General features: G+C 43.3%; 1 long non-coding RNA gene and 1 pseudogene across 1 annotated transcript; both read left to right on the top strand.

The window, feature by feature from the left end:
* The first annotated feature begins 15,080 nt into the window (after nt 1-15,080).
* Nucleotides 15,081-15,204, top strand: LOC135981974 (U4 spliceosomal RNA; annotated as a pseudogene).
* Nucleotides 15,205-24,268: 9,064 nt separating this feature from the next.
* LOC135981722 (uncharacterized) lies at nt 24,269-61,554 on the top strand. The gene is made up of 3 exons (XR_010598880.1): nt 24,269-24,396; nt 60,355-60,487; nt 60,954-61,554. It is a non-coding gene; the product is annotated as an uncharacterized LOC135981722 (long non-coding RNA).
* Nucleotides 61,555-72,089: the final 10,535 nt, after the last annotated feature.

The raw sequence follows: 72,089 nt of genomic DNA, 5'->3' as shown, positions 1-72,089 counted from the left end.
CACTTTCAGATAACCGCACCCAAAAGCAACACTTCAAAAGAATGGTGCCCGTTGGTGTACATGGAGTAGGGAAAAGGACAGGCGGGGCAGAAGAAGAGATCATGGAGTTTTAAATTAATCACTCCAGGCTTTCAACTGCATACTGTTCATAAAGCCTTTGGAAGTATTTAAAGCATGATTAAAAGTCATTGTAAAATATGACATGTTGTTTCTCCAGTAGCTTGATTTTATTTTGTATACATGTGGTTTGGTAAATATTTCATTTGGTTAATGTCTAGTACCATGCTTCTGCTTAAACATGAACATGACAATAGCAAAATGGAATAAACAGCCATTCAGATTGTAGATCCATTAGTTACATTTAAATTATATTTTAATTCAAGTGACAGTTGGTTCTATCAATGAGGATCACATTTCTCAGAAAAACTCAATGGGCCAGGTCCTCCAAACCCATAAGCATGTGTAATTGTACTCCTGTGAGCAGTCCCATTGAATTCAATGGGGGTATGCATGTAGCAGAATTATACGTGTATGTTTGTGTTTGTCGGCTCAAGAGTTTCCCTTTGGGAGCCTGTGAACCACAACAGTAGGCATTAAAACTAACAGTTCCTTCAAGACAAGGTAGGATTTATTTACTCAGAGGTTCACAGCACTCAGAGAAATGTATTTAAAACAAAGACTTATGTGTGTTCTCTGTTTGGCATTTCCCTCATGTCCTGAGGTAGACATGACTCAACCCTGATGTCCCCAAAAGAAAGGGTCCAGGGGGAGGAGGGGGGAAAGGGAGGGTTTACAGCCTGCTTCCTGCAGAAACTCTCATTCTCTGTCTCCTTGAGTGCCTGCCATTTCTCACTGACACAGCTGGACAGTCTCTCTCAATTCACTCAAACCTCCCATCTTTTCCAGGCTTGGGCTCCTATAATGGTGTAGTATCCTCCTTTGATCCAAGGCTTAGCCTTGGGAATAGCCTCTTAGCCTGTACAGAGCCAGATAAGGAGTATTCCCCAGTTAATGTATCCCCAATGTTTTCTCAAGGATTCCTATCTGTGTAGTTATTTTGCCTTTTGTGCATTGTTCTTTTAACAACCTCTTTTGAGCTAACTCCATAGCAAGTAACCCATCATAAAGAAACACACAAAGCCATGTACCATATTCATAAAATTATTAATCCCCATCTTCTCCAGTTTAACTAATAATTTCTCATGTGGAACTGTTATAAATTGCTTTACTGAAATCAGGTAGATGAGATCTACTGCATTTCCTTTGTCTAGAAAACTGATTATCTTCTCAAAGAAAGATACCAGGTTGGTCTAGTGCAATCTACCTTTTGTAAAACCACATTCTATTTTATTCCAATTACTGTTTACCTCTGTCCTTAACTACTTTCTCTTTCAAAATGTGTTCTAAGATCTTGCATACAACTGAGGACAAACTAACAGGCATGTAGTTTCCTGGATCACTTTTTCCCCCCCTTTTTAAATATAGGTACTATATTTGCAGTTCTCCAGTCATAGGGTACAATCCCTGAGTTTACAGATTCATTAAAAATCCTTGCTATTGGGCTCAGAATTTCATGTGCCAGTTCCTTTACTATTCTTGGATGGAGATTATTCAGGCCCCCTGATTTAGTCTCATTAGGATGTTTGAGTTTGGCTTCCACCTTGGAGGTCATAATTTCTATTTCTATACCCTTGTTCCCATTAGACACCCTGCCACTGCCCCCAAGCTCCTCATTACCCTTATTAAAAACTGAGACAAAGTATTCATTTAGGTGTTGGGCCATATTTAGATTATCTTTTTATCTGAATATATCTCATATATCTCATTCAACTTAGGTAAATAGAATCATAAGACTGAAAGGGATCTCGAGAGGTCATCTAGTCCAATCCCCTGCACTTATGTCAGGACTAAGTATTATTTAGACCATCCCTGGCAGGTGTTTGTCAAACCTGCTCTTAAAAAAATCACAAATGATGGAAGTTCCACAATCTCCCTAGGCAATTTATTCCAGTGCTTTACCATCCTGACAGTTAGAAAGTTTTTCCTAATGTCTAACTTAAATCTCCCTTGCTGCAATTTAAGCCCATTGCTTCTTGTCCTATCCTCAGAGGTTAAGAAGAACATTTTTTCTCCCTCCTCCTTGTAAAAACTCATGCTAATACATCCCAGAATTATGTTCGCTTTTTTTTGCAACAGTGTTACACTGTTGACTCATATTTAGCTATGACCCCCCAGATCTGTTTGCGCAGTACTCCTTCCTTCCTTTATAAGTATACTCTCTATGCCATTATCTAAATCATTGATGAAGATATTGAACAGAGCTGGACCCAGAAATGATCCCTGCAAGTCCCCACTCATTATGCCCTTCCAGCATGACTGTGAACCACTGATAACTACTCTCTGGGAATGGTTTTACAACCAGTTATGCACCCACCTTATATTAGCTCTGTCTAGGTTTTATTTCCCTAGTTTGTTTATGAGAAGGTCATGCGAGACAGTATCAAAAGCTTTACTAAAGTCAAGATATACCACATCTACTGCTTCCCCCATCCCAAAAGCTTGTTATTCTGTTAAAGAAAGCTATCAGGTTAAATCCATGCTGACTGTTATTTATCACCTTATTATCTTCTAGATGTTTGCAAATTGATTGCTTAATTATTTGCTCCATTAGCTTTCCGAGTGTAGAAGTTAAGCTGACTGGTCTGTAATTCCCTGGGTTGTCCTTATTTACCTTTTTATAGATTGGAAAAGGGCAAATATAGTGCCAGTCTTCTGGAATCTCTCCCGTCTTCCATGACTTTTCAAAAATAATTACTAATGGCTCAGATATCTCCTCAGTCAGCTCCTTGAGTATTTTAGGATGCATTTCATCAGGCCCTGGTGACTTGAAGACATGTAACTTGTCTAAGTAATTTTTAACTTGTTCTTTCCCTATTTTAGCCCCTGAGCCTACCTCATTTTCATTGGCATTTACTATGTTAAACATCTAATCACTACCAACCTTCTTGGTGAAAACCAAAACAAAGAAATCATTAAGCTCCTCTGCCATTTCCATGTTTTCTGTTATTCATTCCCCCCCTCTCATTGAGTAACAGTCCTACCCTGTCCTTGGACTTCCTCTTGCTTCTAATATATTTGTAGAATGTTTTCTTGTTATCCTTTATGTCTCTTGCTAGTTTGATCTCATTTTGTGCCTTGGCTTTTCTAATTTTGTCCCTACATACTTGTGTTATTTGTTTATATTCATCCTTTGTAATTTGACCTAGTTTCCTCTTTTTGTAGGACTCTTTTTTTGATTTTTAGATTATTGAAGATATCCTGGTAAAGCCAGGATGGTCTCTTGCCAAACTTCATGTATTTCCTATGCAATGGGATAGTTTGCTCTTGTGCCCTTAATAATGTCTCTTTGAAAAACTGCCAACTGTCTTCAACTGGTTTTCCCCTAGGGTCTCTAGTCTCTAGTTTTGTTTACAAATCTCATAAATTGGACTTGTCCATCAAGTTATTAATACAACATCTCAAAAGTGTTTCCATATTTGAAGTAAATTGCTTTTTTGAAATAGGATGGCCTTGAACAAGAGATCTGTATGAATTGTCACCATTTTCTTCCTGCCACTGAGCACCTGACACATGTTCCCTTTCATAGTGTGAGTGTGAAATACATGTAGTGATGTGAACATAATAGCATGTTCTGGTTTGCAAGGTTAATTATGTCAGCAAGAGACCCAAGAGCTGTGCTGTAGGTAATAATTAAAGCCCATGAAACTTCATTTGTTTTATGGGAAACTTCTGTTTCTGTCAGGTCTTTTGCAGCTATATAGTATATTGTGCAAAAAAATGACTTGGAGAGCAAGATTGGACTTGCATGGTTGATAGCCCAGAACTATTTCTCTTTTTTACTGATGAAATTCAGCTATTGAAACTGAATTGTTTTCCTAAATGGAGACCCTTTAAAAATTATAAGTTCAATAAAAGGATGGACTTGGTGGTTGTGATGTTATAATACCCTAAAAGGTGCTATTCTTTGATATAAGGCTCTGTTCCTATCCCAGAAGAGAACAGAGTTCAGGAAGCATTCTTTCCTCTTACCCACTGATTGCTTCAGATTCAGACAAAGAGTAGGGGAATTCATAATAAGCCTGGATGTCTTCTACTGCTAAGCAGTAATGAGAAAACTGACTGCAAAAGTAAGTTACCTGAATTCCATCTCAAAACCTAAGTTTAATCACCACAACACCCAAATACCTCTCCACTAGCACCACTTCTCCAGAGGTTCCATAACATTCATGTGCAGTTCTGATGATGCTCGGCGGTCTCTACACTACCAGCTGCAGTCTTTAAACCCCGCATTTTCTGCAGGTTCTCCAGGCTGAGTGGTTACAATATGTTCTGGAGGGTGAGTCTTAAAGTCAGCAGCCAGACCTCTGAGGATTGTAAGATGCCTGATAATCCTCAGTGATCTCAGCATATGAATGGTAGTGAGGTCCTATTGAGAGAAAAGAGATATGGCAGGTAGCAGTGATGAGGAATGAGAGTCACTGGGTTCAAGACAAGAGAACCAGATAGACCTAAATGAGAGGGAGAATCAGATCAAATGATGTTGAATGGGGAGGATCTGATCAAACTGGGTATGAAAGGAAGGACAAGGGGAGAACAGAACAGAGAAGTAATATGGCAGAAAACCACAATGTTTTGAATAAGCATCCAAATTCCTTTAGGTTTATTTGATCCTTCTTACTGTTGCCTCCCCCCTAATAACAAGGCTGTTGATTACATTATTTCCCCCAATAACCTTAGATACTTCTGCACACAAGTCAGCCTTCTGAAGCTTCAAAGGGAAATGGACATATGTTTTCCTAATTCAGGCCTTCAATTTCTTTGTATTTGCATACATATCAAGACACTGGTGCTTCTATGTAGATACTTCTCATTTCTCTTTGTAAAGGGTGTGGTGCCACATTAAAATTATATATTTGCCCCTCAAAATGCCTCTCTTGGGATCACTAGGATCCTAGGATTTTTGAGAATAGACATTCACTTTTTCCATTGTATTGAATTGTAAGGGGGAAATACAAGGCACAGTTATACTGTTTTGATTCTCTTCTCCCTGATATGGTGATTTCAAAGCTTGTCTGCACTTCTCTGTTTGACAATGGTAAAAGGAGAGAATGAAACATCTTAGGAACCAGCAAAAGGAGATGGAAGTGATAATGGAAGGTTTTGCCCTTAGAATTATTAACAAATCAGATAGAATAATCACAGACAAGCCCACTACCTCTGATCCCAAAATGTAAATAAATTACTCCATTGGCATATCTTATCGTAAATACCTATATAGATAACAATAATACCCCATAAAGTGCTACACAGGAAAGCTAAGAAAATTTCTCTATTTAAAGTGATTTTACATCCTTCACTGCAACAAGCATGTAATTAAATGACATGAGTGACAATGTATTATTAGGTGCTATTTCTAAAATCTAGCCAAATGTAACATCCTCATACTTTCTGCTGAGGAGATCAAAACATATGTTTAGGCAAAACTAGAGATCCACATGACATGTGGGAATGACACTTATTGTTAACTCTGAAAGATAATATAATAGGAATATTATGTAATGACCATAAAGAAAAAACAAACCTCTGCTATGTAGGAGGAAATATACAATAGGAAAAACACATTCAGGTCTCTTTTAAGAATGTAAGAAGCTGCTATTTTTTGTACTTAGTAGTGTTCTTTATTTGCTAATAAGGCCACTGACACAAAGAGTATAAATCTAAAATCTGATGCTCATTGACAGACAAGTCGGCCTCAGAACAGAAAATCAAGTTTTGGTAAATTTTTATTTTTCAATTAAATAGTCTTCTCTCAGACCTTCAGCTCTGATCTCATTATTCTTTCACTGTTACGAAAGCATATTAACAGCAACAGGCACTGATGCATATGGAAGAAGTCTGCACCCTCTCCTCTCTTCTCCTCTAACACCTCCTAGAAGGCATATGGACTTTGTTGTAGTAGCCACTGGAATCATTAGATACTGAACTCTGCCATGTGATGGGGGATTTGAGAACTAGAATACATTCCAATGGGAGCACGAAGGAGGCAGCAAACAACTAGATACAGTCATTGAAATATTTCAAGAATACCATGGATCACACAAAAATTTCACTTGGAAAAATCTCATTTTCTTTAAAAGAAACCAGTTCACGGTGAGGCCATTGACCATTATATTACAGACATGGAAAATAAAGCTAAGCCATGGGAACATGAACCATTGATGAACTATGAAGAGACTGAATTATCTGTGGTGTAACCGATAACTAGACCACAGCAAGGCTACTGGAGGAAATTGACTTGACTTTGCAAAGTACAGTAGATATTTGTAGGGCTGGTGAAACCTGTGCTTCCCAAATCAAAGCATTAACAAGCAGTGAAAGAACAGACATGTATCCAAAATAAAATCCACAGTGAGACATAAAGAGAGAACACAAGGGCAAATGAATAGTAGAGACCAGATTTGTTCACAATGAACCTGGAGGCATTCACAAGGTATCCTGCACAAGTCATGGTTTGTCATGCATGCAATAAAAGCAAGCATCTTACAAAAATATGATGCTTTCATTAATATAAAGAAATAATTCTAAAAGCAAAAAACATTTATGTAAATACAGATGGAGATCAAACCACTGATGATGCAAAGTGCTTGATTGAGTCTCCTACTAAATGTAAAAATTAAGGTTGTACATAAAAATAAGGCTGCCCCATATTAAAATGAAAAGGTCGTCTTATTTCATATAGAACGTACAACATAAGCCCATGTGGCAAAGTCTCACTGGAATGTCAAAAATGGTTTAAGTACCATTCAGAGTCTGAAATAGTGGAACAGGAAGTACTTGTGTGCTTGATTGAAGAGCATTCTGAAAATTGCAATGATCAAATGGGACCAAAAGATACTCATAGAGAATTGTAGGTGATAAAGGATTGGGATACATTATTATTTTATTGTTATATTGATATATAGTATAGTGTGCTATCAAAAATGCATGAACCATGTAAAGTCCTGTTACCTCTGCATGCTAAAGTAAATGCTGAACCAGATGCCACTAAGACTACGAACATGAACTGACTGAGTAAACAGAACTACACAAGTTAAGGATTTGTAGAGACCCAATAGATCAAATAAGGTCATCAGACATGATCTTTGCCCCATGAGAACAACTGAAGAGATCTTATCTAGACTTAAAAATGCAATAATAATTGTAGTTTTGGATGTAAGCAAAGGGTTTCGGTAGATGCAACTTGACAGTGCAGAACTTTGCACCTTCTATTTCTCTTTTGGTTGGTACATGTTTAAGTGATTTCCCTTTGGATTTTTTCTGCACTTGAGGTGTACCGAAGCATCACGCTACAGATCTCTGAAAATCCAGTTGGACTGAAAGTAATTGTTTTGGGAAGAAAATGATCAATGAAAGACTGGGTAATGTTCTGCAGCATGCAAAAGAAAAGGATCTTAAACTGAACAGACACAAATGCCTAGATGAGATCCGTTATGTAGGTCATATAATCAGTGACAAAGGTGTTTGACTAAACCTGAGAAAAAATGAAAAGACCTCAATGCAAAGAGGACTTATAGATTCATGGACATGTTAACATATTTAAGCAAACTCATCTGTAATTTGTCACCATTATGTGTTCCAGTCAGGATGCTGCTTAGAGATGGTACAGAGTAGAATTGGAATGATTTGTTCTGTACTTAAGTGAACCACCAGCTGCTTTGAGGAAATGTATTAGTGGGCTGCAGGATAACTGTTTCTCTTCTGCTAGCAATGTTGACGTTGAAGAAAATAGCTACACAGCAATTACATTTTAATACTCCTATCATTCACAGAGGATGTGGATATTTATTGTTATTTCACTAAATCTTCAAAGGAAAGATGAGAAGATTAATTTCTGCAAGAAATTTGACAGTGCGTTTTTGAAAAATTTGCTGTTACCATACATCAGTGCAAGGGCATCAACAAATACACAGCTAATGGAGTTATCCTAATGCAGGATATGTCTTTGTGATATGAAAATAAAGGACTATCTCTTACAAGTAATGCATGGCAGTGAAATACACAGATCATGCTATTATTTTAATGGGATTTGTACATGTTGCTTTGTCTATACTGCAGTGAAACTTTATTCTCACAGAAAACTGTTCAGAGACTTAGCATTAAAGACCCCTCTGTACCAGGTGGAAAATGGAAAATGAAGACATTGACTTCAACTAGACAGAAAGAAACAAGAAATTTACTGTGCTTAATGCAGATCAGATGAAAGTGAACAGGAGAAATTCACAATCACAATGCAATGTTCATTCTTACTAACTATTGTCATTGTATGAGAAGAAGTTTGCTGTATCTTGCATCTATAGTTATTGTGGAAAAGGTCCTTTCAGTAGCCTCCACATAACTACAAATAATGAAGGACTAACGTTCTCTAAAGCGTGTTCCTACCGTGTATGTGAAAGTTATTTTAATTAATATTGCATAAAATACATAGTGTTTGCTTTCCATTTTCTAACTAGAAGTTTTTGTGAAAATTATGGGCTATCACAGACATTTTGAATCAGCTCCTGACCTGGTATAAACTGGCATGGAGCTACGGTGATACACATCAGCTCAAGATCAGACCCACACAGACACTGGAAAGCAGGTTGCATATGAATGTGCAAGAGAAGCTTGGGAATAAGTGCAAGGATGATCATTCAGACTGCATTGCTGCTACAGCTCTTCTTAGTTAGAGGGGCAAATGTCAGAACAGCAAGATTGGTTTCTTTATAGTAGAGCTGTATGAGGCATCTGGTTTACACTTTACAAAAAACAGTTTTCACAAATATTTGGCCTAATTCAAAAATTAAAAGCTAAGTACAAAATGTCATCTAGTTTCCTAGACACGTACACATTCTTTGCCCATGGATGGAACATTGAGTCCCTTTGCAAACATTACCAGAACTTCACAAGCATTACCGAGCAAAATTTGTCACAATTAACTGGAAATGTTCAATTTTTCATAGAGTAAGGAAAGTGCTGAGCTTGGGCCGTATGTTCTTAGATCACAGCGAGCACCCCATAGTCTAATTTTTATTGTCAAAACTAAATGCCCGCTTCTTGGGTGGAGCTAAATGCCCGAAGCACAAGCCAAGGTTATGTGTTTGCAGAAGTGTCTCATTGTTGTACTACCCATTATACTGGTTCTAGTCTGTCCAGGCCAATCCCCTCACACAGGATCCCCCAAATACAGGGAAAGATCAAAATAGCCCAAGAGCACCTTGGTCACATCCTTAATTTTTTTCCTCCAACCTTGCCCCCCTTTACCCTCTTAAAGAAGCAGCAGGGAGGATGAGTAATGTGAGACCATTTATGATGATTGCCTCTGGAGGATCACCCTTACATTGGGGTATACTTTCCTGTGCTGCTTAAACTGGGTTTAGGGGCAGCACATAGCAACACATAGCAAGGCAAAGCTGCCAACTGTGGATCCATCCCTCAGTAGCCAGTCTAGAAGCCTCATGCATTATGTAAAACCCAGACAGACCCTTTGGCAATGTTGGAGCAGGCAATGTCAGAGTAAATTCCCATTACCAAAACACCAGATGTTGGGTAGAGAACTGGGCTAGCTTCTAAAATTCAATGGCTCTTCCAGTGCTGCTACCATTGTTATTCCAGGTGTTTCCAATACAAACAGTGAGAAGACAAAGAAAGCCAGGATTGCCCACAAAGAAATGGAGAGCTTTTTAAGGGAGTGAACCATAATTCCCAGGAGAGGGAGACTGCAATATCAGTGTGGGTGGAAAGCTTCAAAACTGCCTTAAGGAATTGGATGCTCAGTCCTCATTAAAGCCAAAGTTATCCAAATTTCCTAAGTGGCTTTGAAAATCTTTGGCCATAATATCTTATAGACCATTGCTGGAAAAGAGAGAGCATGGCTGGTGAAGAGGACAGATGGCCTGCAGCAAAGACAGTGGGGAGGAAATAGATAAGACAACCAATAGTAGCTTTCATCCTCTGACTTCAACCACTCACATCATAAAGGATCTTTGAAATCTTTAGCCCTGAGTTTGATGGAGGTGAGAAAAGATTTCATCCCTGTGATGGGATCCCTGGGATGCAGCCTAGGGATTGTGGGACCGCTGTGGCCACTTATCCTCTCCAGCCTGGGCTGTCTCTCAGAATGCCTTGCTAGTGACAAGCAGCAAACCCCTCCAGGCACTGTTATCACTCAGCACAACCACATGTGGAGCCCCACACCCAACTAGATGCATGAATGCTCCCAGAGCCAATCAGGAATCACACAGAGTAAGGCATCAGCCACATCCCCCCAACTTCCAGCCTTGTACCTCAGGAATATACCGTCTTGCACTGCTCATGACTAGCAGTGCAGATTTATTAATTGGTTCACCACTTCATCACTGGAAAGTGGATATACACCAGCCTTTGCAAACCTGAGCAGATTTACCAAACACTTCAGGCAAACTCACTGGTAAAGATAAATAGTAAAACAATTTATTGATTACAAACGATAGATTTTAAGTGATTATAAATGATAGGCAAAAAGTCAGAGTGGTTACCAAAAGAAAAGAAAATATAAGCATGCAGTCTAAACTCTCAACCCTATTAGGTCTACCCTGGCAGAGTTACAGTGCCGACAGTTACAGCACCGCTCAGAGAACGCTGAAGGGAAACCGCTGTTGTGTGTTCACAGTCAGCTGGCTGCGCAATAGCGTGGTCACACTTGCGGCACTTGCAGTGGTATTTGGAGCGGTGCATTCTGGGCAGCTATCCCACAGAGCACCTCTTTCTCTTCTGCTGCTAAAAGTTGTGGGAAGGCGGAGGGGGTTGTGGGGTATCTTGGGTCCTGTCCCAGTGCCCACGATGCATTGCTTCGCATCCCAGCAATCCCTGTGCTGCCGTCTGCATTTGGTGCCATCTTTCAATGGTTTGTGTACTGCGCACCCTGCCTCTTCGGGCTGCAGGAATGGATCCTGAACTGTTGACCAGTATGCTGCTCGCTCTGACCAACACGTCTTGAGTGGCAGTGGAGTTATTCCTTAAACCACAATGGCAAGAGGAGTGTGACATTGATCTTGCCATGCATAGTAGCTACGATACAAGATTGCTTGTGGCATTCACGGAGGTGCACCTCTCATTGGGGTGGATTTTTTTAGAGCTGTACAACTGCGCAGTTTCTGCACACTAAGCGGCTTGGCAGTGTGTAACCCTCTGGAGTTACAGCGCAGAAAGCTGCTTTACTGTGCAGAAACTTGCCAACATAGACAGGGCCTTAGACTGGGCAACCTCTAGATTAAGCAGTTTTTCTCACCCCTCTGGATATTGCAGTTCACAGTACACAGGTTTCACCCTTGAAACCTGGGCCAGTCTCCTCTATTGGAGTCTTCAGTCTTCTGAGTGTCCTTGTTTCTTCCAGCGTAGGTGGGGAGAGGAGAAAAGGCCAAGCATGGGACCTATGTGTTCTGTTTTATACTCTTAGTCCATGTGCTTAGAGAACACAAGTCCAAGCATGGTGTCTAGGGTGTCACAATCCCCTACAAATTTCTTCTCCTCCCAGTGGGAGCTACTCTGTAGCAGCCTTTGATTCTGGGTGGCCCACTGCATGGGCTGTGCAAGAGGAGAAGGACACTTACTCTTTTATCACCTTCCCTTCCATGATTGAATTAAGGCTGGTCACAGTCCAGTAGTTCAAATGAAATAATTCACAACAAACAAGAAGACTACAACAATTTTGCATTTTTGTATTTTAAGTTACATATATAAACTTCCCTGATTCTTCTACTAAATGTCAGTTGTCCCAATATTTACTAAAGTAGAAGCCCAGATCTTCCTTCATACATTTTCACTCTTACAAACTTCAAAACTTTTGCTAGCCTACATTCTCTCCTCATCAATGCTCTCTCCCATAAAATTGGAGCTTATCCATATTATTAAAAAAGAGAGAGAGAGAGGAGCACTTTCAACAATTGCTCAGTGGCACAAAATAAAACCCTCTCTTCAGGCCCACTCTTTATCGTCAGCTTAACTGATGCATTCAAGCTTGCCATGAAGAAGGAGTCTATCAAATAATTTGGCAGAACACTTAATAAGCTAAAGTTAGTGAGAAGAGAAGGGCTCTTTCTTTTTGACTGAACAGCATACAGAGAGTTCACTAGAGATCTAATCAAACATCCCTGCTTCATTGAACTGGGTTTGACCCTGCCTAGCTAAGATTGCTTTGTGTTTTATGAAATCAGACCTCACAAGAGATCTTCCCTTTCCCATGAGTCCATTTTCAGTGCAGCTGGTAATGTGGCTTCATCTTTCCTATCCCCCACCCCCTTGATCTAAAAAAAATCCTGTCGCCAGAATTCCACAGCAAAATGTAGAATGTGTTATTCCTCAGTTTTAGCAGTATTCTTTGTCCTTGAAACTTAATCTCAGACGTTCACAGTATCATTTGATTGACTTTTTATGTCTGCTATATTGAAGGTGATAAGAAGGTCTTTTTCAGTTTTTATGGAGATAATGAATAAAGGGATTTCAGAATATGTAGTTATAGATTTGTTGAAATTAGAACTGAGCAATTAACTAATAATGAACAAGTTATTAGATGCACTGCTTCTTTCTCTATGCATTAGGAAGATTATTATTATTATTTGAAATTATTTGCTAAGTAATATTAAAGTGATTTTTTTTTGTTTGAGGCTTCCTATGATCTAGAAGGCCATACTCTTCAGGGATTCATAGCCCTCCTGAAGACCTACTTCTGCTGAGATGTCTACAAGAAAGTGATTTATTAATAGCAATGTAGAGGGGTAACTGATCTAGCCTATCTGTCTTGCCAACACCAAAAACTTGTGTTTATTTACACTGTAATATCAAAATGTGTTCATTCACCCTCTACCATGATCATTTTATTTATTTTTACCCCATTCTTCTACCCTTTATCTGTCTGACTTAGGTCTTTTTTTATATATTGTCAGCTGTTCAGGGCAGAGACCACACTTTCTTCTATCTTTATACTGTGTCTTGTTGTGTCAATGTGGCAATAGGTATCTCTGCATTATTTGCATATTTTGATCTATATTCAGGGCCGGTGCTACCATTTAGGCAAACTAGGTGGTTGCCTAGGGCGCCAAGATTTGGGGGTGCCAAAAAGCGGTGCCCCCAATCTTTTTTTACAGCGTTCCTACGCCCCCTCCCTGAGCGCGCGGTCGCCGCTCCACTTCTCCCGCCTCCCAGGCTTGCAGCGCCAATCAGCTGTTTGGCGCCGCAAGCCTGGCAGGGGAGGAGAATTAAAGCGGGGGCAGCGTGCTCGGGGAGGAGGTGGAGCAGAGGTGAGCTGGTGTGAGGAGCTGCTGCACGGCTCCCCGGGGGGGGGCGCTGCTGGGGGGGGCGCCTCAGGGCGGGGGGAGGCAGGGAGCTGCCACAGGGCTGGGGGGCGGGGGGCGAAGTGGAAGTTTCACCTAGGGCGCGAAACTTCCTTGCACCGGCCCTGTCTATATTGAAAATATAACTTGTGTGCTCGATTTCTTTGACTGATAAACTAATAAGGTGGATGCCTGCCCCACCCCCCACACCAGCTCAGACAGTTTCAACATGCCAGCCCATGGAGGAAACACAGCCATGAAAAAAGTAATTGAGATGTTCAGGCTTAATGAATTGCAACTAACCACTCAAAACTGGAGCATCTATCACAGGGGCATTTTCCTTGATAAGCCCTGAAGGATGCTCTAGCTGACTGGGAATAGTTAGAAGAGGCATTGAGAGGGATTCTACCTGGACCCTGAAACAAAGAAAACTACTGAGCAATATGGTAATAGATTCCTGGTAGAATAGCAAGGCCTCTCTGCTTCTCAAGAGAGACACTGGCTATGCCTTAACTGCCAAAATGTGTGTATTTTATAGCAAGGGAACTAATGTGTGTTAGGCATTGAGCTGTAAAATCCTACTAAAGGAAAGGTACAGGCAGTACCCCCCATCCACAGCTGACCTGGCCTAACCATCATAGAAAAACCATGTCTCCAGTAGAACTTTACAACAAGATGGCTCACTCACACTTGGTATCTTGTAGTACAATCACACCATGTTTTATTAGTGAAGACAGCGTCACAGACTGTCTCACTTGGGAGAAGACAGGCTAGGAGGTCAGCAGCAGATGCAGACAACTGTGACCAGAGTGAGTCACAGGGGGATCTTTGTTTTCTAAGAGAACATGAGTTGGTTCAGTTCTATTCCTGTAACTCAAGAGGAAATCCTATCCACCTTAGCTTGTAGGGAAGCTAAAGCTTAGATATGACTAGCGATTTGTTTATGATTGTTTATAAATCATCATTTATCTCTGTTTAACTTCTTAATAAAGAGCTGCTTGTCTGAAGAATCCATATTGGTCATTCCATCTCAGGAGAAGATCAGGCAGGTATGCCACAGCCAGGGCCCTGCCAACCTACCAAGGTCTATGAATGGAGGCATCTACCCTGGTTTGGCTTTAGAAAAGCCTGGATAATAGATTACCCTCAGGGCAGAGCAGGGGGCTTTCGTCAGATGTTTGGCTGCATGTGTGTTTTCTCCCTGTGTGCTGTCCCAGCTCTGCACAGACAGCTGGCACAGCAGACCATGAGTGAACCTCCCAATGACCACAAGATCTGTTAAGGTACGAAGGCACCTAGCCAGGTTTATTGTCGATGAAGCACGGTAATAGCACCTGGCAGAGTCTATAAGGATACTAAGGCATGTATGCTTGTGACAATGGACGCAGATCAGTGAATGGCTGGACTTTCCATTCCACCCTCCGCTCGCCAAAGATGCTCCCTCTGAGATGCCTCTTTATACACCAATACAAACAAGTTGTGTATTGCCCCTCTGACCTATCTGAGTGCCACCCATTGCCTTCTATCTGTTGGTTTGAGCAAAACATCTCTATCCATCATGCTGTCATCCTAACCTTATCTTTAAGATGGGTGAGTGTGTTCCTGTTATCTTTTGGGAAATAAGTTGGTGTCAAGGTGTTCTGGTACCACCCTTCTGGAATGTGTTTGGGTACATGGCCTGTGCCTAGGCAGTATCATAGCAAATGAGGTTAATCTGAGGTGTGATTATTGTTAGTTGAAAACTTCTTAGGAATGTGTGTTTCTGCAATATCAGAATTCTTGCCAGATTGTGAGCAGGGCCTGCCTAGCTCACAGCCTGACTTTGCTTTATACCATCAAAGTTTTGACCACTACTTTAGCCCAGGCCTCAGGCCTCTGCTACAAGGCTTTAAGTCTCAGGTCCTCTTTCTACTACAGGGGCTACTGCTGGAAAGCAGGACTTCAATAAGAGGCAACCGAGACACCAAGGCGAAATGGGGATGCAGTTCGTGTTAATCTGTAACACTAGCATATTCTGGAGGTAGCTCAAAAACAAAACACTTTTTTTTTCTGCAGTCCTGTGATCAGTAGTCCCAGTGAAATCAGTGGGACTTCTATCTTATGTGCTGCAGAATCAGACACTATATAGCTATCAGTAAACCAACTTTTGTTATGTGTGTGCTTTAAATCTAATGGGGGATTGCTTGCTGCCTTGAGAAACCATGGAATCTCTTTAGCATTATTTTGTGTAAAATGAAAATAATGTAGGACCTACATTAAATTAAATTAAAATTTAGAGCTGCAATTTATGCTAGAGAATTATGGGATGCTTCTTTATGTGTTTGTTCTATATAAACATGTAGTATAATAACAAGTTGTCAGGCCCAAGAAGCATACAGTTGAATACAGACACAGATAAAACAGAGATGAAACTGTGGTACAACAATTTCACGTGCTACTGGTTTTTCATGGTGTGGCAGGCCAATTCTTGAAGTCTGAATTCTAGAAGTCTGAAGCCAATTCTAGAAGTTGTTCAGCAATTTGATCTGTCTGGATTTGGAAGAGCTTTTTAATTTGCCAAAATATATTGAAGTGATATTTTCGTTTCTTTCTTTTAGCCAGATTCCAATATCCTTACTCATATTGAATAGGTTAATATTCGAGTTTTCTCACTGAAATCAATTGGTATAGAAAGTTACTATTCGGTATGAGAAGGGGATTAGAATCTGGCCTTAAGTGTATATACTTTTTTCTATTCATCATTCTTCCTTGAAAACAAAATTCTAGGAGGAATGAGGGGCTGATCTGTGATGGATATAGAAAGAATTGACTTTCTTAGAAAAAACAGGACAGCATGAGCCATGCAATGTTTCTGTTTTATTAGTTCTTAGTGTGCATGGAAGTATTATTATTCTTGTCATGGTATTAGTGTTGGACAACTTATGCCTATGTGAGACCCATGCACAACTTGAAAGCATCTTTGAAAGGCCTTCCATTCAGATTAGTGCTGTTGTTATAGAGCTGTTCAGTAATATGGAAATAGCTGCTCATTTCATTTCAATTTACACAGCCTTAGTTTGAAGGATGATATAATTTTTGGATTTTTTTCTGGGGAGAATGATAACCACACCAAATTTATATTCCATGAAGAATTTTGAGTTTTCACATTACAGCCCTGAACAACTTGTTGGCAATTTAAATCTTAACATGTGCACATTTCCTCAGTGCTGTTTACAATAGTGTTCCCAAATCTCCTGATTTCTTCGAGTCCTGGGTATCTTGGCCAAGGCTGGAGTCAGTCTCCTCTCATGAATTTCAGCCCAGCCTTGAGGAAAAGTCACCTCTGATTGGGGACCTTACCCTTCTGAGGAAAAGCAGCCAATTCGGGTGGCTGCAGGGAACAAAACTTTCCCCATTTCTCTCTGAAGCAGACACCATTCTTAAAAGAGGGGAGCATAAAGAACCAAACAGTTCAGGGCGGCCTTGATCCCTTCTCCTTCTCCTCCTATGTACAATGGGTTGGCTCTTCTGTGATCCTCTCTCCATCTCTACAACAGTAGACCTGGGAAGGGGGAGAGCAGAACCCTGGCACAGCTGCTGCCCCAGGTCTGGGAGAGCATGATAAAGAACCCCAGGAGGAGAAGTGAGTTTGGATGTAGGGAAGTAGAACTGATTGGAGCAGTAGTGGGAGGCAGAATTGGTATGGAGGCTGGAGCTGGTTCAGGTCTGGGCAGATGTGGGAGCTGAGGGGCAGAACTTATGATGAGAACTGAAGGGAACAAAATTGATTTGGGGTTGAGGGGAAGAATTAAATTGGCAGGGGGACAGCACATAGAATTAGAATTTGGGGGTTTAGAGAGAATCTGGACCAACACCCATCAGGCACATTCCCAGGTGGCAGATAGGGGAACATCCTGCAGAAACAGGACAGCTGCAAATATCTAATAAGCAGTTGTGGACCAACTGGTAGCATTTCTCAGCAGGGCATGGTTGGGTAGCTGGTGGCACAGCTACCTCTATAAAATCATAGAATCATAGAAGATTAGGGCTGGAAGAGACCACAGGAGGTCATCTCATCCTCCGTCCTCTTTGAAACCCCCCTTTAGGTAGTTGAAGGCTGCTATCAAAATGCCCCAAGCCCTATGACAAGGATGTCAAAACAAATAAAGACCACCTTAAAAAAGTCTTGCTGGGGCAGGTGGGTTTCAGTAGCCTGAGTTGGCAGCTCACCGGAGAGAATGGAAACTCCGATTTCAAACCAAGGGTGTCATCTTGGACAGCTGACCTATAAAGAAGATATGCTTATGTGAAATGATGTCCAATTTATATGTACCTTAGCGGGTTAGGGCATTCCTCACAAGTGACGTACAACAGCCTGGCCTGACTTTTGTAACTGGGCAAGGGCAGCTAAAGTTAAAGACACGAATGAGTAAGCTGGGATATGCAAGTTGGAACACTGACTGGAAGAAGCTTAGAGCTGTGTGAGGTTCAGAGAAATGAGATGGCATCTGGGGATGGTCTTTGTGGGCTTGGAGAAGGCATATGATCATGTACCAAGAGAATTAGTTGCAGAGTTTGTGACAGAGATGTGTGCCAAAAAGATATGTCCATCTTATCCAGGACATGTTTGATGGAGTGACTACCACGTCAAAACCAAAAGGGCTACAGCAAATAATGTTCTGTCAACATTGGCCTGCTCCAGTGGTCAGCATTGAGCCCCTTTTTGTTTGCTGTTGTCTTAGATGTGATAAGTGAGAATATACAAAGCCTTGTAATATGCTGTTCACTGATGATTTAGTGATATATGGCAAAGATTGTGAAACCCTGCAAATTAACTTTGAAGAGTGGCAACACAGTTTCGAGCAGGCAGGACTTAGAGTGAACTTTGGTAAGACTGAGGCTATGATAACTGAGGGAGGAGGACCCACCATAAAGGATATTACAAGCAGAATGCTTAGAAGAGTGAAAGAATTTAAACACATAGGATCAGTGGTTGTTGACAATGGTGCCCTCCTGAGTGATGCCCAGCATCATACCCAAATGGCTTGGTGTAAATGGCAGGAGCTGACCCCAATTCTCTGTGATAAAAAAATGCCATAAAGTTAAAAGATAAAGTGTATAAAACTGTAATACAATCCAACCTATCTTAGTGTGCAGAACAGAGACTTGGCCAGCCAAAAGAAAAGAAATCAGCACACTCTCCCCCACAGAAATGAAGATGTTGAAATAGTCAGATGGTTGGACACTCCAGAATAGGAAATGAAAGGTTGGGAGCAGCCTATTGCGGGTTGCCCCAGCTAAAGACAAACTGAGGGAGGCTAGGGTACATTGATATGGACATGTCCAGTGGGAGACCTGAGAGTTATATTGGTAGGATGATGACCAGATGGCCCTTGCAATGACTGTGGATGGAAGACGACCCAGGGGGAGGTCAAAGACACAGTACATGGACCAGATATCAGCATAATTTAGAGAGACCAATTTGCATGACAGTCAGATGTACAAACATGAGTTTTGGAAGAAGGTGTCAGGATCCCAATGCAGGCACTCAGGACCAAGAGTCAGAGCAGGGTAAACCTGAGGCAGGGAGTAGCAAATGAGTGTGTAATCAGGCTCCAGGCTAGGCTCAATACCAAGGGTGAGAGTCTAAGTCAGGTTTCAGGGTTTGAGTCAGAAGGCAAAGCCAAGAGCCAGGAACGGTCATGGCAGTCTCAGAAAATCCACATTGTTGCCTGGACACTTTCTGGAATGCTCCTTTGGTTTATATAGTGCAGGGAGCCATTCAGAAACCATGAGGCAGTTGTCTGTCAGACCCGTGCAGGTGGGACTTCCCAGGGGAGCAGTGGGAGCAAAAAACCTAATTGGCTTCAAGACTGAGCTTGATAAGTTATGGAGAGGATGGTATGATGAGACTGCCTACAATGGCATGTAGCCGATCTGCGATAGCTCGCAGCAGATATCTCCAGTGGCTGGTGATGGGACACTAGATTGGGAGGGCTGTGAGTTACTACAGAGAATTCTTTCCCAGGTGTATGGGTGGTGGGTCTTGCCCACATGCTCAGGGTCTAACTGATTGCCATATTTGGGGTCAGGAAGGATGTAATGGCTTGGAGTGGTTCCTCCCTGTATGCGTCAGCGGGAGGCCACTGCGCCTAACTATGCCACCTAGTGGCTGAGAGCCGATCATCGGGGATTAGCACCAGTAACAGTCTGTAGCTGGCTGGGACAGGCAGGAACATAGTCAGGCTCAGCCTCTCTGGCTGAGACAGAGCAAAAGCAGTCTGTGGCCCAGCTCCCTGGCTGGGGCAGACAGCAAACAAACACAGGTTGTTTGGCTTAAAGTGGATAGGCGGCTGCCACCCAGGGGTGGGGTTGGCAGCAGGGGGTAGGGGAATTCGAGCCCCCCATTTCCCTGGGTCCCAGCCCAGCGCCCTGACAATGACAGAGAATCCCACCACTGGGTCAGTAGGGATCCTGCCAAAACATGCTGACCATGGCTTCAGCAAACACAATTGGACGAATGTCTGGTTTCCACGGACTACTTCCTACCCCTACCTGGTTGTAGAGTTCGTCGCTCCTGGGCCCTCAGGGTACTCAGCTGCCAGCAGTTCCAGCAGCTCTTCCAGATATTCGCCAGGTGGCAGCTCCTCCGGATATTCCTCCAGAGGCAGGGTTGATACAGCTCAGTCCCTGGTTCAGGGGCCAGCAGCAAGGCAGCAGCATCCAACTCCTTCCCTGGCTCTTCCTCAACTGAGCTGGAGTCTCTATCTCTTGTACTTCTTGTTCTGCCCCTCTGTTTCCAGTACAAGGGGTGGGCCCAGCCTGGCTCTATCCACCAGGGAGCTGGGAGTGGTTCCATCCTGTCTGCGTCAGGAGGCCACTCTGCCTCTGCCTCCGCTACAAAGGAATTTTTCCTCCAGGTCAGATTGGCAGAGACCCTTGGGTTTTTTTTGCCCTCCTTTGCAGTCTGGGTCATAGGTCACTTGCAGGTTTAAACTAGTGTAAATGGTGGATTCTCTGTAACTTGAAATCTTAAAATCACAATTTGAGGACTTCTGTAACTCATCCAGAGATTAGGGGTCTATTACAGGAGTGGTGGGCGAGGTTCTGTGGCCTGGAATATGCAGGTCAGACTAGACGATCACGATGGTCCTTTCTGGCGTTAAAGTCTGAGATGTCCCGTGGTCTGTTTTCCACAGTAGGTAATGACAGTGGAATACAAGATGATTACAGCTGCTGCTAGGTGGCAGCATGGAGCTAACAGCTGCCAGCTATTCAGGCTTGGGTTCTAGGCCTGTAGGGCCCTACAGAAGGCTATAAAAGTTGCTGACCCCATATAAGGAAGTTACAAGACAGGAGAAGTTGGATGCTTTGAACAATCAGGCAGCCGCAAGAGCTTATGTAGTGGAGGCAAGAATTGCCGTACTCAATAAATTTGGGAAAGTTGGCAATGAAATTGTCATACACAAACTGGGGATAGGGTGAGAGAATTCAAAAGACGGACCAATGCAGCTTTTGGTTAAAAAAATTCTCATGATTTTTAGCAAATCTCAAGATTTTGTGGGGTCTGACTCATGGGGCTGGCAATATTGTTACAGTTTTCAACAATTATGAACTGAGTCAGACTAGCATTAAATTAGTAAGCAACCTGCTAAATATTTCTATATAATATTATTAATTATAAGTACGAGAGCCTGAAGCCTCAGTGTTATGTTTCTGAGTTATCTTTACATCTCTGACTATTGGACTACTCATGGTGTAAGATACTAATGTGAGTAAGAATGGGCAAATTGGATCTTCAGTTCATATGGAAACTGCTTTAGTTGCATGCTCAACATCCCTGGCATGTTATGTGTTTTGCCTCAATCGTCATCAGAAGACACACTGTCACTTTCCACAATTAACTTCCCCATTTTCATCTAGACCCAGGGAATCATATCCATCAGACCTTTGGTCTGATTCTGTCACTTTTACTCACATTGGCGAGTCTTGGAAAAAATGTATCCAACAATTTTAAAAAATATTGTTATGCCTCTTAGCCATCCATGCCATTTTTAATAAGGACATATACAGAAAAGGCAACGATCTAAGGACACATTTTGTCCTAGTTGTTATACAACTTTTATCCTTACTCCTTCCACTCATAAGATTCCTGGGATGTTTTTTGTTATAGTTCATAGGCTTTAATCTATTTTAATTAAATTACTGAGTGTGATTTCAGAGCTTCTTTGAATATATTCACAAATTCAAAACTGTTTGGAGTCTCCCCAGCTGCACCAGATCAGGATGGTAATGTACAGGAATATTGTTTTCAATTTAGAATTCAATGTCTCATTTTTAAAATGAAGTAAAAAGTCAGAATAAAGTCAGTTTTAAGGAGAAATTGATTTTTTTTTATTATTTTGTTTGGAAAAAAGAGAATTGACTACCACCTTTCTTACTCCATTACATTACACATGGTCAAATAACCCTGGGCACTCTGTTCAGCTATGTGGGATATTTATATATTCTGTACAGTATGTCAAGGGATAAAAATTGTATTATATATAAAGACTACTGTTTAGAAATGGTGGGTTTTTTTCTGAACTTGCAAGTCCCAATTGAGGAAATACTTGTAAGGGGACTGATGGGAATTTTACCTGAGAAAGAAATGCACAACCAGAGCTTTAGACAGTAATTACTCTGTCTATCTGAGGCCTTTCTTTAGTGCCTGTTGTGGTAGTATCTAGGCACTGACCAAGGAATTTCTGAACTGCAAAGCATTGTGTATGGTGCACTACATTATATGGTTCTTCGCCTCTCCCAGAGTCTAGGAAGCTTTTCTTAGGATATTTTTAACCACAGCAGAATGGATTTCGTGCAATAGATCCAAGTATAACAGTTTCTCTTCCAGTAGGTGTAGTCTTTCCTTAATCCCTTTGGTTTTTATTACAAGTCCATCATAATGCCGGTTGGTTACCCCAGATTTTTCCCTTCAGTATGTTTTTTGTAGTTTTGAATAATTTGCAATATTCTCTCCTTGGATACAGTGCTCCACTCAAAAATGAGAAAATAAAACAGAGATAAAATGAATATATCTTCATTCCCATTCCATGTGCTATTCAGAGCTGTTCATTTAATAGAATTGCTTTCCCAAATGAAGACTCCAGCTGCTCAGCATCCCAGTCTGTATAATACATACTGTATGAGCATATTCCAGCCATAAGTGACTTCAAAGAATCAGAAGTGGGATTTGCATGATATTTTTCACTTTCCATCCAGCACTCAGGATGTGTGGGGTAAGCTATAATTGTTGCAACTGTGGTGGGTTCCAGTGGTGTTGGTGCACTAGAAAGATTCCACCACCGGGCTGTTTGAACATTAGCCATGGGCCCTCACATGGCATAGTGAGGAAGTATGCCTCTATGTCTTGGACAGGTTGTGGCTCTCCTCGTCTCCTCACTCTCTGCTGAACTATTCCAGACTGTGAATGGCCTTATTAACATGGAATACCCCTACTCCACTCCAGAGCCCAGTAGGTCTCCCTTTGAAGAACCAGCAGCTTACTTCTGAGAGAATATCACCTGTCTCTCTAAAGACAACCTTTCAGGGCACCAAGAAAGAGAAATCAGACAATGGTCCAGTAATCTGTAACCTACCATCTTTGAATTCAACCCATTTCTAAAACAGGAAGTTGTAGAAGCTTCAGGGAAACCAAGTCCCTGCCATTGCATCCATTTTGTACTAGTGCTTCTAGGTCTTGGCTAGGAAATGAGAGTTCTTGGACCTTTACTACCTGAAATTGGCAGCAGCATCTCCTGTGGTGGTGGTGCTGGGCCATTAATCTCCCCTCACACCACAAGCACACCATGATCCAGCCAGTACTTATGAAATCATTACTTATTGCAACCAATCTCTCCATCTACCTCCTGGAATCTTGCTTCCCATTTCTGAACAACATATTTGAGAAGCTTTCCAAAGGATGGTGCCAATTCCACCTATTTCTGCCAATACCCTGGATCTTTCCAATCAGGCGTCAGAACAGGAATGATTTAATGACACTGGTGGATGAACTGCTCTTAGCCATGGACAACAGCCATACATCCAAATTCATAGAGCTGGTTCTCTCTGCTACATTTGATGTGTCTGACTGTAGAAACCTGCCATCCCACCTCAGAGACATGGAGGGGGTTAATTTGATTGTGATGTGATAGCTTCAGTCTCAGACTACACCTAGAGTTTCCACCGCCAGTACCATTTTCTGTGGAGTCCCACTGGGATCTGTTTTCTCTATCCTGTTCTTCATCTGTATGAAGCTACTAGGGAAAATTATAAAACAGCATGGATTAAAACGCCAACAAACTGCAGATAACACCCTGCTCTGCATCACCTTTACGTCAGAAGTAAACAGCGCCATATCCCAACGATCCAAGGGCTTGATTGAGGTGAGCAACTGGAAGAACAGCTGTCTGAAGATGCATCCCTGAAAGACTGAGATGCTGTTGCTAAGGAGAGGGAAGCACTTTGAAGAATTTGCTATTTCCACATCTCATTCCACTGGGGGTGGGGGGGGGGGGGGAAGGTCTGAACTCCTATCCATTAAGATAGTCATCAGCCTTGATGTTCACCAGGATTTTTTCACTGCTTCTGAACAATTGAAGAGCCACAGCACAGATATATCTTTGCCCACCTATATCTGATTAGACTGCTTGGATTCCAGTTGTCTGTTTTTCTGCATAGCTTGGTTGAGACAAACTGGGCAAGAAAGGCAGATTGCTCTGTGTTGGGGTATGCTATACCCTGCACTGGCCAGGAAAGTGTTAAAAAGCTGCTGAGGGCTCAATCAGCCCTGCCCCGCTACACCTGCAATAGGTGTCAGCCTTGGTGGGAGAGGTTAAAATGGGTGAGTGCAGCTCAGCTGGTGGCTGACTGGAAAGGATAACAGATTTCCAACTCTCACTCTGTGAGAGGCCTGGCTGAAGCCAAGAACTGCATGAGATACTGATATCTGCTGGAACCTCCCTGATGAAAGGTAGGCCTGATGTGAGGCTATTGTTTACAACCTGTGCCTTGCTTGTTGCTATGGGGTAAGACTATGGTAGGTGGCCCCCTGTCTGAAGGGGGTGAAACGTAATAAACTCCACTTATTTTGTTATACCTACCCAAGGTCTCAGTAGTTATTTGTCCTGGCCCAGAAACAACCCCGACATTATGCCTCTGTCTTCAGACTTGTCTTCTTTTTGTTGGAAACACTTTAATTGGGGTATGCTCAAAGTGATCAAAATACTGATAACCTGTATTTGCTTTTAATTTGAGCCCACTGTTTTACCTCAGAACAGAATAAAATTCTGGAAAAGAGAAACTACCACACTTTTAAAAATACAGGGATATTACTTGTACAATTTCACTTATCCTTAACAAAAAAGATAGCAACTAAATACAAGAAATGGCAGAGCAAACTGTGTCTGGTTTTTAGATCAGAAATTGCCTGCCCTCTATCAGGATATAAAGTTTACCTCAAACTTTGCTTTATAATTATATGTATTTTAACTACAGTTATTTTTACAAATGAGGCTTGTTCTAATTACTGTTGTGACCTTCAGATTCATATGAACTGGGGAATTCTTTTCCAGCAAAAAGAGTAATTAATACAATTAAGCAAAGACATGATTCCATTTTTAATTACTGAAAATTAAAAATTATTTTTCATATGCAGGAAAATTCCTCAAGGTCTATTGTAAACAACAAATATGATTATGTATTATAATCAAATGCATTAACAACACTATAATATTGAACATAAAGTTGACTTAATAGGTATGATTAGATACTTAAAATTCTTCCCATGATTATTGTTATTTTGTATAAAAGAAGATTAATGTCTTTCAGGTTTATAAGCCTCAGGTTTATTACAGCAGCCACTATTTTTGCTCTGTGGTCTACAGACAGTGATTTATCACAAAAAGGCTCAATCCTGCAATATGCTGTAACCTTCAATTTCTATTGACAGGACTGGAAGTTGAGGGCACCCAGGACTTTGCAGGGGTGCTCTGCACCTCTCCGGATCAAGCTGAGAATATATAGACAATATATGGTCGTATTTTAACAGTAAGGTATAACTGATGAATTGTTTTGTTCATAAAATTAGGTATAGCAAATTCATTGGAAATGCTCCTAAAAAACCCTCAAAGCTGCTCCACCCTTGTTGAAATATGGAGACTCTTATGGAGACAAAAGATCAAAGCTGGGGGGATTTCTCAGAAAACATATGTAACCCTTCTGCCCATCTAAGTTGGCAGCAACAAGGGCCGGGTTCTGTATCTAGGGGTTCCGTTTCAATAACGCAATGCAAAACCGGCTCGAGCCCCCACCCAGTGACCTGGGACAATTACATACCACCCCCTGGGCACCTCTAAGAGGCAATACTTCCCCTCTCGCAAGCACGGAGTCTGAGTGTAACAGAAAATGTTTAATAACATGAGGTAAACAACATCAGCATTAAATGGAAAAAACACCACAACTAGAGTTTTTAGACCAAACCATGAGCGAAGACCCACCCCAGCAAATTGGGCCATGTCCTCTCCCGTTGGTTCTTGAAACCAGCGACCCAAGAATCACCAAAGTCCCAAAAGTCCACCAATCCCAAAGTCTCTTGGGTCCAGCAACCCAAGAATCACAAAAGTCCCAAAAGTCTGACAACCCCCCAAAGTCTCTGTCCATGATCAGTGCAGCCCCAGAGTTCAAGGGGGGGGGGGTGAGCAGGGTGTTAAGGGGCACCTTACGTGATCCGAGGCCAACCGGCTGCTTCTCCGTGGGGTTCCACTGCAGCCTTCACCACGAACTGCTCCACTCCATCCACAGTCCCACGAACTGCTCTGGCAGCTGCTCCGCTCCGCTCCGCTCACCGACCTGTGAGCCGCACTGCTCCGCTCCGCTCCGCTCACCGACCTGTGAGCCGCTCCGCTCCGCTCACCGACCTGTGAGCTGCACCGCTCCGCTCCGCTCACCGACCTGTGAGCCGCTCCGCTCCGCTCCACTCCAGCCGTCCCTTGGGCCGCTCCCACAAGGCTCTGCTCTGCTAGCTGCTCCTCCAGCCGCTCCGCTCCGCTCACTCCCCGCTAAGCTAAGTTAGCTTAGCTATAGCTTCAGGCTCCCCCACTAGTTAACACAGCCTCAGTGATCTCAGCTCTTAAATAGCTTTAGCTCTTTTGTGATTTCAGCTCTTAGTGATTTCAGCTAGTAGTAGGGGAGCCCCAGTGCTGGTGCACTATTGGCCCAAAACGAACTCAGCTCAGCAGTCTGTAACTAGACTCCTAAGGGAATCAAAGTTAGCTCTGACATTCAACAGTGGAGAGAGGAGGTAGTGCAATTGGTGTTTCAACCCCCTTGGGGAGGGGGCCACACCATCAGGTACAAATACCTGTCCCCATCCTCTCTCAATTCACTGGGTTTTGTAACCCATGCCCCTTGTCAAGCAAATGCTACTTAGGTAATGGTGAATGACTCACTCAGTCCTTCTGTCATACAACAGTTCCACTGGCCTTGATTCACAGAATCAGGGTAACAAAACTTTATTCTTCCTGCCCCAATAACAGAGAAACTGGGGATCCCACACCAGCCAAAGTAACCACTTTGAGTTGCTGTGGTTTCATGCCAGGCGAGTGGGTGTGCCTATGCAAACAAGATCAGCCCCTGGAGTTCTTTTCTACCCTCGCCATAATTCACCACCAGATGTCAGGGTAGAGCTCATCCTGACTCTGCTTACACATACAAAAGGGAAAGAAAACAGTTGTTGTAGTTGTGAAAGCCCTCCACGTTTTAATCTCTTTTTTACTAAGAACTGCATATTCAATCTGCATCACTTCACACAAGTCAGCCTAGGGCAAAATGTGAACTATTAAGGACTACAATTAATCATTTCCAGGAATGACAGCTGAGAGAGAAAATAAATGTATTTTTAAAAGTAACATAAGGCTCTGAAGATCGGTCTATTAAATTGCAAAAACCAGACATTGTTATAATACAGATCAAACACCCACCAGCTCAAACAGGTGAGCATTTCATTGTGCTCTTTGCTTATAGTTTTGTATATAACCTGTCAATATAGAAGTCTTGAAGCAACTTACTAAAGAAAATGAGAGAATTCTGTGGTACTCATTATGAATAATTACCTGTTTGTAAGAAATTTTCATTTCTGACAGCCACTAATTTTTCAAGAGGATGCTCAAAATTCAATAAAACTACACTGCTCTTCACTGGGAACTCAGTCTGTTGTGGATGATTAAATATGATTTATTGACTTTATGCATTTTTCTCATATGATTAAAGTACAAACTTGCAAAACTCAAAGATTCATTCCCTTTGCAACAACCTTACATCAATCTGTAATATCCATAATATAGTCATTTAGATATAATAGTATTGTTCAGTATAGCCGTGTAATGTTTTTGTGGCTCAGGATCTATTGACAGGTCTGCTTTGTGTTCACTTGAAATAACCAGGAAGTCAAATGTTCAAAAATTGCAATATATTATACATGATGAGAGTAATCTATAGAAATGATTGCAAGTGCTCAATTTAGCTTTTTGGAGGTTTTGATAATGCTTTGGCTACAGACAATGTGATCTGGGGGGTCTTGGTCTTTGTGTGGAGGGCTCTTTTCCCACTCCCACCCTGGCCAGTTTTTTAAAATGTATGTGTTGCTCTGAGCCATTTACATGAATTTCAATCTGAGAATGAAAACTTTAGCTATGCTAAAAAGTTAAGTGATGGAAACATCAGGGTACTTGTTATGACTATTAGGCTTGCTAGAAAAACAGTAAGAAGGGGATAGAACTATCTAGAATTCTGGATGGGACTAGCTGGAGTGGCTGCTGATTGGAGAGAGGGTTGTGGGTAGTTTGTGTACTGCCACTGGAAGAGAAGTCATCTGGCCTTGCAAAGGTTCTGTCAGCCTCTAGGAAGGGTCTCGTCATCCTGACTTCAAACTGAAGAAGACAATCAAGGCTGGTTGGTTGTCATGGTAAAGACTCACAGCTTACAATGTTTTAATTAATGAGTTATGGGAAACTATGAGAAGTCAAATATTCATTTTATAATAATTGTTTTCAACTTATGTAATAAATAGTTTTAAATATTTAAAAACCCAAACTCCATATAGGGTCTGATCTGGTCCCTACTGCAATCAATGGCAATTTTTTTACATGGTCTTCAGTGAACTTTGGTGCAGGCTTATACAGAGGCCCACTCTTGTAAAAAATTCATGGAGGAGCCTTGCTTAGTAGTCAAGGGGTGCTGGTGTAGGGTTGCCAACTTGCATGAAACTGAACACCCTTGCCCTGCCTATGCCCCGCACCTTCTCCGAGGCCCCGCCCTGCTTACTCCATCCCCTCTCCCTCTGTTGCTCGCTTTCCCCACCCTTCCTCACTCATTTTCACTGGGCTGGCTCAGGGGGCTGGGGTACAGGAGGGGGTGAGGGCACTGGCTGAGGGAACAGGTTCTGGGGTGGGGCCAGTGATGAGGGGTTTGGGGTGCAGTAGGGGGCTCTGGCCTGAGGCAGGGTGTTGGGGGGGATGAGGGCTCTGGGGTAGGGCTGGGGATGAGGGATTTGGGGTGCAGGAGGGGACTCTGGGCTTGGATTGAGGGGTTTGGAGTTCAGGAGGGGGATCAGAGCTGGCACAGAGGGTTGGGGCATGGAGGGGTTCAGGGGTGCAGGCAATGGGACGCGCTTACCTCAAGCAGCTCTCGAAGCAGCAGCATGTCTCCCCTCTGGCTTCTACATGGAGGTGCAGCTAGGCAGCTGTGTGTGCTGCCGAGTCTTTGATTCACTGCCAATGGGAGCTGCGGGGGCAGCACTTGGGGTGGGGGCAGTATGTGGAGTCCCCGGGCGGACCCTATGCATAGGAGCCGGAGAGAGACATGCCAGCTGCTTCCCAGGAGCTGCATGGTGCGAAGGCTAGCAGTTAGTCTGCCAGCCCCACTCTGTGGAGCCGCTAACCGGACAGTCAGCTGCCCGGTCAGCTGTGCTGACCAGAGCCACCAGGATTCCTTTTTGACCGGGTGTTCTGTTCAAAAAACAGACCCCATGTCACCCTATCCTGGTGCCACAGACTATTACTATTTATTGGATAAAGAAAAACAAAAGTCACGGGTTCTATCACAGAAGACATGGCCATGACAAACATTCACCCTTAGTTATTATACCTTGTCAGTGTACACTCCACGCTTGAGCCTGCAAAGCAGAGGTGCAGTATAATGTGCATGCAGGCAGTGGGTAAAAAGCAATGTGCAAGATAAAGAGCACATGGGAACCTGACACCTCAATAACTTCAAGAAGGCATTTAGAGCATTGTATATTTACAAATAATAAAAGGAGAGTACTGCTGTTTGAGTGCCAGGTTTCTCCTACCTAGTGGTAGTAAGGCCACAGAAAAGGCTGAGAAGATATACGCCTCATATGAATGCAGAGGATTGTACTGTCTGGTTACACCCTGCCCCATTTCCCACCTGTGATCTTGAGAGTAAGGAAATGAGCAAACCAGGTGTCTGAGGGCTTATCTACACAAAGGGGGTTACAGCAGCATACTGGGGTGCCTCAGTTATGCCACTGCAGATGCTATGGGGAAATTATTACAGCAACAGAAATGGTTCTTCCATCAATGTAGTAACTCCACCTCCCTGGCTATGTTTAATTAATTTCAAGAGATAGAAATAAAATCAAGGCAAGCAATTTACACTCCGTTAACCCTGATTCACTTTATTGGTTCACAGAATGTTGTATATCTAATTCAAAGACTACATGTGTGTGAACATGGAGTTGATGATGCACATTCCTAAACAATAAAAAAACACAAAAATACCACCCTACAAATATAGGAATCCAGAGGTACGGTTCTTTCACTAATATTAGAAATCTCTCCACTTGTTCTACATATATCAGAAAACATTGTCACAATATATGTATATTGCCACACAAAATAATTGAATGCAAGAAAAATTCCACAATGCTCTTTGTAAATATACAAAAAAACTACAGAAAGGTCTCTGAATAATATGGGCTTCATGAACTTTAAATCTGAGAGATTATGGCCCATATCCTGCCCTGTGTCTGGTGTGCTCTGTGTAGCTCAGGAAATGGTGTATGTGAAGGTTATCCCTTTGTGATCCCCTGATCCTAGAGCCAGCCAGCCATGGTACCGGTATCTGGCGTAATTTTGAAAAAGTCATGGCTGTCTTTAGCTCTGTGTTTTGCTGCTGCAGTGACACAAAGCAGCGTTAATGCCCCATTCTTTCCATATATAACTCTACGCATCTAACACTGCACTGATGTGGAGTAAGCGAGAAGCCGCGGCCAGCACATCGCTCGCCCACGCCGCTTCCCGCCGCCCCCATTGGCCCGGGACGGCGAACCGCGGGCAGTGGGGGCCGCGATCGGCCGAACCTGCCGTATCAGCAGGTAAATAAAACTGGCCCGGCCCACCAGGGTGCTTACCCTGGCGAGCCGCGTGCCAAACGTTGTCAACCCCTGTTTTTAAGTAGACAAAAAAAGTTAACAGTTAATAATGAAGGAGAGAGAAAATAGGCACCAAAACCAAACTGTTACTAGTCAATGAGGAGAACGTTCTCCTCAGTGAAGGAGAAGGGAGCAGGGAAATTTCCTCTTGGGTTTGGTCAGCTGCCAGTTTCTATGGAGACAGCATCCTCCAAATCATCTTTATTTGAAGCCATTAATAACTTATACAATGCAGAGCAGCAATGGATAACCACAGATTGCACCTTCCTGAAGCATGCCATATTGGGCAGAAATTGAGCTCCAAATTAGATACAGCAGCCATTATATACCCCTGTTAATGTAGTAACTCATTGAGAGTAAGTGTGTTCTTACTGAGGAAGTGAAAGGATCAGATTGCCCTTACAGCCTATCATGGGCAGATTGTACCTGCCTCTGACAGAGACTTGGACGTTCTGTCTCCTACACTTTTGCAGCACTTCCACAGGTTGTCACACCAATTACTATTAGTAGGTTATTCATTTGTTTTGTGTACACTCTCACCCACTGTGTGCCAGGTGCTTTTCAGACACTCCTGAAGAGATGGGCCCTGCCTTGAGAAGCTGCAGCCTAAGGAATGAAGTATTATTTTGAACTGAATTTAATTGGGTGTGGATGCTAGTGGTTCTGCGAGTGTTTGTCCCTGAGTGTGGGTGGTGAATATAGGGGTGTGGCTTTGCTGCAGTCTAAAAGCACCGGAGTTTGGAGTGGCAGAAACAAGGAGGACATGGATTCTCCAGTGGAAGGCACTACAGCTGCCAGAAAAGATATAGGGGGATAGGGGAGACCACTGTGAAAGGCTGAGCACTGGAGGGGCCTTGATTTAATATCTTGTCCTGGGCTCTATACCGGGGGTCGGCAACGTTTGGCACACGGCTTGCCAGGGTAAGCACCCTGGCGGCCCGGGTCAGTTTTATTTACCTGCTGACATGGCAGGTTCGGCCGATCGCGGCCCCCACTGGCCGCGGTTCGCTGTCCCAGGCCAATGGGGGTGGCAAGAAGCCGCGGCCAGCACATCGCTCGCCCGCACCACTTCCCGCCGCCCCCATTGGCCCGGGACGGTGAACCGCGGCCAGTGGGGGCCGCGATCGGCTGAACCTGCCGCGTCAGCAGGTAAATAAAACTGACCCAGCCCGCCAGGGTGCTTACCCTGGTGAGCCGCGTGCCAAACGTTGTCGACCCCTGCTCTATACACTGGCTGTAGCTTTAGTTTTATGTATTTTACATTGGTTTCACTCTAGAAAAATTGCTTTCCCAGCTGTATTAAAATGCTTGCTTGTTTGTAGAAAAAAGCCTTTCCCATCCATAGCGGAATAGCATCCCTATGTGTAGAAAAATGCATGTTTTTGTTAGTCTTAGTCATAAAATTCCTTGGCATAAATTCAAGTAGCTATATCTAAATGTAACTAAACATTTTCTTTAATTATTACATTCAACATATAATATTCGCTGGAGACATCACCAACGTCTACACATGGTAAATTTGAAGGTCATCGTTTTTTAAAAGGAAATTAAACCCAAGGGACATCAACCCAAATTTGAAAACCAATAAAAACTTTAACAATTTAATCACTCTTAAACATCTAATTTTTAACCCATTCACTGGAATAATTTAAAATATTCACCACAAGGAAATCCAGACTTCTTTAGGAAGTGGTGTGAGGCTGGGAAGAAAAAATGTAGTGTTTCATATTAAATCAATAGAATAAATTCCCACTTTGCCCCCAATCCTACACAAAACTTATGACTTACTGTTTAACTTTCCATCGTGTGAGTAGTTCCATTGACTAAAATAGGCGAATATTTCATCAAACTTTTCTATTGATTAGTTGGGGCTTCAAATATCTCAGAAAAGGAGAGGTTAGCAGAAAAGATAGGATTATAGAATATTTTAAACCTTTTCCTTTCTGCATCATGGAAAGCTTATCCAAGGCACAACTGCTAGAAAAATTAGGCTACTTTAATATTCAGAAGAGCAATGTTTAAATTGTATTTTCTCACACCAGATTCAAATAAAGTAACTATATGGACACTCACAGTCCTAGCTACAAAGAGTGCAGGCAGATCGTCTGTATTATTTAGGTGCCTTTGTGCCAGGGCTTTATTGGGCTAAACAGGATGTCATCTCACATACAATGAGGCTAAGTGCATTTTACTTCTGTTTAATTTTTCCATCTCCATAATAACTGACAAAAAATAATACATGCACGTGTGTGTGCTGATTCCCAGAGGATCAACTTGGATCCCCATCTAACTCATATAATTTCCTCTGTCAGAGTTCTAGTTTTAGGACTGGTAACCCTTTGCTGTTTCTTATCCCTTGTAAAATATACCTTTTTCAGTGCAAACATCTGCTTGTGCGAGTTTAAAAGTAATTATTTGCAAGTGGCTAGCATAGGAGCTGAAAATTCAATTTCCATGGACACTGGTGTGAAAAATCTTGATAGCTAGAATGTTCACAGACAGAAGACACAAAAGAGAGGTGAGCACGGGATAAGCAAATTCATTATTAAATTAGAGCATATACTCAGGCAAATTTCTGTAGTATTCCACCAGCTCTAACTTCTTTAGTTTCTTTCATGTTTTAGCTGTGTTAGTCCCAGGATATTAGAGAGACAGAGTGGGTAGGTGATAGCTTTTACTGGACTAGCTTCTATTGGTGAGAGAGACAAGCTTTCAAGCTTACACAGAGCTCTTCTTCAGGTCTGGGAAATTAACTCAAAGTGTCTCTGCTAAATACAAGATTTGAATAGTAAAATAACAAAAGATATTACTTCACCCACCATGTATAGCATTCACACATGAATTCTCCTTTTTCTGTGATGTTTTTCAGAGAACCCTAAGATTTTTATGGTCCTAATCTGAAAACATTTTCTCACTTTCATCTTGGAAAACAAGGCAATTGTGAATTTAATACCGAGCAAAATCTTTCCCAGTAACAGTGTGTTAGCAAGATCTGTCTTCACTATACATCATTCAAGTAGAACAAAAAGAAAGCATGTCATGCTATTACAATTATATATTGCTTTGAAAACTACTGAAGCAGAAAAGAGAAACTGGAGCAGAGATAAGAACTAGAACATCACTGTAACCATTTCTCCTCCCTCCCCCCCCCCACACACTTAATCCAGTATAAGTAAAACTTCAGGAGTCTCTCAAGAAATCTAAACTCTTTGCTATGTTATATATTATGGGTGAAATCCTGGCCCCATTGAAGTTGACTGCAAAATTCCCATTGACTTCCATGGGGCCAGGATTTCACTCAATATACTTAGCTACAAACTATACTTATCTATAAACTAGATCTTCCTTCTCATAAAAAGTCCCACTTAGGAGAAGGATTTTTGCATAGATCTTCTCCCCTCCCAGTTTCCCAGTCCTGAGCCTACATGGGCCCTGCAACAGTTATGGGGCTTAAATGCAAAGACAAAGTTATATTAGGAAAATATAAAGGAGACAAGATACAAACTCATTCTGTCCGGCTGCTTTCTTAGGTCACTCCATTTTGTATATGTGCTGTTTATTTCCCTGGATGCAGGGTTTCACTTTGAATCTTTCAAGTGAAGATTTCACTTTTCAGGCAGACACCACTTCTCTAAGCTCTCCAGATCTCTCTTTAGCTTGATTCTATTCTGTGTGTTTTTCACACCTTCAAACCTTGTTGTTAAAAAAATTTCACTAAGGTCTGGAAGTTAGTGCACAGCAAGTCAGGTTGTAAATTTACAGTGCACTAAATACTCCACAATAACTCCCCATGAGGAAACACTTATGTCACACTTTGGGCAATTTAGCTTAGTTCACTTTAAATTCACACCCTAGCTTGCTGTGCGCTAACTTCCATGTAGACAAGCCCCAACAAAGGATACAGCCAAGCAGTGTTCAGAGTGACACAGTACTTGGTTTTTGAGCTTTTTTGCGTCCAAAAAAAGAAAAGCCTCTAGAAAGAGTTTTGGACTTCACTGTTTGATTATTGATGGAGTGGTTCATGGCCTACTGTAATTTATAATACAGCTACAGGACAAAGTCTTAACAAAATTGTGCGCCAAAGTGTGCAACAGAGTTAAATAATAAAATTATAATCTTAAATAATAGCAGGAAAAGACATTAAGGATTGTATGATGAATTGTTGAAGTAAGTGAGAATTTTGTCACCAACTTAAGTACCAAAAGGATCAAGCCTCCAGAGAGAGGCAAGAGAGAAAATACGTCTTAAGTGTTGAGATAGAGTATTGTAAGATGGAGAGATATAGAAGTGCTGTCCCAGATTGGAGGAGATGCAGAGGAAAGAGCTATTATGCCACCAGAGTGGCAAGATGATGCAAAGGGATGGACAGGATGGTGAAGTGGAAAGAGGAAAGGGTTGAGAGAGGCTGTAACAAATCTGTGAAGGAGCTCAGATGCAAGGAGGGCAGTTTTGCACTGTATCCTAAAATTAATGAGCCAGGAAAGTTTTTTACAATAGGAAGGATGTGGCTGGGGCCTCTTTGAACATATGAGAACGGTAGATATGGTGGGCACATGTTAAAAGTATGTTACGGTTCTAGAGAGACAAACCTGGTTCTAGCAGTATTTCCCATTTTCAGTGTATAGAATATCTCTGAGACCTGTCATATTACTAGAGCCAGAGTGAACTTTTAAGTGTCTACCCATGGCAGGCAGCATTTTGCCCATGCTGGAGTCTGGACAATTTGTACTTTGGGGTTCACTATAGAAAGGAATTGAAATAGACAAGGTGAAAGGATTTTAAACATGAGGGTTCCCAGAGAGGCAGAGGTGAGGAAGGAGCACATATAAACGATACTGACGTGGTGGTGACAAGCTGTTTTTTACAAACAGGAGAAATGGGAAGAGAGAGAAATTTCGGGAACAAAGATGGACATTGAAAATGGATAGTGGGGGCTCATTATAAACAGTGGAAGCTAATGAGATCTGAGTCAAGGACAGAGAAACGCATAGAGATGTGTCTGAGAATACTCATCCTTCACAAAAGAAGCACTTCTCTCTTTAAGACATATATGAGAACTGAAAAAAGCAGAGATAAAGCTGCATGTTTTTCATAACTGTCTAGCCCATTTCTTTTAGATTTATTAACCATCCATTTTAAAAGTTAAAGGCTCTCAGTCACATTATTAATGTTTATAGTGGATTGTATGTTACACAATCTAGAGATTACTAATGGAATATTCTTACCTTACAGCAGGAGTATGTTTACACTACAAGTGCTACAGCAGCACAACTGTAGTATTGCAGCTCCACTGCAGTGGTGTAGACATTTATTATAGCAATGGAAGGGGTTTTTCCATTGGTGTAGTAAATCCATCCCCCTGAGAGGCAGTACCTAGGTAGACAGAAGAACTTCTGTCGACCTAGCTGCATCTGTAGTGAGAATTAGGTCAACCAAATTATATTGCACGGGCCTAGGCATTACATTTTTCACACTCCTGAGTGAAGTTGCTAGATCTAAATTTTAGGTGTGCACCAGTCTTAGGAATTCGTTTCTTCTTGATTACCAGTATCTCGTCACTAACAAACTACTGGGTTCTCACTACATATGCAACTACGATATAAAAAGAACACATATACAGCACATTTTAGCTTTTTTTAAACCTGTGGCAAAGCAATTAGAAAGCAAACTGGCACATTATTGATTGTAGACTTGGCAGGGTCTTTTGTGGTTGCTAGCACTCATCATGCTGCTTCCTCTCTCCCTGCTCATTTTCCACTCTGGCAACTGAGCCACCAGCTGAAAATAAAGGCAGAGCATGTTTGGCAACTTTGTTACCCAGATGCCAAGCTCTGGAATTCCTGTGGATAGGGTTCTTTCACTAGCACACTTGGGTTCACTTTTGATATAGCCACAAGTGTTGACTGTGTCCAGGATGTATTATAGTCCAGCTGCTGTGCATCTCAATGGGTTGTCTTTCTTCCAAGTAAAAAGAACTGTATTCCTTTGCACACTTAAACATAGTAAACCGTTTTCAGTCTCATTTCAGTCTGAATGCCCTTGAGCAACATAGTGATACCTATCTAAGCACCGCTGTAGATGGTGCTGTCTATGGGAGAGCTTCTCCTGCCAACATAGCTATCACGTCTCCCGAAGGCAGGAGTTATTAAGACAACAGGAGAGCTCTCCCCCATCAGCTTGGAGCGTCTTCACCAGAAGTGCTTCAGCAGTGCAGTTGCGCCACTGTAAATGATGTAGTGTAGACGTAGCCTGAGTGAAAAAGAAATGCCAGAATTTATTTAGATAATTCTAATAAACCATATGATCAGTCCAATTTGGAATGTATTTTTGCACACGATAAACATTAGCGGAGTCATTTTGATGCGGCAGTGCATAAATGTCTCTCACAGCAGATCTAATTAAAACTCCTAAGGGTTGTGATTTTGTGGCTTCCAGCATGAGCTTTTTGTCTGTGCATCCTGCAAATCCCACAGTTCTAGCTATATTTGAAAGACTTTGAAATCTAAATAAAAACGGTAACTTAATGATTATTTAAGCTATGTTTATTACAGTTCCTCTCTATGGGTATGTCTGTACCACAATTAAAAACCCCTGGCTGGTCTGTGCCTGCTGACTCTGGCTCCTGGGGCTTGAGCCAAGGGGCTGTTTAACTGCTGTGTAGCTCTTCAGGCTTGGGCTGTAGCCCAGACTCTAGGACCCTGCAAAGTGGGAGAGTCCCAGAATTTAAGCTCCAGCCTCAGCCTGGAAGTCTACACCGCTATTTTTAACCCTTCAGCCCCAAGCCCTGTGAGCTGACCCAAGCCAGCCATCTTGTGGGTTTTTTATCCCTGTGTAGACATCCCAATAGGACCAAATCCTACAGCCCTAGCTCACCTGAGTATCCCATTGACTGCAACAGAACTACATAAGTGAATACGAATGTGGGAAATAATGTAGTAAGAATTTTGGCAACAAATATTTGAAGTATGACCGTTATAAACTCTGAGGGGGTTGGTTAACAGTAGCTCAATACACAATCTTCCTACAGAATGATCTGTTTAGTGTTCATGGATAACATATTTATTGCTACTGGCTCAAGTCCTGATTTCATGTATTCAGTTTTTACTCCATTCTTACTCAGGCAAAACTCTTATCAAAATAAATGGAAATTTTGCCTGAATAAAGACTGGGTAAAAACTGATCAGGGGACAGACACCTTCACGCACCCGCAATCCTCAGACATCTGAGCTAGTTGAGGCACAAGTTACAAACCGCTTCAGAAGTGTTCCAGGTGGGAACAGCCCCCACCAGACACCTGCGGATCAGCTGGATATAGAGGATCCATGTCCACAGCCACTTCTGGGGTAGAGGGTAGCAGGAGGGGATAGTACAGCAACAGTGACACCAGCCCTAGACCACTTGGGTAGGGGGATTCCCCTTCAAGAACATTCTAAAAGTTGAACTATTAAAGTATTAGCAAGTTAAAATTACGCAAGTTCTCGCAGAGTACATATAGTGATATAGGACAGTCATCTGCATGTTCCCATGGTAGATTGAACCTTGTTTACTTTGGGTGAAATTCAGCAAAGCATGCAGGCCCTGTACAAGGGCATCCATGCCACTTTAAGGGCATTGATAGCTTTGGGGACAGGGGGATGAGTTAGCCACCACTGGAGCAGGTGTGTAAGGGAGCCCCTGCAATTCCTGCACACTACATTGAGGGTATACATGCTGATTCCTGTGGCCAGGTGAGAGTGGATAGAAGTGTTGGGGTGAAGCAAGAACAGGACAAAGGAGGTTCCACTGGATGCACATTTGCACACCCCAAGGCTGAAACCACCTGTAAAGAGGGACATTGGGCAATGGCTTTTGTTCTGTTCCAGGAGCTGGAACAATAGCTGTGGTGGGAGTGTACTGCAGTTTTGCAGGCAGTCTGTGGTTAGTGGGTGAAGAATAAATTCCATCCCCCACATCAAAACCTGTTTACTCAAGTTTTTTATAGGAAGGTCCTCACTTTGCCTGTAGCATTGTAACCTGTGATACCAAAAGCAAAGGAGAATCTTGATTCTACCCAATTTGCGTGAAATCAGTGTGCTCATTGAAAACCTCAGTGTTATCGTATCTCTCTCCAAAGCAAAAGTGGTAGCTAATTCAAGCCAGAGTCCTTGATATAAACAGCTGCATCAACGAGGGGAAATGTAAATCTGCAGGATCTTTGTTGGATTATTGAATTTGTTTTGTTGGAATTTTTTCACTTTTCTTGATGTTGGGTTATTCTGACAATACTGGAGGGGGGAGGGGAGGGAGAGAAAAAAAGATGCAACCAAATGATCGTGCATACTGTGGGAAAAGGACAATAACTGGCACCAAACCTGATAGTTAGACAACTCTTTTGAGTGTCTCTTCCACTGTGGGGAGAGGGTGGTAAGGGGAAAAATAAAAAAAAACTAAACAAATCACATCCTCCAGAGACGATTAATGAGATGTACTGCAAGTAAAATTCAGCTGTCAGTTTCAAACCCTCTGCTGTCAAAATCAAACTAGCTTCAGTTCCAAGGGCTGGTACATCTCTCAATGTCAGAATGCTGCATGGTATTCTGTGTCTATATTAAGATACTTCTAAGTAGCTGCAAATTAAATTAAATATTGGCAAATTATCAGATTTCTTTTTTTCATTTGTTTTTTCAGAGATAATGGTTTAGTATCCACATACTCTATCTAACAACTAGTATATTTTAGTTAAAAAGACCTATTTATTTCCATTTGTAAGCACTTTAACAAAGAAAAACATAATATTATAGAAGTTGAGATCTGATCCTGCCAAGACTTTCACATGCTTAACTTTGTCTCAGATCAGGGCCTTACAGATGGAAAAGACCTATTAGATCATTCAATCTATTGCCCAAATACAAAAGAGTAACTCACTGGGATATGTATGATATGCAGTTTTTAGAAGGTGAAATCCTTATGTGCCTAAAACACACATAGCAATAATACACCTCTACCCCAATATAACGCGACCCTCTATAACATGAATTCAGATATAACACAGTAAAGCAGTGCTCTGGGGGGGGATCAAAGCACTCCGGCAGATCAAAGCAAGTTCGATATAACGTGGTTTCACCTATAACGCAGTAAGATTTTTTTGGCTCCTGAGGACAGTGTTATATCGGGGTAGAGGTGTACATACTCTAATGAGTTGTTGTCTACATACATCCTTCATTTTAAATATCAGAATGAAAGGAATTCTACTTTTTTGTGGATATTAATCCAGAAATAGTTTCATATGACACATTGTCTTGAGAAGTAAGGTATCACTGCTTCTCCTTTTGATAACTTATTGTTACAACTGCAAAGGCAAACCAAATCTTCATTTTGTCCTGCAAGACCTACCGTTATTCTTTTCCCCAAAATTGAAAGAAAATTATGCTGTCCTGTATTTCCCATTGTGCTAAGTTCAATAATAACCATTGATGAAATCACATGTAAGGATCTTGACTTGTCTCAAGTTTAATCTTCAGCTTTTCAGTACTATTTAAATGCTATTACTGTAGGTGAACACTGTAAATGACTCCAGATTTATATAATCTCTGTGGGATAATTTGAAAGAGCACATCTAAGGAATCACAGTTAGTAATACTGTCATTTATAATAACTACTCTTTTTCTATCCCTGAGTAGCCAAATCACCACAAAGGACATTGAGCAAGCTTTCTGTATTCTTTCCCAAAATGACAAACCTATTAGCATTGTATTATAATCAATTTATTTTGTGATGGAGAGATAAGAATATACTAGCTTTTGTGATGAGTTCTTTATAGGACTTCAGGTTAGAATGTTAATTCCTCTTCCATAGACATCTTTCCCCAGAAAATCAGGATTTACCATCTCCCCTGATTTTCTGATTTAGTCAGACCATCATAAGCTAAACTACTCTTCAGATTTGATTCAACAGACACTACATCATCTCTAAAAATCATTCCATGGATCTCCACTGACTTATACCAGCTGAGGAAATGGTCCATTTAATAACAACCTCCTGCTTAACTGATTTCTATTATTTTTAAGGATCCAAAAATATGGATCCACTGTATTTTAAAATTCTTTCCATGATTATAGTTTCCTTCTTTTTTTCATATGAATATTGGAGAAAAATCCTCACAACCTTTATTTGAAAAATAAGCTTTAATAAGCAGTTCAAGAATAAAATGATTTTTACTTGCACTCGAACTGAAAGTTGGCTCACTATGTGGAAACATATATACTATGAAGATTATGTAAATATGATAGTCTATATAAATGTCTCCCAATACAGTTAAAGGAAAAATGGCGAAGGACCAAGATTCCATGGTTACATTTGTTTTAAAAGCCCTTGGAAAAAAATCATTACTTTTTCCTTTATAGATTTTGTTGGTCTGAATGGAACAGGGTACACAATTTGAAATTAGTTCTTTGTGTTTAAACCCCATCTGGCACTCAATATAATATAAAGTACATTTCTGACATACGGAACTTCTAATTAATTTTGGTCAGGATGGTAGATTGGCTTTTAAATGACTATTATTAATTTCAGAGCAATGTGCCTAAACTGTAACACTGGACAGTGTCCTGTTATTGGCTATATCAAAAACAGACCATGTTTCACTCTTATATCAAAACCCACTTAAAGAAAAAAGTTCACACTGCTTTGGAAAAGGGTATGTAACTGTTTGTGATTATAGTCGTGGTATGTTATACAATATGCTAAGCACCAGAGGTGGTGCTAGTCCATTGGGGGCCCTAAGCAGGAATATTTTGCGCGCGCACACACACACACACACACAAAATACATACTAAAAAAGTGAATGGGGACCCCCTTGAGCTGCTCAGAGGTCTAAGCAATTGCTTAGTTGCTTATGCCCAGCGCCAGCTCTGCTAAGCACAGGAAAATGAAGTGACCCTCAGGTGCAGCAAACTGAGTACTTATACTACATGTAAATTGTACAGACATCATGAAGAATGCTGCACATAGTCCCTCACAAAAGTATCTTCATTGTGCTACATATGTGTAGTTTTTCCAACACACCAAAATAAAGTATAACACTAAAAAGTGTGTACTCAAATGTGTAGTCTTACAAATGTGACAGCTACCAAATGAAGGATATTAAATGAAATAGCAAGGGCATAAACTTGAAATGTTCCGTTGTTGTTAATTAGTCTTTATATGGCACCATCAACATACACAATGCTGCTCTGACAAACAAAAATGAGGTCCCTTAACGGAAGAGCTTATGATGTAAGTTAAGAAAAAAACACCCAGAAGAGGAGCTAGAGAGCACTAGATGGGGAATAAAAGAAGGAAAGAAGGATGAAGATGAAAACAAAATTACACAGTAGAGCTGGTTGAAACATTTCCATCAAAATATTTTTAATGGAAAATAGCTTTTTGACAAAAAAAGGCTGAAACTTTGAAGTTATGTTTTAAAATCATATTTTGTTAAAAACTTTCACAAGAAAATTTTTTTTCCTGACCATCTCTATTGTATAGTACTTTAGTTAAGTCATGTGAACTTCTTAAAGGGTTAACTAATAATTATTCTTAAAGGGGAAGAAAAAAGTGTATAGGTCTCCAAGAAGTGAGTTTTTGACATGGGTCTTGAAGGAGAGAGTAAAGGCTTGGTGGTTAGTTCAGGAAGGTGGTTCATGGTATAGAAAACTGCATAACCACAGATACTAAGAGTAAAATCTTGACTCCATTGAAGTCAATGGCAAAACTGATTTCAGTGGTGCTGGGATTTCAGCCATAATATACTATGGCAAAGGGAAGTGAAGGCGGTGATGACATGTGTAACTTGTTCTCAACAAAGGACTTGGCAACAGATTGGAGCAGAGAGCTAGGTGGGAGATTTTTTTGTTGTTGTTTTAAGATGTAATTTGCTGTGATTTCAATGTTAAGATTCAGTATTTCTGATCATAGCAATTGACAGTAAGAAATAGTGAAGCCATCAACAGTGCAAATATGTAATGCACGTAAGTTTCATTCTAAATTGAATGACATACTTCACAATTAGTGTTCTGAGGCATGAGTAAGATCCAGTATTGTGGGTATACCCTGTGTGAAAGGGCTGGACTTGACGCACCAAAACATCGCAGAGGTGATCTCAAGAGTCACCATCTCAGCTTTCCTCTGCTGGGATTCGGTTTAAAATAGAGGAAACTGTAGAGAGGATATTCTTCCCAAGGAGCTGCAAGCTCACATTCTCTCCCCCTAATGATCAGAAAGAGCTCAGATCTGTTGGCTTTAAACCATTTCCTTCAATCTATGTCTTTCTAGGCTTTTGAGGAGGGAAGGGAATGCTGGTATTTGTACACCGAGGGCTTCTGTGTTTACTCTTGTTGGTACTGGTTTAGCTATATTTTAACGTATGTCAAAGGCATCTATATCACTGGATGGGCATTCGTTAATGTAGCATACAAATCTGAATTAAGATACACCACTTACTGAAGAAATCAGTTCTCTAGTATATCCGAGAAACCAAGAGGTGCTCCTCTACCAATTTCTGCCACCTGTGAAGAAACTCTAGCCTGGAGAGTGGGCCCACTGCTTCCAGCACAGTAAGTCTCCGCAGGAAGCCTAGCCAAACTTCTGTGAAGAATTCTGTACTGCCTTGTCTTGAATCACTGCTAGGTTAGAAAGACATTCCTGTGGTAGCTAAAGGAAGCCTGCATCAGTGGGAGGAGCTATGGAGGAGTCAGGCAACACTGAATCTTTAAGAGAACCAGGAGAAAGACAGGGCTGAGTAGAAGAGTGAATGCAAGGCTGTGGTAGCTGTGTTGGTCCCAGAATATTAGACAAATTCTTCAAGTGTGAATGGATGAGGCAATACCTTTAATTAGATCAACTTCTGGTGGTGAGAGAGACAAGCTTCTGAGCTTACACAGACCTGAAGAAGAGCTCTCAGAAGCTTGTCTCACCACCAGAAGTTGGTCCAGTAAAACATGTTACCTCCTCTACCTTGTCTCTCTAGAGGGGTGAACTGCATTCACATTCATCTGAAGAATTTGCCAGAATTTACTATGGTAATTTACAACGCTATGTAATTTGTAGCATCGAGATAATCAAATTTTTTATTAACTCAATGTGATTTGTTGTTTCTAGATAAACTAATACTTTGGAAAATGTGTTCATATATCAACTAATTTTTAATTACTGTTGCTTCAAGGAAGCCCGTGTGTAATAAAACGAGGTAAAATTAATCCTGCTTAGTAGCTGAAAACACCCTGATTCATATGGTAGTTATAAAATAAATTAATAACTAAAACATTAAAAGTAGATTGAAAAATTAACTACTAGAAAATATTTTAATGGCTGCTTTCTAGAGGCTAGATTATGTTGTAACCCTTACTCAGTGTGTGAAATACTTTCCCCCACTTTAGCCCCTTTATGCCAGCTAAATGGCTGAAGCAGCAAAAAGAGCCCTAAAAGCCCCAGGACTGGCCAGGCAAGAATTCCTCTGATGCAAGAACTGAGGCAGAGAGCTGTAAGGCTGCCCTCAAGGACCCTCTTGCAAGCCCTGATGTAGGGATGTGCTTGAGGTGGGAGGGATGTGTTGGGGGCCTGTGGAGATTCCAGGCACCCAGGGACAGGGCCTGTGGAACAGCTCAGGATCAGGAGGGCACAAAGGTGGCTGAAAGCCATCACAGTCACCATTTCCCCATGGATGTGAGTTCTGTGGCCCATCTTGGAGGTGCAGCCCAGAATCTCACCCACTGAGTGGTACATTACTACATTGGCATGCCCATACATTTCAATGGGTGCTACTCAGTCATAAGGGTTCCAGGATCTGACTTTACATATTTAACTCTCACAGCATAAGAGTCTGTGAAGAAATCATATTTAAAAGGACAGCTGTCTGTAATAGAATATTAAAAATGAAGCATTTACTATGAGCCAGATTATAGCCCAGCATTATGTGCCCACGCAGGTGCCCTTGCCAGCCTACGTAGTCTCCTCAAATCAGTGCTTCAGGTACTGAGCAGACTCTGTTGAACAAATTCTCCCCCACATTCACCCCATCCATGTCAGCTGGGCATGGGCAGAGCCTTGATTCAACTCCAAAACATGTGGGCCAGCATGGACAGAGACATAGATCATTTCCCACCCCCCTTCTTCCCCCTCTTCCCCCCCCCCCCAGCAGGAACTGACACTCTCTGAAGGTTCAATCTAACCCTATAGAAGGCTTGGTCTAATAATTCATGTACTGAAATGAAACTAATTAGTGTTGGCAGGGGGTGAGAAGTTACAAGCACTGCGCATGTGGAGTGAGAGCATATGGGCAAATTGGCCAAGTAGAAATTGGAAATATATTTTATAAACCCATATACAAAGAACAGAAAACATTTTAGCTTAACGATAGGTTCCAGCATTTTATTTCACCAGAATGGAAACTAAGTGTAATTTAAAAAAAAAAAAAAAAAAAAACACTTGTGACCTAAAGATATGTCTACACTGCAATAAACCCCCTAAAAACCAAAAACCTAGTGAGTCTCAGAGCCCACTCAAAATCAGGATCATGCTCTAGGGCTAAAACTAGCAGTATAGACATTCCCCCACAGGCTGGAGTTTGAGTGCTGAGACTGGCCAGGCAGGAGTCTACAGTGCTATTTTTAGCGCCGCAGCCTGAGTCAGCTGACCCAGGCTCTGAGACTTGTTGCTGTAGATTTTTTTTTTTTTTTTGGCAGTGCAAATAGGATCATGCACAAAGTGGGGGGCAAACAGGGGCACAGTCTCCAAAATAATTGGCAGGGACCCAGAGTTCCTCCCACCCTGAGGCTAAGGCTGCCAACCCTCTGAATCTCCCGGAGGCTACTGAAGCCAAACTGGGAGATTTTAGGCGCTAAAACCACAGCGGTGCAGCGGGCTCCATACTGCTCCTGGAAGTGGCTGGCACATCCCTGCGGCCCCTGGGGGATGGCCGGGGGTCTCTGCGTGCTGCCCCAAGCGCTGAATCCGCAGCTCCCATTGGCCAGGTGCTTGCAGGCAGGGGCAGCGTGCAGAGCCCCCTACCCTCGTTTCCCAAGGACCACGGGGATGTGCCAGCCGCTTCCTGGAGCGGCATGGGGCCAGGGCCTGCAGGGAGCCTGCCTGAGCCCTGCTGCACCGCTGACCAGGAGGTGCCTGAGGTAAGCGCCTCCTGGCCGAAGCCTTCACCCCTCACCCCCTCCTGCACCCCAACTGCTATCCCAGCCCTGAGCCCACTCCAGCACCCAAACTCCCTCCCAGAGCTTGTACCCTGCGCCGCCTCTTGCACCACAACCTCCTGCCTCAGGATCAGCCTGGAGCCCTGTAGTGAGTCGGTGTGGCTCCCCTCCTGCCCTGAAGAGGGAGCCCACGTGCAGGCACCAGAGTGGGCGGGACCACCACCGCCTGTCCCCGCCCCCCGGAAGTCAAGGGGCGGGACAGGAAGTATAAAGGCCGGCCGCCAGAGCTCAGTCTGCGGCCAGCCACCACAGGGAGCAGACGTGCGGCCGGGAGCTCCCGGCCAGGAGACCGTGGAAGACCAAGGCCTGGACCCTAGCTGGCCTGAGCTACCCCGGGCCCGCTACGAGGAGGAGCTGCCGGAGCCCGTTCACGCCCGCTACTGGGAGAACCCCTGGGAACCGCACCCCACTAACCCTGAGGGTGAGACTGGACCCGAACCCCTTCGCCCCTGCTGCTATCCAGAGGAGCCGCCTGAGGACCACTGGCCGGACTTCCCAGCAGAGCTACCAGACTTGCCGCCGAGCCCGGGCAGAGAGGAGCCCATGCAGGTGGACTGGCCCGATCCCGGCGCTACGAACGAGGTAGGCTTTGAGGGGGATCACGGAAGTAGCCCGGGGGTAGCCGACCCTGGTCCGGCTGCAACTGAGTGTGAGCCTATGTCAGTGTGTTGCGGTCTGGATACCCCACTGACCAGCAGCGGCAGCAACCGCTGTTAGGGCCCCGGGCTGGAACGCAGTGGAGTGGGTGGGCCTGCGTTCCCCCCTGCCACCCTCCGCTCACGGGTGGCAGGCTTCCCCCTCACCCAACGCTCGGCTACAGAAAGCCTAGGCGTATCTTATTTGAACTGCTTACTTGCTCAGCCCCTGCAACCAAGGGCCTGAGCCTACTGTGTTTGCCCCGCCCTGATCCAGGGCCTGGGCTCTGAACTGCTTGCTTGCTCAGCCCCTGCAACCAAGGGCCTGAGCCTACTGTGTTTGCCCCGCCCTGATCCAGGGCCTGGGCTCTGAACTGCTTGCTCGCTCAGCCCTGTAACAAGGGCCTGAGCCTACTGTGTTTGCCCCGCCCTGATCCAGGGCCTGGGCTCTGAACTATTTGCTCGCTCAGCCCCTGCAACAAGGGCCTGAGCCTACTGTGTTTGCCCCGCCCTGATCCAGGGCCTGGGCTCTGAACTATTTGCTCGCTCAGCCCTGCAGCAAGGGCCTGAGCCTACTGTGTTTGCCCCGCCCTGATCCAGGGCCTGGGCTCTGAACTATTTGCTCGCTCAGCCCCTGCAACCAAGGGCCTGAGCTAACTGTTTGCCCTGCCCTGATCCAGGGCCTGGGCTTTGAACTATTTGCCCGCTCAGCTCCCTGCAAACAAGGGCCTGAGCTACCTGTGTTTGCCCCGCCCTGATCCAGGGCCTGGGCTTTAAACTGCTTGCTGTCTCAGCTCCCTGCAAACAAGGGCCTGAGTTAACTTTGTCTGCCCCGCCCTGACCCAGGGCCTGGGCTCTGAACTGTCTGCTTGCTTAGCCCCTGCAACCAAGGGCCTGAGCTAACTGTGTTTGCCCCGCCCTGACCCAGGGCCTGGGCTCTGAACTATTTGCTCGCTCAGCCCTGCAACAAGGGCCTGACCCTACTGTGTTTGCTCCGACTCTGCACAAAAGAGCCGGAGATTCGGGACTAACTGACTGCTTGTTCCCATAGTAGGGAGTCGGTGTGGCTCCCCTCCTGCCCGGAAGGGTCGAGCCCCGGCTAGGACCTACTACATTTGGCGCCCAACGTGGGGCACGAGCCCCTGCCCCTGTGAGAAGGGGCTAGAGGGGGAGTGGCCGTTGCCCCCCCCGTTTTAGGAATGGATATGGAGCGGCTGTTTCAGCTGCTCACGGAGAGCCAGGAGCGACAGCAGACGGCCCAGCTGCAGCAGCAACAGCAACAGCAGGCCGCTCAGCTCGCGCAGCAACAGCAGCGAGATGCCGCCCAACTCCAGTTGCAGCAGGAGCAGCACACAGCCCAGCTCGAGCAACAGCAACAGCTGGTGCGGCAGTTGGGAGTCCAGCTGCAGCAGCTGCTGGTCACGCTCCCTCGCACCGCGCCGGGGCCGGCAGGGGAGTCTGCGGAGATGCCGCGGTTAGCTGCCCCCCTTCGCTTGACTAAGATGAGCCCAGACGACGACCCGGAGGCATTCCTGGTCACGTTCGAGCGGGTAGCCCTCGTCGCCGGGTGGCCCAGGGACCAGTGGGCTACCCTCTTAGCCCCCCACCTGACGGGGGCGGCCCAGGTGGCCTATCGGGGATTGGCGGCTGAGGAAGCACGGGACTACGACCTGGTGAAGGCCGCGATATTGGACGCCCTCGACGTCAGTCCCGAGACTTTCCGACAAAGGTTTCGGGGCCAGACTTACCCCCCCGGGGCCCGACCGCGGGTAGTGGCCCAAACCTTAAAAGAGGCTTGCCGACGGTGGCTACAGCCCGGCACCCGGACGGCGGAGGAGGTAACCGAGCAGGTGGTGTTGGAACAGTTCGTGCACACCCTACCCTCCCGAGGGCGCGCCTGGGTGCTTCGCCACCGGCCGACGACACTGGCCCAGGCAGTGTCGCTAATGGAGGACTTCCTAGCCGCCGAAGATGCGGTAGGACCCACCTTCCGACGCCCCGGGCCCGAACCAGCCCGCGGCGAAAAGAAAGGGGAACCCCCGAGCGGGCCACGACACCCCGCACCGAGGCCCGACCCCCGCCGCGAGACCCGAACCCGGCACACGGACCCGGCTCCTCGGACCGGACCAGTGGCCCCGGGCCAGGGGCCCCCAAGTGCTCAGCGAAGTCCCCCCCGGAGCCCAAGCCGAGAAGGCCCCCGGAGCAGACGACCTGAACTTGGACCCTGCTTCAGTTGTGGGAAGATGGGGCACCTCCGGCGGGACTGTCCGGAGATGGATTGCAGCTATGGGCAAGTGTGGGCGGGCCACACTCGAGCCAGGCCAGCCATGAACCCCAAGCTGACCATCCCGGCGACCGTCGGAGGACGGACTACGCGGGCCTTGATCGACTCGGGTTGTGGCCAGACGTTGGTCCGTAAGGACCTGGTACCACCGGGTGATACCCGCCTCGGATGTATTCATCTACAGTGCATCCATGGGGATGTCCGACCATACCCCAGCGCCCGGGTCCCCCTAACCATTGCGGGGATCACCCGACACCTGGTGGTTGGGGTAGCTCCCCATCTTGCATACCCGGTGATCCTCGGTCGGGACTGGCCGGCCTTTGAGGAAGTCCTACGGTCCACGCCGGCCCTGGAGGCTGATCGGTTGGGGTCCTCCTCCGAGACCCCCGAGCAGGGTCCGGCGACCGAGATAGACGACACGGATGCAGCGGGACCGCCGCCGGAGCCGGCCCCTCAGCCCCGCTTCGATACCGATTTCTGTCGGGACCAGCGAGAGGATCCCACCCTTAGCCGCTTCTACGAGCAGCTCGCGGCAATAGACGGGAATATTGTGGACCCCCAGCGGGCCACCCTGTGGCCCCATTTTGAGCTGCGCCAAGACCGGCTCTACCGCCTGGACCGTGACCCCCGCACCCAGGAACCACAAACCCAGCTGTTAGTGCCCCTGTGTCACCGGCGGGCGGTAATGAAGTTGGCCCACGATGTGCCAGCCGCCGGGCACCTGGGGCGAGAGAAGACCCTCGCTCGAATCCTGGCGCGCTTCTTTTGGCCAGGAATCTCTCAGGAGGTGAAAGAATATTGCGCCTCCTGCCCAGAGTGTCAGAGGGTCGCCCCGCCCGGGATCCCCAAGGCACCCCTGGTCCCCATGCCAGTGATGGAGACGCCTTTTGAACGGGTCGCCATGGACCTCGTGGGCCCCCTCCCGAAAAGTGCCGCGGGGTTTCAATACATCCTGGTTTTGGTGGACTATGCCTCTCGGTTCCCCGAAGCCATCCCCCTGCGAAGTATTACCGCCCGGACTATCGCGGGGGAATTGCTGAAAATCTTCGCCCGAGTAGGACTGCCTAGAGAGATCCTGACCGACCAGGGAACGAACTTCACGTCCCAATTGTTGCGACAGGTCTGTGCCCTCTTAGGCATCAAACAACTCCGGACGTCTGTGTACCACCCGCAGACGGACGGGTTGGTGGAGCGGTTTAACCGCACTTTGAAAAGCATGTTGCGGAAATTCCCCGCAGAGGACCTCCGCCACTGGGACCAATTCCTTCCACCCTTGCTGCTAGCCATCCGAGAAGTCCCGCAGACCTCAACGAAATTTTCCCCTTTCGAGCTGCTGTATGGACGCAGACCACGGGGCCTCTTAGACCTGATGAGAGAGACCTGGGAACAGTCAGCGTCCCCAGCCCAGGGCCTCCTGAAATATGTCATCCAGTTACAGGAGTACCTTGCCCAGGCCGGAGCCCTGGCCCGCGAAAATTTGAAGACGGCGCAGGAGCGGCAGAAACGAACCTACGATCAGGGAGCCCAAGTCCGGGAGTTCCAACCAGGAGACCGTGTCCTACTCCTCCTCCCGTCTAGTGAGTCAAAATTGTTAGCCCGGTGGCAGGGACCTTACGACGTCGTGCGTAAGGTCGGTCCCGTCACCTACGAGGTGCGGCAACCGGACAAGCGGAAGGGAACCCAGCGGTATCACGTAAACCTGCTGAAACGCTGGCAGGACCGGGAGGGCCTCTTAATTAACCCATGCCCGCCCGAGCCGGAATTGGGACCCCACGTACCCTCGACGGATGACCCCCCGGCACCCCAACTCGGACAATCGCTCACGGAAGAGCAATGTAAACAGACTAACTGCCTGCTGCAGACCTTCAAGCGAACCTTCACGGCCATACCGGGCTACACGTCCCTGGTCAAACACTCCATCCGGACCGAGCCGGGGAAAGTGGTTCGAGAGACGACCCGGCCCCTGCCCTATCGGATGCGGGAGGCGGTCGAGGAAGAAGTAAGAGCCATGCTGGCTCTGGGCGTGATTGAGCCGTCCCAGAGCGAGTGGCGTAGTCCGGTGGTCCTGGTGCCCAAGCCGGACGGTACCCGCCGCTTCTGCATCGACTTTCGGAGGGTAAACGCCATCTCGCACTTCGATGCCTACCCGATGCCCCGTGTGGACGAGTTACTGGGACGCCTGGGGGAGGCCCAGTATATCACCACCTTGGATCTCAGCAAAGGCTACTGGCAGATCCCCCTCGAGGAAACCTCAAAAGAGAAAACCGCCTTTGCCACTCCAACAGGGCTGTACCAATTCACGCGGATGCCCTTCGGTCTCCATGGAGCCCCAGCCACCTTCCAGCGGCTGATGGACCAACTTCTGCAGCCCCATCAGGACTATGCGGCAGCGTACCTAGACGACGTGGTCATCTATAGCCGCGGCTGGGAGGACCATCTGCCCCGGGTTGCGGCGGTCCTAAGGTCCCTACGACAGGCGGGCCTGACCGCCAACCCCAAAAAGTGCCGTATTGCCTGGCAGGAGACCAACTACCTCGGCTATACCGTCGGGGGCGGGCGGGTCAAGCCCCTCGTCGGGAAAGTCCAGGCCCTCCTGGACTGTCCCACCCCGTCGACCAAACGGCACGTTCGGCAGTTCCTGGGCCTCGTTGGGTATTACAGACGGTTCATCCCCCAGTTCGCGACCATCGCAGCACCCTTAACTGGGCTTCTGACGAAGGACAGCCCCCGGCAGGTACGATGGTCCCCCGAATGTGAGGCGGCCTTCCGGACACTGCAGAAGTGCCTCTGCCAGGAGCCGGTTCTCTATAGCCCGGACTTTAAACGCCCATTCATCCTACAGACCGACGCCTCCGGCGTAGGGTTAGGGGCAGTCTTGTCCCAAGAAGTGGAGGGAAAGGACCACCCCGTAGTATATCTCAGCCGGAAGCTGTTCCCCCGTGAGAGGAATTACGCAGTGGTGGAAAAAGAGGCCCTCGCGGTGAAGTGGGCCTGCGATGCCCTGCGCTTCTACCTCCTCGGGGCCCCGTTCACCCTCGTCACAGACCACGCTCCCCTCCGGTGGCTAATGCGGATGAAAGATAATAATGCCCGCATTATGCGGTGGTACCTCGCCTTACAACCCTACGCATTTATGGTCCAGCATCGAGCTGGTAAGGACCATACGAATGCGGACTTCCTATCCCGCATGGGGGAGATGGAAGGACCTGGCCCCGACATGCGGGAGCCAGTCTTAAGGGGGGGGGGGTGTGTAGTGAGTCGGTGTGGCTCCCCTCCTGCCCTGAAGAGGGAGCCCACGTGCAGGCACCAGAGTGGGCGGGACCACCACCGCCTGTCCCCGCCCCCCGGAAGTCAAGGGGCGGGACAGGAAGTATAAAGGCCGGCCGCCAGAGCTCAGTCTGCGGCCAGCCACCACAGGGAGCAGACGTGCGGCCGGGAGCTCCCGGCCAGGAGACCGTGGAAGACCAAGGCCTGGACCCTAGCTGGCCCGAGCTACCCCGGGCCCGCTACGAGGAGGAGCTGCCGGAGCCCGTTCACGCCCGCTACTGGGAGAACCCCTGGGAACCGCACCCCACTAACCCTGAGGGTGAGACTGGACCCGAACCCCTTCGCCCCTGCTGCTATCCAGAGGAGCTGCCTGAGGACCACTGGCCGGACTTCCCAGCAGAGCTACCAGACTTGCCGCCGAGCCCGGGCAGAGAGGAGCCCATGCAGGTGGACTGGCCCGATCCCGGCGCTACGAACGAGGTAGGCTTTGAGGGGGATCACGGAAGTAGCCCGGGGGTAGCCGACCCTGGTCCAGCTGCAACTGAGTGTGAGCCTATGTCAGTGTGTTGCGGTCTGGATACCCCACTGACCAGCAGCGGCAGCAACCGCTGTTAGGGCCCCGGGCTGGAACGCAGTGGAGTGGGTGGGCCTGCGTTCCCCCCTGCCACCCTCCGCTCACGGGTGGCAGGCTTCCCCCTCACCCAACGCTCGGCTACAGAAAGCCTAGGCGTATCTTATTTGAACTGCTTACTTGCTCAGCCCCTGCAACCAAGGGCCTGAGCCTACTGTGTTTGCCCCGCCCTGATCCAGGGCCTGGGCTCTGAACTGCTTGCTTGCTCAGCCCCTGCAACCAAGGGCCTGAGCCTACTGTGTTTGCCCCGCCCTGATCCAGGGCCTGGGCTCTGAACTGCTTGCTCGCTCAGCCCTGTAACAAGGGCCTGAGCCTACTGTGTTTGCCCCGCCCTGATCCAGGGCCTGGGCTCTGAACTATTTGCTCGCTCAGCCCCTGCAACAAGGGCCTGAGCCTACTGTGTTTGCCCCGCCCTGATCCAGGGCCTGGGCTCTGAACTATTTGCTCGCTCAGCCCTGCAGCAAGGGCCTGAGCCTACTGTGTTTGCCCCGCCCTGATCCAGGGCCTGGGCTCTGAACTATTTGCTCGCTCAGCCCCTGCAACCAAGGGCCTGAGCTAACTGTGTTTGCCCTGCCCTGATCCAGGGCCTGGGCTTTGAACTATTTGCCCGCTCAGCTCCCTGCAAACAAGGGCCTGAGCTACCTGTGTTTGCCCCGCCCTGATCCAGGGCCTGGGCTCTGAACTGTCTGCTTGCTTAGCCCCTGCAAACAAGGGCCTGAGCTAACTGTGTTTGCCCCGCCCTGACCCAGGGCCTGGGCTCTGAACTATTTGCTCGCTCAGCCCTGCAACAAGGGCCTGAGCCTACTGTGTTTGCTCCGACTCTGCACAAAAGAGCCGGAGATTCGGGACTAACTGACTGCTTGTTCCCATAGTAGGGAGTCGGTGTGGCTCCCCTCCTGCCCGGAAGGGTCGAGCCCCGGCTAGGACCTACTACAAGCCCCCTCCCACATCCCCTCCCGCCCTCTGCCCCAGCCCAGTGAAAGTGAGTGAGGGTGGGGGAGAGTGAACAACGGAGGGAGGGGGGATGGAGTGAGTGGGGTGGGGCCTCACAGAAGGGCAGAAAGGGGCAGGACCTCAGGGAAGGGGCGGGGTAGGGGCAGGGCAAGAGTGTTTGGGTTTGAGTGATTAGACAGTTGGCAACCCTACCTGGGGCTGTGGCAGGAGCTGACAACTCCTCCGGGCCTGGGACTGCAGTGGGGGCACAGTATGTGCTCCTCCAAAAGCAGTGAAATTTAAATTCCTGCACACGCCCCTGAGTGTAAATATGTCGTATTTTCAAAAGCACCAAAATCACTTAAGAGTTGAAGTCCCGTTGAAAGTCACTGGTCCTTGATTCATATATTCCCATGAAAAGACAATAGGATTATACTCCTAGATCCTAATTTCAAAAGTGCCTAAGCCATTTAGGGGACTAGGTCACTTGAGCAATTTTTCAAAATCTAACTCCAAATATAACTTCTTAATGGGAACAGAGGAGAAATTATTGCTGTCACTGAGAGAAAGGCAAGAGTCTTCAATATAAAATTTACCCTTTTCTGAGGTACAGTGTGGCATAGCATAGTCCAGTACAAGACCTGGATCCTGAAATGACCTCTGTGGGACTCACTTTGAACACAGGCCTGTTCTGACATAATGCAGAATCAAAGCCAATACCAAACCGCTTTATCCTCAATAAGAACTTTAAAATGTTAAAAAGTGTAAAATTTTGGTCCCTAAATCATGTATTCAGGAAAAAGTATTGACAGATTGAATCCATTCCAAAGAACAGATCTAAACAATTTTTTGACAAGTGTAACAGACCAAAGGATATATCTGGCTCATGTAGACACACTCAGACAGACATATCAGTTTCTTCTTCCAGCCACTAGTTTGCTCCAGTATGGTTGAGATGGAATTACTGTATGGAGTATTTTGGAGAGTATTGGAAGTACATAAAACATTTCTTGTACTTAGTCACAAATCTTCTATGACTATGGCTTAATGTCACAGCTAGGATCCTGAGCACACACTAAATGTATTTGATTGCATGGATTCTGACTAAATTCTACAAAACTATTGGGAAAACTGCAACCCAAGATTAATAAAATACCTATAATACCACCTCTACCTGCTGCATTGATGTGAAATGGTAATACTATTAATATCAACTTCTGAATCTTTTGGGCTTGTCTTCACTTCCGGGCGGGTAGAAATCGATCTCTTGGGGATCGATTTATCATGTCTTGTCGGGACGCGATAATCGATCCCCGAATCGATGCGCATACTCCACCAGCCCAGGTAGGAGTAAGCGCTGCCGACGGGGGAGCCACGGCGGTCAATTTGCCGCCGTCCTCACAGCGGGGTAAGTTGGATCAGATGCGTCGAATTCAGCTACACTATTCCCGTAGCTGAATTTGTGTATCTGAAATCGATCCCCTCCCCATAGTGTAGACGTAGTCTCTGTCAAAGAATGGCTTTATCTTCTTTGGATATCAGGAAATGAGCCTTTCAGTATTGGTAGGTAGAGTAATTTTTCCTTCTCTTTCTGTTTTCTGAAAAGATTAAAAAGTGAAAAAGCAACTCCAGCTGAGGAGAGTCGTTTCTCTTCAAGGATACAATATAAGCAGTATTCAAGGAAGACCAAAAGAGGAATCTAATATACTCTGGGGTAAACACTCATTGAAGTCAATGAACATACATCAGTTTTCATCTGCTGAGACTCATAGACTTTAAGGTCAGAAGGGACCATAGTGAGGGGGAGGGATAGCTCAGTGGTTTGAGTATTGGCCTGCTAAACCCAGGGTTGTGAGTTCAATCCATGAGGGGGCCACTTAGGGATCTGGGGCAAAAATCTGTCTGGGGATTGCTCCTGCTTTGAGCAGGGGGTTGGACTAGATGACCTCCTGAGGTCCCTTCCAACCCTGATATTCTATGATTTCTATGATCATCTAGTCTGACCTCCTGCACATTGCAGGACACAGAGCCTCACTTACCCACTCCTGAAATAGACCCTTAACCTCTGGCTAAAATTATGGTTTAAAGACTTCAAGTTACGGAGAATTCATCATTTTACACTAGTTTAAATCTGCAAGTGACCCGTGCCCCATGCTGCAGAGGAAGGCGAATCCGCGTCCCCTCCCATCAGGGTCTCTGCCAATCTGACTGAGAGGAAAATTCCTCTCCCAACCCCACATATGGTGAGCCCCTGAAGAACTGGTCTGTCTATAAAAATTCAAAAGTTTACCTTCAGATTTTAAAATCTCTAATATAAAAATAGCTTCTAAAACAACGTTTTGTGATTAAATCAGTACCTATGTGTGATGTGAATATAAAGTGAACAAATCAGCCAAAATATCTTTTACATCTTCAGGCTGATTGTGCAGGCTTTTGTCCTTTGTAGAATTTCTTTTCCCCTCAGCCTAAACCACAGCATCCTTTGCAATTGACATTGCAGCCCTAATAAGAAGAGGAATGCTTCCACTCTATAGAAGGAGATATTTCAAAAATAGTTTGCAATTTGAGAACAACTTTTCACACATCGATAATACATTCCATGTAATGGAATATAAGCTATTTGGCAACTAGAAAAGGCACCTTTCTAACAGTGAGGTTAATAGTGTCCAGTCTGCTGCATCAGGTCAAATGATATCCCGCTAACATTTTTAACACCAGCTGCACAACAGAAATAAAAGGTCTATTAACTCACTTTAATGTATTTTTCAGATTTCTGCTCATATCTTTGGTTTATTGAAATAGCTCATTTCCAGCTTCATTTAATGGAGGCTACTCTAATTCTAAAGCATGCAAGATGGGTTGAATGGCTGAGGACTAGTATCAGGCTAGTATGACTTTCAGCTGTAGGTTACCTGTTAAAACCCAAACAGATCTAAGTTGACTCTGACCATGTGGTGGCCTATGGGGAATCAAGTTGGAGCAACTGAGGTTTGTTACTACTCCCAGCAGAAAGGCTAGTAAGTATGGAGATTAAACAATCCTTGCAGCCCTAGAAATAGTCCCTGTACCATCAGTGGTGAGGCATACAGATGCAGCAGTATGGGGATGCATGTGTTCCTGCAGATTATGTATTCTAATTAAATCTTCTAAGGCCTCTCCAAGGCCTATAACCTTTTAATGATAAATACATAATAAGTGTATTATACTACTACAGGTCTCCGCATTTAGCCAAAGCTTTTCCAGAAGGGAAATTTTTCAGAGCAACAATAGGGATAAATTCAGATAGTTTGACTCCTTGTCATCCTTAGTTTTTACTTCTGTCCGGTTGTTAAGGAATACAGCCAATTAAATTATTGATTTGAAATTGGATTTTGTGAATGTATTTGCAACTATCTGCAAAATTTCAATGAATAATTTTGGGGCTTTGGTTGCTTACTGTTTGCTTCAATTGTTCCCTACAAAATTGATAAGGGAAGCAAAGGGACACAAGGAAAAATCCCTGGCCAGCAAAGTTAATGACAATAAGGAGTCATACAAGTGTATTAGGAACAAAAGGAATCCTAACAGTGGTATTGGTCCGTTACCAGATGGAAATGGTGGAATTATCAATAATAATGCAGAAAAGGCAGAAATGTGCAATAAATATTTCTGTTCTGTATTTGGAGAAAAACAGATGATATAGTCAAGATCACACTCTTTCCATTCCATTAGTATTGAAGGGGGATGTTAAACAGCAGCTAAAAGACATTTTAAAATCAACAGATGTGGATAACTTGCATACAAGAGTTTTAACAGCTGGCTGACTAGCTCACTGGACTGTTAATGTTGACTTCAGTAAGTCTTGGAAAACCTGGGAAGTTCCAGAAGACTGAAAGAAAGCTAACATTGTGCCAATATTTAAAAGGGGTAAACAGGATGTCCCAGATAATTACAGGCCTGTCAGTTTGACATTGATCCCAAGCAGGATAGTGGAGTGGGTGATATGGAACTCGTTTAATAAAGAATTAAAGGAAGGTAATGAAATTAATGCCAATCAACATGGGGTTATGGAAAATGGATCCTTTCAAACTCATTTGATATCTTAGTTTGAAATGACAAGTTTGATTGATAAAGGTCATAGTGCTGATGTAATATAGCAAAACATGACCATAAAAAACTAGAATATAACACAGCACACGTTAAATAGATTAAAAGATGGCTTACTGGTAAGTATCAAAATGTGTGGCATCTAGTAGGTGTGTTTCTAGCAGGGTCCTGCAGGGACTGATTTGGGGCCCTATGCTATTTAGCATTTTTATTAATGACCTGGAAGAAAACAAAATCATCACTGATAAGTTTGCAGATGAGACTGAACTTGGGGCAGAGCTAAACGACGAAGAGGATAGGTCATTGATACAGAGCAATCTAGATCACGTGGTAAACTGGGCACAAGCAAAAGTGTTGTAATGAGGCTAAATGTAAATGTTTATATTTAGGAGCAAGGAATGTAGGCCATACTTCAAGATGGGTATCTCTAGTCTGAGAAGCAGAAACTCTGAAAAATCAGCTGAACATGAGCTCCCAGTGCAACTCTGTGGCCAAAAGGGTTAATGCAATACTTGGATGCATAAACAGGAGAATCTTGATTATGCATAGAGAGGTTATTTTATCTCTGAATTTGGCAGACTGCTGCTGGAATACTGTGCCCAGTTCTGGACAACTAGGCCCCATAGTATTATTCCAGACTCTCTGCCTGACATTTTTTAAACTGGAATAATATATAATGGATTTCCACTACAAATTTTCAGATGAATAAACACTGGTGCTAAAATCTGAAACTTTCAGAATTCAAAGATTTCTATGTGCACAGCAGTCATTTAAATATAATAGCATACATTGTCTGACCAAACTTACTGCTTTTATTCAAAAAACCCTCAGGATTCAATCTTTGTTCAGTTTTAATAACTGAATTAAACAGACACTTAATTTGTAAACATTTTAGTTAATAGGAGGAATGAAGTTACCTTAGTTGGAATACTCTAGAATGAATTTTAAACTGCTTTGACAATTCACAAATAAATGACATCCAAAACTTCTATTGTAATATTGTCACGCTAAAAAGAAACACATGAATATGCTAATCAATTAGAAATAAAAATCCAGATATAAAATGCAATAGTTGCATATGCAGTTCTATTCTCCCTCATGATTCAATAAAATGTCCTGATCCATAGCATACAAACATTTTGGAGGAAAAAATCCTTTTACATACAAGCTAAAAGAAAACTGTCAGTCATTTATCAAAGTGGAAAACATATAATTTGCTCTTATTATCCCCCACATCCCCCCCAAAAAATGATGAATGTTCAGTGCCATGAATACAACAAAGAAATGAGAAGGAGCCTATCATTTATACTGCCTGCCAATTGGCTACGGCCATGATAGGTGTGCAACAGCATCTTCCAACTTGTGAAGCACTGTGTAGTTAACTATTGTAATTTCCATTAAAATAATGTGTTGCTATTTTAAATGACTGATATGCTTTCAGTTCAAAGCCAGGCTAGTCACTGTGGGAAAGAACCAGTTTCTTACAGCAATCTTACATGAAATCAGATCACTGGATTACTAGTTTATATAGGATTAGATGCTTATTTTCTCTGAACATTTATTCATACTTCAGTGAAACTATTAATCTAAGTTAAGTGCTCACCAACACAAATAAGGATTGCAAATGATACTAGGGCCAGGAACAAAATGGTACAAAGTTCAATCCATATGTACATTTCATATCTGCCTCTGTAGACATTTTAATAAAACAATACTTCAGCTGAAATACAAACTAGTTTTTGTAATTGCTTATTAAACAACTACAGTGCTAATTTTACTATTTGTGCTTCAAATGCAGCTGTCTTCAGGAAAGAATAAAAACTCAATTGTATGTTTCTTCCTGACAAAGCATCCCACTTTATTCATTGTGTTCTGTTTGTTACGGAAGACTGAAATTATGTGCATTCCCCATAATTATTCTAACGATGAAAAAATACCTAATTGGCACTTTAACCAGAAACCCTCTTATCTACATGGAGCCATGGCTGAACACTTGAGTACTAGCTGTGACTTACAAAATTTTTCTTAATACAGCTCTTCTCACAGGTCTGAAAATTTGTTCACTCTGCCCTTGAATTAATTTGAAATCAAAAGTGATGCACTGGTATAAAACTTGTGGAAAATCCTCTATTTTTAGCATCTGTACAGTACAGTTTCTAAAATGTTAAAGATTTCTGGCCATCCTGATGAAGTAGTTGCTCCATAAAGAAGCAAAAAGGACTTCACTCCCATTTATAAAGGCTGTACATTTGGCATCTGAGATGTACTAGGCTGGGGGGTGGATTGAAGATTATTGCTAGAGTTTGTGAAATTGGTGAATACTTTTGATGACACTTTTGCATTTCATGACTCTGAACTATTGCTTTTCCACGATTCAAAGGAAATTATTTTTTTTTTTTCACTTCAAAACATGTGACAATGCAGAAGAAAGGAGGCTTGTTAACTTAATTTCCTGGTCACAAAAGTTTGAGTGGGAAAAGTGCATTATTGGGTGAGAGCAGTGGATGAAAAAGGAACACAAAAAGAGACAGATGCCAGATGATCTGCTGCTGTTGAGGTGTGTGGTTTTTTGTTTGTTTGTTTTTTTTTCTGGTACGTTTTCTCCACTAAAGCTAAACTGCCTATAGTGGGAAAATGAAAACTCAGAGAAGAGGTTAAATTAGATGAAGCCTCATATCTGTGTTGACTCAGAGATAAGCATCACTTCTGCATCGTGACAGTTTGGAAAGAAAAGGGACTGGAGTTCAAGTAGGAAGAGTACTGGCCCCCACATGGGTAGTAACTGTACTAAATCTTCACAATTGAACGTGGGCCATCTTTTATTTGGGGAACAGTGCAGCGAAATACACAGATGTTGCCTTAATAATCTAAGAAACTGATTAAACATTAAATGTTCTACATCATGAAGTGGCTGTATTACCTTAATATTAAATGAGGTGCTAATTACCTGGGTTTGCAATGTAAGTACACAGTTTACCAAATCTGACATGAAAATATAAAATATTCCTTCCTTCTCTCCCTAGTAGTCACTCAAAGAAGACCTACATGTATTCTACCCGTCACTGACATGTCAATAAGTCAACTAATTTGGATGAATACTAGCTGCAAGAACTGATGCTGTTTAGACTTTCACTCAACTGTCTGAAAGAAATACTGCAAATTCCACCACCATTTCATTCACTATTGCTTATTTTGTTAATTTGATATTGTTACTGACAGCACAAATAGAAACCACCAGGAGAAAACAAGATTTATAAATAAAATTTGACCTCACTTTTTAAAACTATTTTAAAAAATGCTTCTCCAAACCACAAACTTCAGCTTTCTTATTTTCTTCAGCTCTTTTTAAGAGATTGATTGCAACTCTTTGTTCTTGATTTATAACTTAAATCTGGGAGATTAAGAGGTAGTTTACTGAGCTTCCATGTTTGGGCACCAACTATTAAAATTGTTTGCTAGGTTTTAAATCAGTCTTTGAATAACAACCCTGAAGAATGTGCAAATTTGATGTCACAGCCTGAGTAATTGACACTGAGTCAAAGTTTCTTAATATAATATATGGAGATATACCTATCTCATAGAACTGGAAGGGACCCTGAAAGGTCATTGAGTCCAGCCCACAGCCTTCACTAGCAGGACCAAGTACTGATTTTTGCCCTAGATCCCTAAGTGGCCCCCTCAAGGATTAATCTCACAATGCTGGGTTTAGGAGGCTAATGCTCAAACCACTGAGCTATCCCATGCTTTTATGATGGGGCCCATCCATATTGTCAGCCTTATTCCACTGTTAGTTTCTTACAATACCCCAGTGAAAACTTGGGGATAAACTACTAAAACAATTATGCAAAAAAGTCCACACGCAAGATTGCTAGCATATTAAATAATACAAAAGAAGTAATTATGTGTATGACTGAATTTGAAATATAGCTACCTTAAATTCTATTCCATTAGATATAAACCTATCTAACTTACTTTATTGTCTAAACCACACTTATGCTGTTTCAGTATCCCTTCTGACACTCGTTATGAATTTACATATGGTATGTGTTGTGCATACACTGCTTTTATAGTCTCTATATTTCTACTAATGTTTTATTCTCTCCAATTATCTTGGAAAATTCAAGTCTTATTGTTCCATTATAATTACTCCTCTATTTGTGTAGCTTAGCTACAGCTTTCATTTAAGTCAAACAAGAATAAATACTTGGATGGAATAAAAATCAATAGCTAAACTTGATGTTCCACTGCAGGTAAGCAGTATCTTTATGAAAATTCCTGTGTATATATAAATTGAAGTAATTGAATACTCATATATTTTAAGTCCAGGAGGAACTATTATGATTTAGTTTGACAACTTCAATAACAGACCACAGAATTTCACCCAGCAATTCCTGTATCTAGCCCAATAACTTCAAGTTGAACTAGAACATATCTTTCTAAAAAGATATTCCATAATGATGTAAAGACTCCAAGTAGAAGAAAATTTACCACATTCCTTGGTAAACTGTTACAATGGTAATCTGTTCCATATCCTCACAATTAAAAACTTGAATCATAGATCCAGTTTCCACTTCATGTACTTTGAATCTTGTTATGCCATTTTATGCTAAATTAAAGAATGCTCTAAGATCCAATATACTATTGTTTACTGAAGTATTCATATCTGATAACTTATTTTATTACTATCTATAATAATACAGCAATATGCCAACCAAGAGACACTGATATAACTTAAGAACACAGGGGACAGGCGATTCTGCTATGGCTGAGGGCTGACCTAAATAAGTCAGTGACTAAGGGCCACAAGGGGTTGAAACCACAGCTGGGGATTGGTACAGCACATGGTGTCTCAGACATGACCCCCTTTCCTCTAGCAGTAGAGGTGCAGGACCTTCTGTGCTCACTGAGTATCTCCATTGTACTGGGATAATCCTCTTGGGATAAGAAACGGCAACTCAATAGCCAAAAATGTATCTTTGGTACAGTGTAAAGCAGCTGCATTACCATGGAGAAGCTAGCCAAGGTTTCTGAATCAGAAATCTTCTGTGGAAATGCTACAGACCTTGGCCAGGTTCAAACCAACTTAATAATATGAAATAATCATCACTACTATTTAACGAAACATCAGTGACCTAGATTAGCAACAAGTATGTAAGGCCCCAGTTTAGCAAAGCAGTTAAACATGAGCTTTATTCCATCCCTATTCATTGAACTTTAAGCATGTGCTTCAGGCCCTGATTCAGGAAAGTATCCCTGTTCAGAATAGCATGTAAGCCTGTGCTTAAGTGGTTTCCTGAATCAGGGCTTAAGTGCTTGTCTGAATTGGGGCTGACTAAGTTAAAACATCTGAAGCTACTTTACTCTGTTGCCCAACATTAAAATACTGATCAGTGTTAAACATTTCTAACCTTCAATTCTCAGTCTAAGAATACATGTCAAAAGTATTTCCTGCTCTTGTATTTTTGGCAAGGACTTCTCTACACCCTTGTCAAGACTGATAAATCAAGTTCTTTAAAAAAATAACAGTTGTTTGAATGGAAGCATCTGCATCTAAAGACTCAAGGTCTTTCCTGGGAATAATACTTAAGGAAGGAAGGTATAACATTGGAGTAATCACTTTATCAAAGAAATAACATGAATTGATTGCCCCAGGCAAGCAAAAGTAATACTTTAGACAAATGAATACATAATGACAGTAGTTGATAGGACTGTTAGATTTCATACAACATCAAACTGAATACATTTTAAACAGATTTAATATGGTATGATCTGGAAATGTTTTTTGCCTTTTTAAACAAAGATTTGAACAGATACCACTGTCGACAGCCTACAATTGTGCAGATGTAAAACAGCAATGCAGAGGGTAATACACTAATCTTCCACTTCTATCTACAAGTATTTCCCTAGCTATTGTGACAGACCCAGACCAGTGGGGTACAGGAATCTGGTAGAGGGCAAATATACTGGTCACTGGATGTGTAGTTTTCTGTTCACGGAGTGACCAGAGCAGGGGCTGTACTAGAGTAATCAGGAACCTGCTAGAACCAGTTAAGGCAGGCAGGCTAATTAGGACACCTGGAGCCAATTAAGAAGAAGCTGCTAGAATCAATTAAGGCAGGCTAATCAGGGCACCTGGGTTTTAAAAGGAGCTCACTTCAGTTTGTGGTGTGAGTGTGAGGAGCTGGGAGCAAGAGGCGCAAGGAGCTGAGAGTGAGAGGGTGTGCTGCTGGATGACTGAGGAGCACAAGCATTATCAGACACGAGGAGGAATGTCCTGTGGTGAGAATAAGGAAGGTGTTTGGAGGAGGCCATGGGGAAGTAGCCCAGGGAGTTGTAGCTGTCATGCAGCTGTGACAGGAGGCACTATAGACAGCTGCAGTCCACAGGGCCCTGGGCTGGAACCCGGAGTAGAGGGCGGGCCTGGGTTACCCCCAAACCTCCCAATTGACCTGGACTGTGGGTTCTTCCAGGGGGAAAGGTCTCTGGGCTGTTCCCCAACCCACATGGTGAATCTCTGCAGCGAGAAAATCCGCCAATAAGCGCAGGACCCACCAAGATAGAGGAGGAACTTTGTCACACTATGTATCTCTAATACAGCTATGGCTGTAGAATTTAGGGGTTGCTTTGGGAGACCAGCTTTTAAATCCTGGATTCATGTATCTAGTCTCCATTTGTTCTAATCATAGGGTCAGATTCTCTGCTGTGATGAAATGGCTGTCAGAGGAGCCAGTTAGGGCTTTCTAATTCTCTACCCTAGTGCCCATCTCCAGTACAGTTAGAGTTTAAAAGTTGCCCTAGTTTGTGCAAGCTGTCTATGGTCCCCAAGGGAAAATATGTCCTCTGAAGATAGCCAGAATCTCTAGCAGAAGACTTTTAGGTGGTTTCTGCACCCTTTATGTGGCCTGAGAAGAACTAGGCAGAGAATGTGTCCCATAATTGGTACGTCTCATAACGGAAATAGCAGGATGTTGGAAGTTAGGACAACTGTGGGAAGAAATTTGCACAGCACTTCCTGCCCACATTATTTCAGTAATGGTTGGGTCTGCTCTCTGAAGTCTGTGTCAAAACTCTCATTGACTACAATGGAACACAATTGAGTCCTTCCAGGTAGTTTCACTCATATTTTTTAAAAATGAATGAAACTCCATGTTCCATTGTGAAATCAGTGAAGAATCTGGCCCTGTCAAAAAATTGTCTCACCCTGTTCTCAACATCATGGGGAAAATAGTTTAGATTTCATGTATAGGACAGGAGAAAAAAACAAAACAAAAACACTCTGGATGTATAGCACAATTATGAAAAAGTCTGCTAATATTTTAGAAGTTATTAATTATTGTTGAAATACATTCCTAAAGTCTGTTTAACTTTTCTTCTCTATTTCAATATAAAGTATAAAGAATGTTGATGTTTAATATAAAAAGCTTTAATCTTAATCAGTCTCTTTTGACTGCTTTTCTAAGCAAAGTCAAATAAAATAAATACTGGCAATATAAATTCAAAAAGATGAAAAAGCAAGAGCATCATCCATACTATTCTGTTATCAAGCATTTTCTGAAGTAATGCACCACAAATAGATGTTGGTAATTCTGGGTTTCCTTTCATAAATCATATATTGTATCAGGCTTAAAGTATACAATTTGCCATTAATCCCTTGTCTTTTGTAAGCGGGAAATATAGCTAGTCAAATAACAATCTGTTAAAGCACTGTGCTTTTCTTTATCCTTGTAACTTTATTGCAATAAATTTAGTTTTAAGTCTATGCGGGGATAAAAATAGTAATGACTAGACATTGGATGAATATATCTTTGTTGTATTGCTTTATAATAGCCTTTTTTCCCTTGAAAGTGGGGAAAAAAGAACCCTAAACAAGTATCATAGAATACAAAATAAAAAAAAAAAACCCTGACCAGTGCATGTTGTTTATGTATTAATCAGCAGGTGGAATGAAAACTGAGATTTCTACACTTTAATGAGTTTAAAATTTTCTGATGGAACCAAATGTACATTAAGGGTTTTGAGTGACAGCCAATCAGCATGAGATAAGCCGCAGAAATGATCTGACAAAACATAGATCAAATGACCATATGTATTTCCAAAGCCTGAACAGGAGATCCCTTTCCTCATGAATTTACCCAGCACACGGCGTGGCTACTCAGTCTATGCTGGGGAAAGCTGACTCTTTTCTATCAGAGGACCATAGAAGAGATGGAGGAATGAGAGGACCAAGGAAAGAGGGGACATATAAGGAAGTAGGAAGGGTGACCTAGCCACAGAAAACAAATGAGTCCTGGAAGAAGAGAGAGTGAATCTGCACCCAGAAACTGAAGGGGAAAGAGGCCTTTTGTGTCTTTTAAGCCCAGTATACCCTCAAGCTAAACAAATAAATAATAGCAACATGAGAGATGTTTTCAATGAAAGATGTACTAAGTAACATGACCATGAAATATCTCTAACACTTAGAGATAAGAAATATCATTTATTCAGATTCCTTGCAGCCATGTGGCTTTAGCACCAAGTGAAATGACAAATCTCCATGATTAAAACATCTGCATATCCCGTACTACAACATATTTTGCAGAATTTCCTAACACTGGCTAGAGTGCCTTTCCCTGGCTTTGGGAGGGCACACAAGGGAAGGAAGAGGACTCCATAAGGAGACTTACTAACATCATTCTGTCATGGGGGGCAGGGTTTTTCCTCCTTTCCTGTGTGAAACAGGCTGTAGAGAACACACAGAACCCTTATGGTTCACCCATAAACAGGAAGACAAGATCCTCTCTGCGCAGAACCTGGACTTCCATTGCAACCCTGACCCCCATTTAATCCTGTTTCCCAATCACCAGCAGCAAGGCTCTATTGGAAACATATTACCACTGGCATCCCCACTCTCTAGCTGCCCCCAGGCATCTGCTTGAAAGGGGACTCACTACTGCAGAGGAGGCTCATGGGCAAGATAGCACAGCCCCAAACTGTATTAAGTTTTCTCAAATATCTTCACAGGGTGGGAGGAGGGATGTGCCCTGTCCCATGCACACACATTCCCAGCCATAAAATGCTCTTTGCAGAGTCTGAATGAAGAAAGGTGGTGGTGATGGCACCTAAGAGGCAGCTGACCCCTTCACTGCTGTAGGAACACACCATGTGCAGATCTGGAGGTACAGGCTCCTCCTCCACCAGGAGGCCATTACATGTGATATGAATTTGTAATCTTCTGGCACAGTTTGTCATATTAGAAAAATATTCTAAGGGATGAATCTGAAGCCTGCTGAAGTCACTGGGACTTTTGTTCAGGCCTTAATACAATGAGGAGCCATATTCACAAGAAAATTAAATAGCAATTAATAAAATAAATTTCAAACTTTTTACTAGATTTGCATCTCTAGTGATTGTTAATCCAGGACATTTCACAACACTAAGTTCTTTATGTCAGGAACATAATACATTACATATTTTTCCTTTCCTTATGGAGATTAAAGCTGTACCATACTTGACCCATAAGTGAACCTGTGAAGTGTAATGTAGAACACTAATTTCATTACTACCAAATTCCTGAAATTACATTTGGAAGATTAATATAAAAGTTGTTGGTACGATAGAAAATTATGATGCTGTTTGGTATTTAGAGTATGTGTATGGCATCACATAGAGATTTGAATAAGAAAAGAGATGAGTAGGTTTTGAGATAGAATGATACATTTTTAATCACAATTATTATAACTCAATTTTGAAGAGCTGGGAAATTCTTACTGAAAAGTAAATGGAGATGTCACTTTAAATGCTGTGTTTTCAGTCATGTATAAAGCCTAAACTCATCTTTGAATTAATAATGCATCATCCTCTTGACAGTTCTTACTCATTTCCAAGGCTCCAGGGATACACCAGTTTAAGTTCAGGACTTTAGTATGTTGAAAAGGTTAAATTAACACCTAAAATGTTTAAAAAAACAAGAGGCATATGTAAAACCTGGCATGCGCTAGGGCTGATCCTATAAATACTGCAAGTACCCATTATTCCGCTCAAGGAAACAGAAAATTTTCCTGTTAGTAGTTCATAGAATGTTTCTTTAACTGACATTTCTTTAAGTGACACTTACAGATTGTGCGTGTCTCTAGACTTTCATTAAAGTACAACTTTTTATTATTAATTAGTGAGTAGATATCAATTAATTTGTCAGATACAATATTCTCCCCCCCCCTTTTTTTGTATAATAGCTTGCCTTCATAAACTTGTTTTTTTGTCTTCTGTTCAAATAAGTGGTTCTTATGAAGTAAATAAACCATATAATAGAAAAATATAAAATATATCCAATCCTGTGGTGCCTTGTTAATGACACTTTGAAAAAAAGCAAATCCAGCAAGAACAAAAAAGTTGATTATAATGGTTATAGACACCGTATGGTCTCAAATTAAAATACCTCAAACATTGTGTTTTTCAATAAACACACATTGCAGCAATTAGCAAAACACTGTCTGCTTGTATGTGCTTGCACAGCAAACACAAGTCAAGGGGAAAGTTGCATTAAATTAAAAATGTTTTCATATCGGAGCATGCCTGTTAAAACCAGTAAGTGCTACAGAAATCCCTGAAGCTTAAATTAAAAGCTACTAAAACCAATTTCACAGCATGAAGTTCGCATGTCCCTTGAAAACAAAATGTTTTTATGGTCTTTGCGTCAGCAGATTGGTATATTTAGGATTTTTTTAAATTATGTCTTTCAGCCACAGAGAGAAATTCATAACATCCATTTCAGATAACCCATGTTTCAACTAGGAGTTTGGAGCCAGATTTCAAAAGCCTAGAATCATATTGTGCCAACTATTTGTTGGAGCAATTGATGTCGATTGGATAGATAACTAGCCATCTGATATGGCATCATAGGCAGGTAGTTAAACACCAAAGTGACATTAAGTGTGGACACAGATAATGTGGATATAAAATTGCACCCAAAGTATTTGTGCAATTAAAATTGCATTTGCAAAAAGTGAGGCCTGGTTGAAGCATGTCTGGAGATACTTCAGGTGCTTTATTTCTAATATTAAGGGTGAAATCCTGCTTGTTTTACTGGTGTGACATTACTCAAGTATTTGTAAAAACAACCAGGAGTCCTTGAGGCACCTTAGAGACTAACAAATTTATTTGGGCATAAGGTTTCGTGGGCTAGAACCTACTTCATCAGATGCATGGAATGGAAAATACAGGAGCAGGTATAAATACATGAAAAGATGGGAGTTGTCTTACCAAGCGTGAGGTCAGACTACATCTGGATCTTTCAATGCAAAGTAGGAATGTATTTGTATCTATGCAGGTTCATGTCACTCTACATAATGAAAATCAGGACCTATCAGCCACTCTGATAGAGATAAATAGTTAATAATCAAAATAAATAATACAATTAAGAATGATGTTAGTAGATTTACTACAACGCCAACAGCACAAAACTGGATAGGTGATCTGACATTTTCCTTGCTTGCCAATTTCTTGCAGAGAATGAGGTAGAAAGTGTTTTTTGGTATATACTTTTGATCTCCCCCTCTTTTTTTCTTTTCTCCATGTTGCGCAGCCCTCAGAGGCATAGGGCAATTTAGAAACTTTTATCCATGTTGGGAGAGATTTTATAACTAGTAAAAACTCTGGCAAGTCAAGTGTAGAAGTACAATTAGGAAGGTCAAGAATGAATTTGAAGAGCAGCTAACTAAGAACACAAACTAATAGGAAAATATTTTTAAAGGACCACTCAAGGAAGCAAGGCTGTTGCAGAGAAGATAAATGAATTCTTTGCATTGGTCTTCACTGGAGATCTCTGCACCCGAGCAATTCTTGTCAGGTGACAAATCTGAGGAACAGTCAGACTGAGGTGGCAATAGATGAGGTTTTGAAACAAACTGATAAATTAAACAGCAATAAGTCACCAGGACCAGATGGTATTCATCCAGAACTCAAATACGACCTTGCAGAACTACGAACTGTGGTATGTAACCTGTCGCTTAAATAAGCATCTGTACCAGATGACTGAAGGGTAGCTAAAGTAACTTCTTTTAAATAAATAAGGCTCCAGAGATGATTCTGGAAATAACAGGCCAGTAACCCTAACCTCAGTGCCAGGAAAATTGGTTGAAACTATTGTAAAGAACAAAATTCAGACACAATAAATGTGATATGCTGGGAAAATGTCAACATGACTTTTGTAAAGGGAAATCGTGCCTCACCAATCTATTAGAATTCTTTGAGGTAGCCAAAAACCATGTGGACAAGGGTGATCCAGTCAATATAGTGTACTTGGACCTTCAGAAAGCCTTTGTCAAGGTCCCTCAACAAAGGCTCTTAAGCAAAGTAAGCAGTCATGGGATAAAAAGGAAAGTCCTCTCATGGATCAGTAACTGTTTAAAAGATAGAAAACAAATAGGAATAAATGGTCAGTTTTCACAATGGAGAGAGGTAAATAGTAGGGTTCCCCCTAGATCTGTACCAGGATTTGTGCTGTTCAGCATATAATTTATCTGGAAAGAGTGAGGCGGCAAAGTTTCCAGACAATACAAAATTACTCAAATAGTTAAGTCCAAACAGACTGAAGAGTTACAAATGAGTCATTATACAGATTAAATCTATTTCCCTGTGTTAAGTATCCTCACACCTCTTGTCAACTGTCTGAATGGGCCATCTTGATTATCACTACAAAAGTTTTTTTTCTCCTGCTGATAATAGCTCATCTTAATTAATTAGCCTCTTAGAGTTGGTATGGCTACTTCCACCTCTTCATGTTCTGTATGTATATATATATATATATATATATATATATATATATATCCTTACTATATGTTCCATTCTATGCATCTGAAGAAGTGGGCTGTAGCCCACGAAAGCTTATGCTCAAATAAATTTGTTAGTCTCTAAGATGCCACAAGTACTCATGTTCTTTTTGCGGATACAGACTAACACGGCTGCTACTCTGAAACCTGAGAAGTGATATAGGCATCCTTAGACACATTAACAGCCAGAGTTTACCTCCCCTTAAACAGGTTCACAATTCTATCAAACCTCATTGGAAAAAATTCTAAGAAGCCTACAGATGTTGGCAAGAATTTGTCTTCAACTTTTAGGCCATATGGCAGCTTGTACCATTATAACCTGTCATGTAAGATTTTACCCACTCTGCTTCCAGGGTGACTCGGGACAATTTAACTTGCCAACACACCTCATTCAGGGCAGATAGTCTACCCCAGGAGCTTGTTTACACATAAATCTGGAGCTGAAGGCAGTTAGGAATTCCTGTATTCACTTTCTCTCATTAATCAGAAAGAAATCTACATGTTTTACACCAATCGACAAGGGTGGGGATGGGACAAGATCCCATTCTCTTTGTACCAAAGAAAAAAGCTATGCAATTGATGAATAGCCAATCACAGCTTCATTTTGGTGGCATATCTTCCAGGCACACAAAGCACCACAGCCAACACTCTCAGCAGACACTTCTTCCAAGATTATGAGGGGGTTCAGACTCCCAGACTCTCAACAATGTTTTTCTGACCTGGGGGTTTCCAGCGGTGGACCTTTACATCATCATCATCGAGAGGCATTGCAGTTTTGTTCAAGAGGGGGATTGGGCCCTCACTCACTGGAGATGGTTTTCCACATTCTATAGACAAGGGGCCTTCTGTATGCATTCCCTTCAACACAGCTAATATTAAAAGTGGTAAACAAAAGCAAACAAGATAAAGCCAAGGTTATACTAATAGTTCCAACATGGCCCAGACAGACCCAATTCCCTTACCTGATTTGCCTTGCTGTTCATCAGACAATCAGTATTCTGTCAATTTCCCATCTTCTCTCACAAAACACTAGTCAGACTCTTTATCCCAACCTGGTGATTCTTCACCTCCAGGCTTGGCTCCTCAATGATTCATGGGAATAGAGACTTCCAGTTCTGTTTAGGTACAACAGGTGTTAAACAGTAGGAGAGGAGCCACATGAAATACTTACCTTAAAAAATGGAAGAGATTCAGCTACTTGTGTGACCAGTTGTGTCTGTCTTTCATTCATTCTTTCCTCTCTGCTATTCTTGACTACCTGCTGGAATTGAAAAATTCAGGATATCTATGAGCTGTATCAGAATTCACTTGGTTATTCCTTGGTTGAGGAATCCTCAGCATTCGCTCCTCCAG

Source organism: Chrysemys picta, chromosome 2 (assembly GCF_011386835.1).
Source record: "Chrysemys picta bellii isolate R12L10 chromosome 2, ASM1138683v2, whole genome shotgun sequence".
NCBI lineage: Eukaryota > Metazoa > Chordata > Testudines > Emydidae > Chrysemys > Chrysemys picta.
The sequence above is the reverse complement of the archived record's forward strand: the minus strand, read 5'-3'. Positions and strand labels throughout refer to the sequence as shown.